Below are 51,741 nucleotides of genomic sequence, written 5' to 3'. Positions count from 1 at the left end.
ACTGGACACTCCCAGCCACCTGCAATTAAAAAGATTATGAAGAGCAGGAGATTCTGCCCTACTCACCTTTGGCCTGCCATCTCCCCCAGGAAGAAAAAAGGATAGCTCCCCAGGGAACTGTTAGGACTGGTGATGGCTAGGGGCTTGGGGCTTCCAGGGCTAGGGTGGAAGCTTCCAGGGGTGAGGGGAATGGGATCTAGTTCGGCTAGAGGGAACAGATAGGAGAATGGCAGAGGGTTCAGGCCCAAAGAAGTGGGCAATTCAGGTCCATCTCTCCTCATTCCAGTTCAGTGCTACTTTCCACATGTATATCCAGATGTGGGTCACACCTGTCCCCATCTACCTAAGGCCCTATGATTTGCAAAGGCAGTACGAGCAGACATATGCACAGAGAACACTGATATGAAGACACATACTTCATACCTCCAACACACCACCTGTCATACTCACACACATGCAGCCTTCTCACAAAGGCACTTAGACTGACATACCCCATAGACCTCTTATACAGACCAAGGGACACAAACACTACATTGTATACACACGTGCAGGGTTTCCACAACACACAACACACAACACAGAAAAGCCCAGCTCTAGAGTAGATTCTCATTTTTAGAAATCACATGATAAATTTCAAACCCAGCTGGGCAGCCCCGGCCTATGGTGGGCGGACAAGAGTGAGTCATCAGGGTGGCTGGGGGGAGAGAGCAGTGGCTTCCGTGGGGAGGGGATGAACTCCTTTTTCCTCCATTCACCCCTCAGCATCCCATCCTTTACATCCAAAGTCCATATCTTACCCCCTTCCTCTCTGTTCTTGCGTTACTTCAACAAACATTTGTTAGGTCACAATGTGTAGAGAATTATTTTGAGGAGTGAGCGAGTTCTCAGCTTTAGATAAGAACTATTCAATGCCCTCAAGGAGTTTTCAAGATGGTCCCTAAATCTGGAGGGGGAGGGAAAGGAGGAATCCTCTTTCCTGAATCCCATTAACCTACATGGGTCAATAACACGACGGAGCTGGAGCAATGGGGAAATGCTCCAGTTCCCCTTATTTTTATCTTCTCCCTTCTCTGCCTTGGAATTAGAGCCCAAGTCTTTTTATTGCAAGTTTGGTTTTCTTTCTATTATAACGTGCTATCTCCAAGCTTGGTGGAGTGGAAAGAGCCCTGGATTTAGAGTTAAAGAAGCTGGGTTCAAATCCCCTCAGCCAAGCTGCCTTTTAGTGGTCTGGCTGTGGACAAGTTATTTAATGTCTGTGAACTTCAGTAAGGTAAAGGGGTTGGACTAGATCACAGGGCAGATAGGTGTCCAAAGTGGATAGAGCACCCAGCCTGGAGTCAGGAAGACTTGAGGTGAAATCCAACCTCAGACACTTACTGACTGTGGGACCCTGGGCAAGTTACTTAGCCCTCTTTGCCTCAGTTTCCTCATCTATAAAATGAACTAGACAAGAAAATAGCAAACCACTCCAGTATCCTTGGCAAGCAAAACCCAAGTAGGGTCACGAAGAGTACGACGTGACTGAAAAAGTGACTCAACACAATAACAAACAATGAAGTACCTTCCAGCTCTAAATTATTTGATCCTGTTCCCTCCCTAAACACGTTGGTATGGTGACTAGAAGGCTCAGCCTCAAGTCAGGAAGGCCTGAATTCAAGTCATGTCTCTGATACATCAGATGCTGACCAGCTGAGTGCAGCCCACAATACTTCTGAATGCTGCCTGACCCAGATTGAAATGTAATTGGGAAATATTTAACAAAATAAATACAAATTCAATAAAACATAGATAATGTTAACATGTGGTTTTCTAAGTCTATATGTAGCCCACAAGGATCCTTATGTATGGTTTAGTGGCTCTGTTTCTATTTGAGTTTGATGTTGCTGCTCTAGACAATTCTTTAAGGCCATAAATTGCAGGAAAGCATACCGACCTTCATTGGTATATGAATTCCCTCACCTGGGAGTTTCTATTCCAGTGAAGCCATGGTATCTTCAAGTTCACTTAGGCCAACAGATGATAAGTGGGGAGTCCAATTATGTATCTTAGTTCTCAAAAACTAAATCCAGTAATCTTTCATCATTTGAACATACATTTCAGGCTGGAAGGGACTGTAACTAATTCAACCCTCTTGTTTTACAGATGGGGAAACTGAGGCCCAGACAGGTTAAGTGACTTGTCCAAAGTCACACAGACAGAATGGCAGATCCAGGATTCAGGCCTTTTCTTTCCACTAAACCAGTCTTTGAGTACCCTTTCAGGTATGTTTTGAGGGGTTGGATCTTTGTTGTTTCTGAGGACTGATGTTCTGCCAAGCCAGAGCAAAGATGGGCATAACCTCTCTAAAACCTTGTCCATGTCTCTCCCTCTAGGGCTGAGAGAAAAGACTCATAGTTGGAGCTCCTGGTTTCTCAGAGGCTGGGTATCAATGTGTAATGTGGGGGGTGGGTATCTGAGAGTCCCATGTGGTCCCTTCCCTGTTCCTGCCACACTCTCCACAGCTCCTCCAGAAAACAGCTCAACCACAGAATTGGCTTGTGGTTAGTTCTCTATCAGTCACTGCTATTGGTGGCTTCCCAAGATGACTAAAGGGGCTTGCAGCCTCTTCCTACACCCCTCAATTTTGGGGGGGGCAAAGATGGAGGTGGCTTATTGTCTCTGTCTGAGGGATATTTCTAGCACTGGAGCTCATAACATGGAACAGTGTTGTACCTTCTGCTCACAGGGGCACAGGGAGGGGGGGCAGTTCTGGCCATGGAGATGATTAAAAGGTGGATTTGGAGAAACATTGGGTGAATGTACATCTTCCTCTCAGCCCTAGTCTGCCATGACTCTGGATCAGCTAGGGATGACCTGAGTCCCTTAAGTGCTTGGGAGCCATGCTAGGGATTATCTCAAAGCTTTCTTGTGCCTTTTATTTTCTACAATTAATAATCCCAGTCCCAATTTCTATATGGAGCTTTCAGAGTGACATGGTGAAAGGGAGAATCACCTCTGGTTTTTCCTTCATAATACAAGGATGGTGGACTAAATGATCTTTAAGGTCCTTTCTGACTATGACATTCTATGATTCTGGGGGAGGGGTAACTACCTCATATCCCTTTTCCAAAAGTCTCTCTTTCCCCTGACCCCAACCCTGGTTTGCTTTGCCCTCTCTCTACTTCTCTCTGTCTGACTGTCCCTGTGTCTTGGTTTCTCTATCTCTCTCACCTGCTCTCATTTTCCACGTCTTATTCTCTCTTTCTCTTTCGACTCTTTTGACTCCCGCTGGTCCACCTCACCCCCTCCAATTAAGCAAAACAACCCATGGACAAGTTCTGTAAAGGCTGTTTGGGGCATTTGGGTCAGTTCCTGAGTTCCTGGGTTGACTCCCCCGTTGGGGATTTAGTTTCACCAAAGGAAGAAAACTTCACTTCAACAATAGCAGCCCCTACATTCCCTTTCAGGCAGAACTGTGGTTTCTTCATGCTTTAAAGAATCCCTGAACAATTCTGTGTGATTCAAGGATGAGAGATTGCAGGGTGGGCTTAGCTCTAAAGTGGGGGTGGTGGGAGAAGTGATAGAATAACCCAGGTATTGAGTTTTGGAAATCGCAGATTTAAAGATTCTTCAAAGATCACTTAGTCCAACCTCCTCACCTTAGAGAAGAGAAAACCAAGGCCCAGAAGGGATATGACTTGCATAAGGTCACACAAAAGCAGCTAGTAGAAGAGCCCGGATTTGGATCCATATGATCTAAGTTTGAACTCGGGAATTTCTCCAGAATAACTTACTTCTTCCTCTGCTTTTGGTCCCTAACTAGCTGTGTGACCTTAGCCAAGTCAATTCCTCCCTTTGGGTCTCAGTTTCCTTTTCTGTAAGATGAGGGAGAGGTTCCTTTTTAATTGTAGTGATCTATTCCTTTCTGTTTTTCTATACCTTACCACATTCCACCTGATCCCAAAGTCCTGAATTTCTTCTGCTTTCTCCCCTACATTGTTTTCTTGGGGTGGAGGGAGCAGGAGGAAGGGGAGAGAGTTCAGTGTAATACCCCCCAGTCCATTTGACCCAGTCTAATAAATTTCAAGATGCATAGTGTGGTAAGGGACCCACCATCTGTGTGATTTGTTGAGGGATTAAATAAGCATTAAGCCCCTGCTCTGGTACAAAGTATTGTACTAGACATAATGCATAGAGGAAATCAGGAAAAGACCCCAGAGATACGTGATGCCCCTGGCCCCTAGACCCCAGCTCCAAGGAATTTGGGGGTACAAGCAATGTCTCCCAGTTGTTGGCGTTGCAGCCTTCCATCCTTGCCTTTTGAGTGAACCACAGCACAGTCTGCTGTCACAGGAAGGAGCAGCTTCTGAAGCTGAGCTGGGGTGGGGACCAAGGATGGCTGTGCTAGCTACCCTCATCTCCCTGTGCTGGAGGGGCACGACCCTTGCCTGGCCTCTCAGCCTGGTGCAGTCTCAGCCCCCTTGATTTTTCCCAGCTTCGAGGAAACACCTCCCTTTAGGGGAAATCGACCTTGTCACGGGGGAAGCACTGACTTCGACAGGGGCAGAGGCGGTGAGCCTGATTTTCCAGTCCAAATCGGAGGGGGGGGGGGGGGAAGCAGAGAGTAAGTGTGTGGCATAGGGGAGGCCCAAGGGAGGGAGCCCTGACTCAGAGCTAGAGCCCAGATGAGACCACAGAGCCTGTCTGCCATGTTGTAGGGGAACAAGAAGCCCGGAGGTTTATAAGAAACCTAAATCTCCTGAATGGTGCCCCAACCCACGCCACCCCCAACTCGATTCCTTCCCCTTGGTGCAGGAAGTTAGTTAGGAAGGATATTAGATTGAAGGTAGTTCTATAGAAGGAGTGAGGGTTAGACTGAAGGAGTAATTTGTACCCTCTGCTTCAGTTTCCCTTTCTGGAAATCACCTCTGGGGTGTGGGTATGTGTGTGCATTGGGGGTGGTAGGGGTAGGGGGGTTCTAGATCTAAAGATGGGGGGAGGAATTTCTTTAGAACTCCCAGCTTCCACCCATTTCCCCTTCCCTTACTCAGCCTAGAATGAATACTTTTGGTATTAACCACTAGAATCCTAGGGTCCTTAGAGATTTCTGTTGAGACCTCAGAAAGGGATAGATGGAAGCCCCCACCAAATGGGTCAGCCAAGTCGGCTCAGGAGGATGGAGACAGCTGGCAGTTGCTGTTTTCTCTATGCCCACTCACCTCCTCCCTCCTCCCCAAGGCCCACCCTGGGCTCACAGCTCCCTCCTTCTCCTCTCCCTGGTTTCTGAGGTGAGAAGCAGGCAAGTGTGGGTCCTATTAGCAAGTTGGCAGAGCTGGAGGTGCTGATGAATCTAGCAGGGTGGGAGCAGGGGATGTGGAGAAAGAGAGGAAAGCAGGCATTGCCAGGCCTAGAGCCCAGATAGTGTCCTCCCTAAAATGTCCCCCAGTCCTCTCTTTGCCCCTCTCAGGCTGCTAATACTATTTGTGGGGGAGGGGGCTGTCGTGGAGGGAGGAGTTTGGTGGTGGGAGGAGAGGTGATATTTGCTGACTGATAATCCTGTAAAAGCTTCTTCAGGGTCACTGGGCAGAAAAAGTATTCAGAGGACAGAAAAATGGTGGGATGAGCCACTCATGAAACAGGTGACTGAGGGAGGCCCCCCCAACCTGGCTAAAGGAGTGGAAAGTGGGAGTGTACCTTTGAATGCTGAGTGGAGTCTCCCCAGAGTGGAGTGGACAAGACAGAGAGGTAATCACTTCTCCAAGTGCTGCTGGAGTAAAGAGGATGCTGTAGCTGATGGTGTCCTAATGTAGTTGACAGGGTATGCTTAGTATGGAGAACTGGGTTCTAGTCCTGACTATACTGCTATTTTGTATGAGACCTAATTAGGTAAGTCACTAGGCATCTTCCAGCCTTAGTTGCCTCCTTCTGTAAAAGAAGAGGGCTGATCTCCAAGGGAGCGTTTCACTTCTGTCCCTATATGACACTTTTCTTTACAAGTACACGATTTTATATCATTCCCTCCCCTTTCTGGGGAGCTTAGAGACAGGGAGAGAGTGTACATGAAGAACCCTGGTAATCACAGCTCTAGTCTGATTATGGGGAGTTGGGATGAGTGGACAAACACACTTGGCTGTCCCATGCTCTTCTCCCCGAGCCATTCTTGACTTCTGAGACCTTTGATGGAGATTCTGCAGGACAGAGCACCTCAAAGGAATTGTACCCAGGAATCCAGGCTCCCAACCAGTGGGACTTCTATGATAAAGGTACCCACCCACAATCCCTCCTCTCATAGTCTCTTCTTTTTTTTAGGTGCCAGTGACCTGAATGAAGAGGGGAGGGGAGGGAAAGGAAGCAAATCGGTTGTCATCCCTAGAGGTCCTGGCTATTAGAGACACAAACCAAAGTGACACCTCCCCAGGCATCAGGTAATGAGCTAAGTTGCCCATGGCATAAGCAGATGGGGGCTGGCGAACTCCCTGTGACATCTCAATGGGTGATGGTGCAGGAGGAGGGGGACACCTCAGGGGAATGGAGAGGTGAGGCGGGAAAGGCATCTCAGATGCTAGTGTCAGAGTTGATCTATGTCTGGGGTGGTTAAGTGGGGTTAAACTCTGGGTCAGGCCAAACCAATCAGTCTGCCATGCCAATGTATCCCCAAGCATCCCGCCCATTGCTGTGGGTGAGACTCAGGTGCCTGCCCCAGCTGGGGATAGCTCTGCTGGGGACAGCAAACACAGGACCTCCTGCCTGCCTCATCTTTTTACCCTGGATACTCATTGCCTGCCTGGCTGCTTCCTTTGGCATTGGATACTCTGTGCCTGCCTGGCATTGGTGAAGGAGGAAGGTGCAGTTTGTGTTGGGCTCCCAGCCTTGGTTTCCCCCGACTGCAAGGCCTACCTTCTTAGTGGTGGCCACAACTCCCACAATAACAAATGGAATTGGACTTGCAATAAGGTTTGTGGTAAGACTATCAGAAGAATTTCTTGACTTTTGGAGATAAAGTGAGAGACAGTATTTAAGACAGCTGGCAGGCAGCTAGGTGGTGCAAATGGATAGTGCATCAGCCCTAGAATCAGGAGGACCTGAGTTCAAATTGGACCTGACACATTAGCTGTGTGACCCTGGGAAAGTCCCTTAACCCCTATGAGAGAGAGAGAGAGAGAGAGAGAGAGAGAGAGAGAGAGAGAGAGAGAGATATTTGGGTGAAGGAGTACTACCTGGCCTCAGAGTGGACTGAAATGGTGAGTGCTTTTTCATATATTAAATGCTTGTAAATCACAAAGATATTGTTTGCATTCACATAAAGTTCTACACACTGTGGCTCCTGACTACCTTCCAACCCTGAGCTCCTGTTATTCCTTTCCATATTTTAGACCAACTTTTTATTCCCAAACTCATCCATCCAGTTTCTGTCTGTCTCGATGCCTTTGCATAGGCTGGAATATCCCTGGTTTCTGGGATGTCTCTGACTCACCTCCTCCTCTTGGAATCCCTAGCTTAGGTGCCACCTCCTACCTCTTGGTTAGTGCTTTTCTCCTTCTGAGGTCAGGAGGCATCCCCTCTAGTAGAATCCTTGAGGGCTCCAACTATGTTTCTCTTTTCACTGTAGTTTTGTGCCTAGCCCAGTGCCTGGAGGCAGGTACTTCATAAACGTCTATTAAATCTAAACTTGGATGTAGAGGCTGTCATCCTCCCCTTCCCTCGAATTATAGATGTAGAACTCCATCCACATGCCCAACCCTACCCCTTACCCAAATAATAACAGTTAGCAACAATCCTGTGAGGTAGGCCCTATGATTACCCTCATTTTGCAGATAAGAAAAACCTGAGCCTAATGAGATGTTAATCATCTTGCTCAGGGTTACCCAGCTAAGTAAGCATCTGAGATAAGATTTATGCTCAGGTTATCCTGACTTCTACTCCACTCTTTCTTCGCTATGCTACTCAGTTGTCTATACCACCCAAAGAGGAATAAAGGACAGAGAGAAACAGATTCTGCCCCTTTTGTAGCTCAGAGAGTAGACTGAAGAATCAGTGTGGATTAGAAAGGCTGGTTAGAAAGTCAGCAGTGCGGTTTGTTCAAGAGATTAAAGTGATTGCTAGAGAGAAAGAGAGAGAGACAGAGACAGAAAGAGAGAGAGAGAGAGAGAGAGAGAGAGAGACAGAGATGTAGGCAAAGGAATACCACCTGTCTGACTAAAAGGAGGCACTTTTTATGTGAATCTATTTCAATGGACTAACAGTAAGTGGAAAAATACACCAGCCTCCTTCTAGAGAAAGAAAGTGGGCTCTCTGCAGCAAGAGGGCTCAAGGATAGACAGCAAGAAACATTTACCAGTGAAACAGTCTCTAAAATAGCTTGTGTCAAGTGGTTTAGGGTGATGAGGGAGGAGGAGAAATTTCTCTAGTGAGGAACATTGTAGCAAAGTGCATTAGTAGAGTTTGAATCTAGATTCTAGGAAGAAATCCTTAATGATCTAATGAAATGAAGCATGGGGGATGTCTAGGGGGAGAGGGGAGAGGAGTGAAGGCAGGAGACTGGTAGCAATGACCTCTGGCCACCCCCTCTTTCTCTGTCTGTGTTTCTTCCTACCTCTAACTCTCTCTGCTTCTGTTTCTGTCTCTTTGTCTCTATCTGTTTCTGTCTCTCCCTCTCCTTTTCTTTCCATTCCTCTGTCCCTATTTCTCTGTCTCTTCCTTGTCCTCTTCCTTTTCCTTGTCGTTGTCCTCTCTCCTCCCCTCTTTTCCTCCCTCCATACAACATCCCCTTCTTGACGGTGAAGTCGGCAGCCCCCAGGGGAGCCACATGAAGTTCTCACCACAGACCCAGTGCCGGCTGCGGCTCCTTCCCTCTGACCTATTTTTAAATCATTTGCTGGGATATTTCCCCCGAAACCCAAGCCCTGGCTCCACGGGCCCGTCAGCTCCACCGAGTGTCAAAACCACCCCTTGTCACTTTGTGTCGGTCTCCCAGCCCACCCGACCCTTCTCCCTCCAGGCCTGGGGGAGCGCCAGCTAATTATCCAGCTGCTGAAGTCATCGAGCCCAGCCCCCACCCTCCATGCCAACCCCTCCATCTTCGATCCTAGCCCTCCCACCACCATCACCACCACTGTTGAGGGAGTTTGATGGTTTTTCAAGAGGAGAGAGAGGTTGAAGGGCTTTTTCTCCTCATAGTTTTACTAGGTGTCAAGCTTTCTCACTCCCTTCTCTCTGATCTGCCCCTAGTAGGGTTGGGAAAGTGTATAGTCGCTCTGAGTCACCCTGTTTCTTACATAACATAAAATGTCAGAACTGGGGGGGAAAGCAAAGGTCATGTAAAACAATTCTCTCATTTTGCAATTGGGGAAACTGAGACTCAGAGAGGAGTAATAACTTGCTCAAGGTAACACAACAAATTGGGCAGAATTGAGACTCAGTCCAGAACTCTTTCCTTTCCTCTAAACTGAATCATAGAAACTTAGACCTGGAAGGATTCTTAGAGATTGTTAAATCTAAGTTCCTTAGGTCACAAATGAGGAAACTGAGGTACAAAGAGGTGCACAATGAGTGTGAGAATCAACAGATTTTAACTACTCTGATAGTACCTGATAGTTCCTAGAGGACCATGATGAATTTAGGCTGCTAGGAGTGAGAACTAAGCAGTGGGGATTTCTGATTATCTAAAAAGTTTCCTTTATCTTTTCTGATCTCTCTCCTTCCTTTCTCCCTATCCACCAGTTTTGGAAGTTCATTTCAGTTTAGTTCACGTATGAAATATCTATAATGTGCCAGGCACTGGAAATACAAATGTAGATAATTATTTCAATTGGGCCCCTGGTCTCTGACAAGATATACCTGAATACCTGACTTAGCATCAGATCTTAGAGCACTGGCCCTTTATTGATGATTACTGCCTATATGACCTCAGACTCAGGCAACTTGCCATCGTCCTGGATGTTATTTCCTTAATCTGAAAAATGAGATTGGTCTAGGTGGCTTCTAAGTTTCCTTTGCAGGTCTAAATCTAGGCTCATGACCCCTTGCAAACAATGAAGCTAAAATATCATTGAAGGAAGGAAAGGTTTTATTTATACAACAAAAAAATACAGAGAAGGTTATATCCAAGCCTATGGATAGTTGGAAAAGCTCTCGAACCTTTCTCATGGAGAAAGAACTCAGCAACATTAAAGAGTCTAATTTATCCTTGCCCACATACACCTATACGGTCAACATGACTTACAGTATGGGTAAAAGAATGGGCCTGAGGTCTTCCTTCATATAAATAGTTCCCTGGTCTTCCCTCTCGTCTTCTTCCCCAGCCTTTCACTGGTTTGCCATTTGTCCAGGTTCCATTACTTCTTCCTTCATTGAGGTTTTCCATGGCTTCATAGATGCATCCACCTGCAGGATTTCCTCAAGCCATTTGACTTTCTGACCATTGTTTCCAAGTCTACAAGGTGTGATTGTCCTCTTTCCATGCCCCTTTCACCATTTTAGTGTTTTAATTCCCAATTCCCATGATGCCTTAAAAAGGACAGGCACAGAATTCTCTCCAGTTCCTCCTGTCACCCAGGTCCTCCTGGACTAGCTTACCTGTGTGACCTTGGCCATTCCTAGAGTACCAACTCAATGATCCTCACTACCACTGAAGTAGAATCAGGGCTAGAATAAAAATTGCTTCAGCGGGGGCAAGAAGAACTCAGAATGAATTCACACTTGTCCACAATATGTTACAGAAGATAACAGAGTGGACCCTCCTGACCCAAAATAATATGCTCCCTCATGTCAAGGAATTTGCAATATGTTCTGGAGGAAATGACACAGGGCACCTGTTCTAGGCACAAGAACAGGAGAATGGAAATTGTCTGCATGTGTAAAGCTTGCTATCGTTTCTATAATCTCGTTTTATCTTCCAAGAGTTCTGCAGGGGAACTCAGTAGGGCTTCTTTTAGCTCTTTGCCTCAGGATATTTGTCTGTTATACAAGATCAAAAGTGAATCTAGAAACAGTAGTCCATTAGGACTAATCAGAAACGAATCTGAAGAAGGATATTGCAGAAAACTTTTGGGAGAAAGAAGTGCTAATGAGGCTAGTGTCAAAAACACAGGGAAATAAAAAAGAGCAAAGGGAGGTATCAGGGCCTTTGTTGCCTTTTCTAACTATTTTGATTTCTATAATAACTAGTCATTCTTCTACTCAAAAATCTTATGGCCATTTTCTTTGGAAATTCATATTGTCCCCCTCTCTGATGCCCCCTTCCCAAATCTCATAGAACCTTCCAGACTTCCTGTACTTGCATCCAAGATCACCTTTCTCAAGTGTTGTCAGCCACAGAAGGTTTTGTTGAATCCTAAGATGTCAGAATTGGACATCTGGATGGCCCATGATTGTGGAATATTGAATATGATATCAGATTTTTCAGTGTTGATAGGCTTTGCTGAAATTTTTTTTCTCTCTAAAAAAACCCTTCACTATAAGGAATGGCTCTGGGAGGAGGGAGGAGAGGGATAGAGGAGGAAATGTAGGTGATGTAAAAACAAAAGCTATCAGCAAAAACCATTTTAGAAACCACATTGTCCAACTTTCTTATTTCACAGAAGTGAGGCCCGGAGAGAGAAACTAGCTTGCTCAAGATTTTGCAATGAATTATAGTGCCAAACTGGGATTAAAACCCAGGTCGCTCTATTCTCTTCATCTGTTTGTGTCTCTTTATCAGTTTTGTTCTCTTAATATCTTTGCCTGTATTGTTGCTAAGTTTGTCTCTTTCTGTATGTTTCTCTTTGTCCTACTCTATCTAAAGAAACCTACAGTACTGGATTGCATGCTGTACTTGGAATTAGGGGAACCTGAGCTCAAAATTCCCTTTAGATATCAAGTCATTTAACCTCTCTGAGCCTCAGTTCCTCATCTGTTAAAATAAGGCGACTAGGCTTAAGGACCATCCTGCTCTAAATCTATGATCCTATCATCTCCTCCTTTGTTTCTCTTTACTGGTTGCTGCAAGTGTTCCCCTCTTCCTCTAATGCCCTCCTGGTGCCCACTAGTTGGCTACAATTGTGTGGATGATGAACCCTGAACCCTGTCCTCTCTACCCCTTCACTCTCTCGTATTTCCCTGATCCCTCCTTCTGATATCCAATGGTCCCCTCAACCCACATCCATCATCCATCATCTTTCTTCCCTTTCTTACACTAACTTGGTTAGATGCCACAGAGAAGGTGGCAATGCCTTAACCATATATGTGTTGTAAATGCCACTAGGACCTCTTCAATCCTTATCAAGGGGAGTGCTAACCTTCTCTCCTTTCATATGGTTCTGGAGGAGAAGTGAGGCTGGTGACCTGCACAGCCCTCCCTCACTAAAAACAAAGTCAAGTACAAGTCATGCCATTATTTCTCTGATGGCATGGTCTTCCTCGGCAATGAAAGACAAACACACATACTAACTTGGATGGACAAACCCAAGGGACCCTTGGGCCCCATAATAAAGGTTTTGTTTCTAACAGAATAGATGTAGACATAGAGACACACAGAGAGGCAGGTTGTGTGTTTGTTCTTCATTTTTGACTGGGAGGAGAAGACCCTCCTGGTTGCTGGTCAGAAGAGAAACAGTTACTATTGACATTCATAGAGGCAGAGGAGAATGAGGAGAGACAGAACAGAAGCACAAATGTGTAGATAGAAACAGAGGGAACAGAGAACAAAACAGAGACAGAGAAGATAAACGATGGAGTAAAACAGCAAGAAAGATAGAAATGAAACAGATGTAGAGAGACAACCCAATGCAAAACACATTTACTCAATGCCTACAAAATGCCAGGCACTATGCTACGGATACAAAGAGAAAATGAAGAGCAGTGCCTGTTTTCGAGAAGTTTATTGATGAGATGCAGAGAGCTACAGAAGTGCAGAGACAGAAACACAGACCTAGGAGACACCGGGAGGAGCAGACAGGGACAAAGGAAGAAAGTAGAAACAAGTGGGGATGTAGAGGCAGGCAGAAATTGACCCAGAGATACCACCTGCACATAAACATAATGCGGCTAGACCCTGCTCTGACAGGACAGCTGACAGACAGGACAAAGGTTCAGAGGGAGACTGCAGCCAGGAGAGAAGTCAGTCGGCAAAGTACGTTGCCACCTCCAGATCTCTCAGAAGGAGACAAGTTTGAGGCGAAAAGAATCAAAAACTCCAAGGTGGTACAGTCACGCCTCCTTGCCAAGTGGTGTATGGCGAAGCCCCATGATTCTACAAAGCCAGTATCCGCCCCAAGGAGGATAGGTAAGAGAGGGGGCAAAGAAACGCTTGACTGGGAAAGATTTAACTCTTTGGCACGTCCGGTGCCCCCCCCCCCATGACTGTCCTTCCTCTTCCTCTCCCCCCCTCCCCTCCCCACCAGCTCCCTTTACTCGAAGCCCGGGGTATTCCCCCGCTCCTTTCCCTTCCCCTCCCTTCTCTGGTAACTAGACTCCACTTCCTGCCTAAGATTAAGCTGCTGAGATTCCCACTGGGGCGCCGGAGTTGGGGTGGGGGTGGGGGTGGGGGTGGGGGGGTGGGAAGGACAGCACCGCCACTCGTGGGCCTCCCGAGAGCTCAGGTTTGCCGTCTCCTCTCATGACCCCCTCTTGTCTCCCTCCCTTTCCCCCTCTGAAAAGTTTCTGGAGGATACACAAGAACTTAACATAGGATCCTCTGGGAGGGGCCAAGATTTAAATCCAATGGGCTGGGGAGAGGAGGGGCAGATAGGCGGTGAGGAGACCACTCACCGAGAGTTCTGAATGAAGGCTGAGAGGTAAGAGACAAACGAGGAGAGCTGCTCGCATCGGGGTTCTAGCTCGCCCTTTCCACCTCACAACAGATGTCAGACAGATAGACAGAGACAGAGTAAAGACAAAGGGGTTCATTCAATAAAGAAACTTACTGACCCCTGAAAAGTTCGGTGCTGGACCATGGGCGTGCAAAGACAAAAATCAAATAGTTCCTACCATCAAGGAGCACATATTTCCTAAGGAATATCCAAACGCTAAGCAGGCTCTAAACGGGGGCAAGGAGTGGGGCTTCTTAGCCTGGGGCCTGTGAATTTTTTTTTTTTTTTACTATATCGATAAATGCATTTCAATTGGTTTCCTTTGTAATCCTATGTATTTTCTTTTATGCATTTAAAAATATTATTCTGAGAAGGGATTCATAGGATCCACCAGATTGCCCAAAGGAGAATATGACACACAAAACAAAGGTGTGGGGCTTCCTAGGCAAGAGGTGAGAGAATAGATGAGGAGAGAGCATGAATGTGGTCAGAATGGTTAGGCAGCACCTTTTAACCTTGACTTCAGCCTCCCCACTCTCCTTCCCCTGGGACAATCAGGGGAATGAAAATTATAATTTCTTTATCTGCAGACTTACTGAGAACCTGAAACTTTCTAGGGAGGAGAGAAATGAGAATGTATATATACATTCCTTTCTCTTTCTCTCTTTCCCCCTGACCCTGCCCACCCTTACAGCTAACTGGGCTGGATTCTCTCACATATGCTCTGGAGAGAGGGAAGGGGTAGGGGTCAGAACAACCAGGCAGTTGCCTAACAAAGCTGGGGGTGAGGGGACTTGGCCCCAGGCAGAGGGCAGCAGCTTCCAAAAACACTTTAACTAGCATATCCCAGTGTATATACTTGTGGGTTTCGCTGCACATGTGTTTGTGCATACCAATATTTTTGTGTGAACACAAAACAAACAAAAGTTTGGTCATCTGTGTCCATGTGAGTGCCCAGGTATGGACAAAGTATGCAGATTTAGGTATGAGAATGAATATATCCTATTGAGATTTGGGGTTCAGACCACCTAAGTTACTTCTCTACATCATTATAGTGTCTCATTTGGTAAGTACGACTCAGGAGGGAAGGGAGGAGGATCCAGTAATCTGCTCAGAGAACAAGTCTAATTGGTTCTCCATCTCCTATCTTCACAATGGGAAACAGGAGAGGAGAAATAGATGAAGCTTATGGCATGGGGGATTTCGGGGGTGCCAGTCAAAAGGATTTTCTGAGACTTGCATGAACTGATACTGAGTGAAGTGAGCAGAACCAGGAGAACATTGTATACAGTAACTGCAACATTGTGCTATGGCTGACTTTGTTACACTGAGCTCTTCTCAGCAATGCAATGATCTAAGATAACTCCAAAAGACTCATGATGGAAAATGTTATCCACATCCAGAGAAAGAAGTATGGAGTCTGAATGCAGACTGAGGCATACTTCTCTCTCTCTCTCTCTCTCTCTCTCTCTCTCTCTCTCTCTCTCTCTCTCTCTCTCTCTCTCTTCTCTCTCTCTCTCTCTCTGGCTTTTTCTTTCTCATGTTTTTTCCTGTTTGTTCTGATTCTTCTTTCACAACATGACTAATGTGGAAATATGTTTAATATGATTGTACATTTATAACCACCAGATTGCATGCTATCTTGGGGAGGGGGGATTTAGAGCTCAAAATCTTATAAAAGTGAATGTTGAAAACTAAAAATAAATAATTTTTAAAAAAGGACTTTCTGATAGGGCCATATGTAAAACAGTGGGACTAGAAAGAAGGGGGTATGTGAAGTTTCACTCACAGGAAAGAGTGATGTGGACAGTGGTTGTGATGACCCTGGTGAACTTGAAACAGAGGAGGATGAGTTCAGTACACTTCAGTAAGCACTTATTAAACACCTACTATCTACTAGCACAAGTACTGTGTTAGACTTTATGAAAAAACAAACAGGAAATAGTCCCTGACCTCAAGGAGCTTATATTTTACTAGTGGGGAAATAAATGTGTTGGTGATTCAGATAAGAAAATATGAGTTACAGATAGATAAATACAAAATAAATACAAAATACATATAGTCAAAGTAATTTTTGGAGAGAAGCTGTAGCAATGGAAGGAATCAAGAATTCTGGAAGGAAACAACAACTTGACATGAGTCTTAAAGGAAGCTAAAGTTTCCAAAGGCAGAGGTGGGGGAAATGTACAAAAAATATGGAATATTTTTCTGTGTTCTCTGCTTCTCACTTTATTTCTTATTCACTTTCCTTTTTCCACCTCCCCTTCTCTCACATTATTTCTGTTTCAATCTCCCTTTTAGTTAACTAACCAATCAATGTATCAATCAACAAACATTTTTTAAATACCCACTAATTACCAGACACTGTGCTAAGTGATGGAGATCTCTCTTTCTCTCTCTCCTTCTTTTTTCAATTTCTTTCTTTGCCTCCTCCTGACACCAGACTTTCTTCCTGAGCTTCTCTTGATGACTCTCTGTTGCCCTGTCTATCTCCGCCTGACTATATCTCTGTTTCAGTCCATCAGTTTATGTTTCTTTTCTTCTTCTTCCTCTAGTCCTCCCCACATTCCCTTCTTCCAGTGCTGTGCACTCTTGAGACTAAAAGGCCATAGTAGGTCAGGAGCCAGGAGTCTGGACTCTTTGGTAGCAGCACTCCTTTTCCCTCTGGTCTTCTGTTACCTGCTTCTTCAGGCCAAGACTCCATTAAAATCTGAGCTTATCTAAGGTCAAAGGAAAGTGTTGGAGAGTCCTAGCTTTAGACTTATTTGGTGATGGGAGGGAGGAGAAATATATAATCTCTTAGAACCATAAGACAATAAGGAAGTGTCCAGTCTTCCATTCCAGAAGCCCAATAGACGTGAGCGAAGGAGGTGTATTCTCAGGCAATCCCTCTCTAGGCTAGTCCTACCTTTGTTAATAATTCAAACCACTCAACTCAGACCATTCAACCACTAGGGAGAGCAAGAGTAATGAATTAATGCATTTATAATAAAGCATTTATTAAGGACTTATTATAAGCCAGCGAATGTATTAAGCACTGGAGATAAAAATGCAAGCAAGCAAGAGAGTCCCAGTCCTCAAAGAGTTAATATTCTAGTAGAAAAGAACAGCACACATATGGGTGGGGTGACTAGGGAAGAGCCTTTTGGACAGGTGATCGTAGTAATAACAATACTGGAGATTTCATGTATTGATATTTGCAATGTTTTCCTGTTATTATATCTCACTTGACCTTATGGAGATGAAGGTTAAAATATGCTTTTTGACACCCAGGTAACTTATCACCTATTCTAGACCTCATTCTTCTGCAAAATTCAGAAACTGGTCACCTATAACATTAGTAAGGGGAGATATGTTCATCAACAGGGAACTGAGTAGAATTCCAAGGGAACCTGAATATCCCAGGAGATCTCTGTTCCTCTTTATTCCTTTTCTTTTCTCTTTACTTCTCTTCAGGGTGGGGAGTCCAAAGTGGCAGCAGGAGGAGGTGTAGGTGCCCTGTCTCTTCTCACCCAAGCTGGCAGAGGGGAGGGGACTGGCATCAGTGACATCAGGGCCAACACAACCCAGCCTCCGCTTTTCACACCAGATTTCTTTTTTTGGGTGGAAGAAGCTGGGGGTAGGGGGGTAGGGAAGGAGGTGAGCAGTGATTTAGAGGATCTTGGCAGATTCAGAGAGGGGCCAGGCTGGAAAACCCTCAAAGTCATTCCCACCCCAATAGAAGACACTATTGGGTAGGAACAGATAAATGTTCCCAGTACAATCTTAACTGATTCACATTCAAAGTCTTCCTGTAGAGTGCTAGCAGGTGGCAAGGGGACAGATGGGATGACCTGAAACTTAGCCCTGAAAATGGTCTGGCAACCCCATTTAGCCAGGCATTTTATGAAAATTCTAAGGGGGAGCTACCACTTCCTTCTAGCTGGAAAAATCAGTAATGGTTGAATGCTGGATTGAAAAACAAACAAACTTGCAACTAAACCAAATCAAACCAAAAAAAAAATGCTTTCACTCCAGCCAAGCAGAGTTTCATGGAAGACTCAGTTCCTTCTAGCCTGTGTTTTATCTCCAGGAAGGCCTCCTCTAACTCAGTTCAGACAGATAGATACTTTCTTTTCTTTTTCTTAAGAAATTGAAAGAAAAAAGGAGTTAATGTGTTGGGATGAGAAATAGGGGTTGAGCTAAGGCTACAACAGAGTTTTGGATCTCACATTTGTCTGGTTTCCATTCCCAGTAGAGACACTTTCCCTTTCTATCCCATCCTACTCCTGCCCCGATCAGGATGGAGTCATTCCAGCCACCTGGGGTCCTCTACCTCCCACTTCATATTCTGCTTTCCTGCCTCTGTTCAGCTCTATTTGGGAGTAGAGGGTCCCCACGGAGTCATAAGGGGGAAATCCTGTAGAGCTGGGGAGCTAATGAAGAGATGGGGAGATGGGGCCAGCCCCCAGGAGAGAGATGGGGGTAGTGTTGCAGGGGAAGGAGAGGGCTTTAGCAAGGCATAGAGAGTTGGGGGGAGGGGAAGCACTTCAGTGCAGTGAGGGAAGAAGGAGGGACCCAGAGTAGAGAAAAGAGAAGACACAGCAGTGAACTTAATGCAGATGGTGTGTGTGTGTGTGTGTGTGTGTGTGTGTGTGAGTGTGTGTTTTAAAACATTAGCAGCTTCCCTTAGGTGGTGGCATCTTGTCCAGCCTCCTGACCCCAGGGAGAACAGAGCCCTCCCTGATTGGAAAGGATACTTTTGGACATAAGGGAAGAGAGTCTAAAACTAGAAACTAAGCTTCCTCCCTTTGCTTTTGAATCTTAGAGACGCTTTCCTTTGCTCACACCTTTAGCACACGCTGCCCTGTCCAAGAATGCTAGGTAACACACAAAGTCAGAGACCCCTTAGGCTGAATAGGTTCTTGGTATCACTTTCCCCCTCCTCAGGACACTACTCCTCTCTCCTCCATTGCTTAGAAGTCCTTCCTTACCCCCACCTAAGAAGGCGGAGATTTGTTTAACAGCTCAGGGTGTCAGGTGCTCAGGGTTCAGGTATTCTTTTATTTTAAACCTCTTTAAAAGTAATGGGGGGGGGGGGGGAGGAGGTAGGTGGCACAGTGCATAGAGTGCCAGTCCTGGAGTCAGGAAGACTTGAGTTCAAATTACGCTTAATAGCTGTGTGATCCTGGGCAAATCACTTAACCCCAATTACCACACACACCCCCCAAAAAAAGAATAAAAAGAGTAGAAGAGTTAAGAAAATAAATCTCTCTTTCATCTTGGCAGCAGTAGTGGCCTACAGGTGAGGAATACTGCATATATTGTCAAGCTTTTTGTCCATTGGGTTTGCTGAAGAATTCTCTCCCATCCCCATTATTTTCAAAATCTTTTACAGAAAGTAGTTCCAAGGAGGCAGGAGAGGAAAGAAGAATACATTTTGAAATGTTGCCAATCTGAAAACAAAAGGAATAAATTTAAAATAAGATTTTCAAAAAGTGATTAGGACTGGGGAGGCTTCACCCTAGAAAAATCTATTTCAGATTTTTTTTTGTACCTTCACTAATAAGTAAATGCTGACTTCTTCACAGAGAGATTCATCCTCCCAGAAGTGTTGAATTCCTATTGTGTTGCATTAACTTTCCCATTAATCAACAAGCATTTATTAAACACCTACTATGTGTTAGATGTTGAAGAGGATAGTGACAGGCCTGGAGTCAGGAAAACTCATCTTACTGAGTTCAAATATAGCTTTACTAGCTATGTGACCCTGGGCAAGTCATGACACCCCATTTGCCTCAATTTTCTCATCCGTAAAATGAGGTGGAGAAGGAAATAGCAAACCACTCCAGTATCTCTGTCAAGAAAATGCCAAATGGAGTCATAAAGAGTCAGACATGACTGAATAACAAAATGTGTTAAGTATCATGTGGGGAGGGAAATAAGGAGGAAGGACAGGTGAAGGCTATAGCATATGGGATTCAAAGACAAAAATTAAACAGTCTCTGTCTTTAAGGAGTTCAGAGGCTACCAGAAAATAATGTGCACACAGTAAATAGATAGAAAAGATATCCAAAGTAAATCCATGGTAATGGGGGCAGAGGAAGGTAGCAGTCAGGGAGAGAAGGACAGGCATATTGCAGGAGGCAGATCTTGAGCTGAGCTTGAAAGAAGAGGCAGAGGTGAGGAAGGTGTGTGGGATGTCAGACACCGCCTTTACAAAGGCAGGAGAAATGGAATGTTATGTTCCTGCTCAGCTGGCCCCTGAACTTGGCATGATGAACCCTCTTTTCTCTTTTTCAGGTGCAGTTTTCTCCCACCTGATTCTGAACTCCTAGAGGGCAGGGGCTATCTTTTGCCTTACTCTGTATACCAGCTTTAGCGCAGTATTCGGCATATACTTTGTTGTTTTGTTGTTTAGTCAGTTAGTCATGTCTGACTCTCCATGACTCCACTTGGAATTTTCTAGGCAGAGATACTAGAGTGGTTTGCCAATTTCCTTCTCCAGCCCATTTTACAGATAAGGAAACTGAGGCAAACAGGGTGAAGTGACTTGCCTAGGGTCATACAGGTAGGAAGTGTGTGAGGCTGGATTTGAACTCAAGTTCTCCTGACTCCAGGGTTGGCATTTTATCCACTGCACCACCTAGTTACTGGCACATAGTCAGTGCTTAATCAATGTTTATCGACTAAGAGATTCAGCAAGGCCAGTTTGACTCTACTCTAGAGAATGTGAAAGGGGATTATGTGTAATAAGGTTGGAAAGATAGACTAAAATCTTACTGGGAATGCTTTTACATGCCATATCACATTGTATTTGATCCTAGAGGCAATAGGGAGCTACTGGAGATTCTTGAATGGAGGAGTGACATGATCAGATCTGTGTTATAGGAAAATATCACTTTGGGAGCCTGATGCTACAACTAGCTAGAGTATTGGCTCTGAAAGTCGAAAGGACCCAGGATTGAATTCTGACTTAATAGTTGCATGATCATGGGCACATAACACCCTCTCCAAATCTCATGTCCTCTACACAGTAGAGCACCACAAATCCTGGAATCACTCAGTCTCGTCCTATTCCTATACGCCAACCCCTACAACCATCCTGAGTCAGGTTTCCAAGACTCTCTCCTTCCCCCACCAGGCAAAGAAGGAATTTAGGAGGAGAATGGAAAAAAGAGAGGAGATTAAGGTAAAACTGGATAAAATCTCCAAGCCTACATTGAAAGGTTTGTTTCAGACGTGTATCAGAGATTGAGGTTAACCAGAGTTAGGAACCTTTATGTCTTAATCCCCTGGAGAAAGAAATGGCAAACCATTCCAGTATCTTTGCCAAGAAAACCCCATGGACAGTGGTCCACGGGGCCATGGAGAGTCAGCAGGACTGAACAACAAGAAAGAAACCCTCAGGGAGGAGGGAGTTTTAAATAGAGGAAACCCCCTCCCAGAGGATACTGGGACCAGAGAGAGACCTTATAGAGGAGGCCCTAGGTTACAGAGACAACTTTCTAAGTGTCAGGTTTCTGGAAAGTGAAACTTTAGAGAAGATACCATGTACTAGACCCCCTTTCCCTGGGGGCATGGAAAAGAATATCAGATTTGGGATTTGGAGTCCTTGGTTTGAGTGCTGACTCCAGTCAGTTACTAGCTACAAGTGACCCTGGTCCCTTTAATCTCCTTACCTCTTTGAGATAATAAATACTTGTAACTCACCGTTGTCTAGTTGTTGGATAGAAACAGGATGGCAGTAAATATTAGGATAGGAATAGAATAGGATAGAAATCTTTTTAATGCATAAAATAGAATACATAGGATTACCAAGGAAACCAATTATATTGAAATACAGTTATCAATTTAAAGTAATTACAGACAACAGATTAAACTTCGGCGTTTAGAGAGTGATCTAGAATACTGAGAGATTAAGGGATTTGCCTAGGAGGACAGGACGCAGCCAGAGTGTGCCAGAGGCAGGACCTGAATCCACATCTGGTTCCCAGGCTCTATAACAGGAGCTCTGTAGCCACTACATCCGTCACTCTTCCTGTCACAAAGAGCTAAGTAAACATCACTTATTGTTATGATCGTTGCTATTAATTTATTTCTTAGGATTCTAATACTTGCTGTATTCCCCTTCCCAATGCCCAGTCTCTCCTCTACCCCTCAGAAAGGAGCTCCCTCCCCTCTCCAGAATCCCTACATTGTCGAACTTTGAAGCAAAGAGTCAGAGAGAGTTGGCAAGAAAGGGAGACGGGGCAGCGGAGTGCATCTCTCCTCCCCAGGGCCGAACTGATCCTGCCCTGCCTCACCTTGTCCTCTGTGTGGCCCAGGCGGTGTGCTGACAACTACAATCCACGAGGCTTTCGAGGGCGGAGAAATTACCAGTTGAGTTCCATTCTCTGGGGGAAGACCTGGATAGGAAGGGGTCCGGCAAGAGAGAATTGATTGGGGAGAAGGCGGCGGTGGGGTACAAATCCGTATGTCCGTCTGCTAAGCATTTTTGGTTGTTTCGAATGTCTTGTGTTTAAGGGGGCGAGGTTAGGGGCGGGGCCTTCTGTGTGGGTTGCGGGGCGGAGAGGTGAGGGTTTAAAATGAGACAACCCGGGCGCCCTAGGCGGTGAAACCGAGCTTGTCTGGGGAGCGAATAAACGGCAGTGAGGAGCCGCATTGTCACTGCTAACACGGGGGTGGAGGAACCCCGAAGTTCCAGCCACCCCCTTCTTAGGCCAAATCTTTTTACTGCGCACAGTCCCGAGGACTCTGACACTCTAACCCAGTCTGAGGGGCAGGAGGAGAGACAGCAGCCCCACCCTATCTTCCCTCCCCATCAACGGATGGGAAGGGGGTCCTCTCCGACCGTCGACCCGTCATCTAAGGCTGCAGCCGCTGGCAGGAAAACGTATTGACAAACGGAGCGGCGGCGGGAAGCTGCCAGGGCTCTCCCACTCCCCCTGCTGCCCACCCCCGACCCCGGATGGGCGTCCAGAAGACCCGCTCTGAAGTCATGCTGATGGGCACCGACCCTGCCATGCCTGGGGACGAAGATGGCCGAGTTGGGGTGAGCGAGGTGCAGGGCCGCTACTTCTACCAGCCCGAGCCTCGGGGCCCTCTGGACGCTGGAATAGCTGACCGCGACTGCAGAGGCAGCTGCGACGGGGCAAACGGCGTCCCCTATCCGGGGGCTTCTATGGTGCCTGTGGGCGTACAGCCAGCTCCCAGCCCGGGCCGCTTCCTCTCCCCTTACTCCTTCCCTGCACGTCCCCAGCCTCAGCCCGCGGGCTACACAGGAAACCCGGAGCCCTTTACGCTCACCTCGAGTGGCGAGGGCTTCCAGCCCCTCGACGGCTACTCCGGCACGGCTGGGGCTGTGGGTGGGATCTATCCCCGGAGCAACCAGTTCTTCCCCAGCCCCGAGGCGAATCTGGGCATCCGGGCCAGGGACCCTTGCAGCGGGACCGCTTTCTCCGGGAAATTGAAAGTGGTCCTCGGCAACCATTCCCTGTGGCTCAAGTTTTATAGGCAGCAGACCGAAATGATCATTACCAAGCAGGGCCGGTAAGTGAGCGACTGTGGGACCAGACACCTGGGTCCTCCAGGAGTTCGGGATCCGCGACTGCAGCTCCCTTTCTCACGCGCGGTACAAATTCACTAGGAGCTGAGGTTTTGTATGAAACACTTGGAGTGTCCTTTTTAAGCGCTCGTTGTTTCGGGGAGTGTGTTGGCTACTTGGAGAGGAGGCCTCTCTGGCTCGAGATCCCTGCCTCCCCACTCCCCCCTCCCCTAGCATCCCACCGAATCCCAAAAGGGTGTATGTTATGGAAGGGCAATGAGGGCTCAGAGAGCAGACGGAATGTTACAGAGGATTTGCAGAGTTGAAGCCTGGAATAGAGATGGGGGTATTCTTTGCCTCGCTCCCCTTTTTTGTAACGAGGGTTTTCTAGGGTGGATGATATGAGGAACTGAGGCTCAGAGAAATTGCGACTGTGAGACATATTACCAAAATGCAGACAGAGTAGACGTGATGGGGAGGGGGAGGTGATTGGAGAAGGGAAGTTGGGTGCAGAGGGTACTTTGGCCCTTTCCTTGTGGCTCTTCCTTCCTTCTGTCCTTCAGCAGCTCTTGTTCAGAAGCCAGTTTTGATGGGGGCCTGGATTTGGTGACACAGATACCCTCTCCAAGTTTCCTTTCCGGTCTTGCTTTGAGATCATATGTCTGTGTATCTCTGATGGGGGAAGGGGGGCAGAGGTGGTGGGAAGGGGACAGTGATGTCCTTCAACCCTAAGGGGTAAGGGCAGGTAGTTGAAAGGGACCCAAGGATCCCCAGCTTCTGGGGTTCATCTTACCCCTCCCCTGGGGTTAAGCTGCTGAAATGGTATTAATTTCCCTTTTTTTCTCACTCTTCCACCTTGGAAAGAACTGGGAAATGAGTGGACTCAGCCTGTAGAGGGGTTGGGGAGTGAAAGAGGAGCATTTGGGGCAGAGGATGTTGCTTCCGGATAAAGGCCTCTAGTGTGGGGAAGAAAGAGAAACTTGTAACCTGTTGGTGATTGTTTAATAAGCAATTGTTTGTCACCACTCCGTGTCAGTTGCTGTTGGAATCATTGTACAGGTGCTAATTGGACTTTTTCCTCTGGGAAACTAGAATTCACATTAGAGTAATGAGATACATTCCATTATTTATTAAGAGGCCTTCACTTTTCAGTTAGATTCTCCATCTTTCGTGGGGCATTAAGCCAATTCCATTGAGGCCTCTGAGGGTAGGGTGGGGCATGGTTTGAAAAAAATCTAGATGTCTTACCTTTCTAGTAAAACTGACCATTTGATAAATGCTTACTAGATTTGAAAGCACTATGCTAACTGATAGGGGTGGTGATGAATACAAATAGAAAATATTAAGATAATAGCTACTGAAAAGGAGTTTATATTTTAATTCTGACCAAATCGTAGATAGGGTTTGGGAGGTGACTGTAAGAATTTGGAGTCAGAGGAGCTAGGTGTGAGCAGTTACCTGGTTCCTATCTCCTCTGACCGTGGGCAAATTATCTGGGCGTCAGTTTCTTCATCTGTAAAATAAGGATGTTGGAACAGAACTCTGAATTCCCTTCTAGTACTAAATCTATGATCCTCATTTTATAGATGAGGAAACTAGGGTTCAGATTGATGACATGACCTGCTCTCTTTGGAGGAGACAATATGATATAGTTGAAAGATAGACTGTGATGTTCTCTGACACTAGCAAGTCACTTACCTCAGTTTCCTCAACTATAAAAATAGCCTTCTAGAGCTGCCTTCCAACTGCTCTTTTGTGTATCTTATTATTTACCTAATTATTTACCAATTTTCTCCTCCATTAAAAGTAAGCACCTCGAGGATAGGGACTGTTTCCGCCTTTTTCTGCATCCCTTATGAGCCTTCTAAATACCTATTGATTGATGTAATGGAGATGATACTGTGTGGTACTAGTGAAGAAAGAGACTTGTAGATTGTGAATCACATTATAAACCTGAATGATTGTTGATGGCAGAGTCTAGACCAAAGCCCAGATCTTTTCTAGTGAGTCTAATGGCTCAGGGGCATTCCCCTGACACTCTCATTCCTATGATCCTATCTCTGTAAACCTCTCAGCACAGATTCCTCCAAAGCCACCAGCCAACATAACATACCAGCACCTTTCTTCTTTTTAAAAATCTCTTCCACCCTGAAATTGAAGACCCTATCCCCTTATCTCTTCACTCTGCGATGATTCATCCATTTCCAAGTCCTCATCTTGCCCACCTCCCTGCCCCATATGTCAGTCTGACTGGCCATCATGGCTCTAGGTCAATGGGTGGGGAGGGCATTTGAGCATCGGGAGGAGGGTAGTTGTGACAGGAGCTAGGGCCTCCTCTGTTAGGAAGCAGGGAACATCATAGTTTTGCCAGTAACTAAACATGTTCTTGGGCAAGTAACACCCTACCTTTGGAATATTTTTCTTGTCTGAGAAATGAGAGGATTAAACTATAGGATTTCTAAAGTCCTGTCCTCTGCTAACATTCTGTAGTCTTCTGAATAGTTTAAGCTTCTTTAGGATAAAAATGTTTGTTAAACGGAATTTATGGCATACTTTTATGTTTCATGTTTAACTTTGACTATGTACATATTTTTTTTACATTTTTGTCTGTATGTTCATTACTTCAATACATTCCTTTTTTTTAGCGGAAAGAACATAGATATAGATTAAATTTGCATTTCTGCCACATTACCTGCATGACCCTGGGCAAGTCATTGCCTCTCTCTAGGCCTTCTATTCCTCACATGCAAATGAGGGGATTATATGAGCACCTGTAAGGTTCTTTCTAGTTGTGAAATCCAATTGTATCCCACCCCATCAATCAAGGATTGATATTGAGTGGAGAAGAGACGGAATTGTGGTTGATGTGCTGCTGAGGGAGTCAGAAAATCATCAGAGAGGGCTCAATACCTCTATTTCTAAAAGAAAAACTGTGTGTAGTGAAAAAGGCTGGGGCTGAATCAAGGCTGGTAGCTCCAATCTGCCAAACCATAACAATGACTATAATTGGTGACAGCAGTGGCATAAATACATTTGTCTGAGGGTGTGTATGTGTGTGTGTGTGTGTGTGTGCGAGTGTGTGTGTGCGTGTGTGAAAGGCCAAAAGAGAGAAATCAACACTTGATGAGCCACACAATCTTGTACTCCTGGGAGATTCCCCGCTATGCTCTGACAGCCATACCCCTCCCCACAATAGATACACACATACACACACACACACACACACACACACACACATACACACACAGCCTTGGCACACTCTTTGGGCCCCATTTCCCAAGAGGCTGATTTTTGTGATCATCTTTCAGTGCCTCGCATTGACCAAGAACTGTTTGTCTAAGTGTTATTGAGGAAGAGGAAGGGTGGGAGGGAAACTTCCCTTGCCCAAAGGCAAGGGAACCTTTGGTGGGTGAAATTACTTAGGGCTAGGATGGGAACCTCTGTGTGACCAACAAGTCAACTCTCATATCTGAAAGATGGGGAAATCATGGCTCAAAGAAATGGAAGGAAGGTGGCAAGAGCTGTACGGAGAGTTTTGTGGGGTCAAGGCCTGATATCCCCATTGCTGAACCCTCTGCCTCAGCAGGCATTCCGTAACAATTGGGGTAGCAATTGGAGCTTACTTGTGGGTCTCAGATGTTGATGACTGGGGAATCCAGAGTAAAACAGACTTTTCTTATTGTCCATTCCATTCTCAACTTTCCCTATCCCTCCCAGGTCATTTTAAAATGTTTCTAGGAGATGGAGAAATACTCACCATTCTCCTTTTGTAAGTGAGGTTCATTTGGGGAACTGTTAACTGAAGCAATGATCTGTTGGGAATTGGTGACAGGGATGGGATTGAAACCCTTCTCATTGATCTTCCCAAGTACAACCCGTGAATGGGTGAATTCTCCTGACCTCTAACATCTGGGCCCCACCAGCCATCTTTGGATTGTTATCTTTTTGGAATCTGTATTCCTAATTCCCATCAAATCCCTTCCCTAATTGTTCCTCATCCTCTGTGCCTCTTGGGGCTTGGGGATGTTGGAGGTGGAGGACCCCTGGATCAGGCTTTCATAGATCGGAGTCCGGATCATCAGACCCAGGGCTCCAGATCTGCTTCGCCTAGACAAAGACGTCCTTAACCTAAGAGAGAATGGAGAATCAGAGGGGAGGGAAAGTATGGAAGTAAATAGCTCCAGCTTATATGAGGGGGGTGGTACTTTATGTGGAAAATACTTCATCCACAATGAAGAATGATTTTTTCTTCATCTGTTCTTCTGATAGCTCTATTTCATGTGATTGACTTGAAACGAAGAGGCTATCATAGATTCTGTGCCAATGCTGAGAGTCAAAGGGTTAATGTTCTTAATACAGTAGGGGTTACTATTCTCACCTATTGTTTACTGTACTCCTCCTTGAGAAAGATCCCCAGTGCTTCTCCTTGGTCCTCAAGCTTAACACCAGACCCAAGCTTAGAAGGTGGGGGTAGAAGGGATTCTGCCTAATGGAACCTTTGAAACCTGGGTCAGGCGGAAAAGAAGCTTCCTGCACTTACCCAGCTCGAACATCTTTAGTTTCTCTTTTGCAGCATGCGTGTGTTGGGGGGGGGGGGGTGTTGGCAGGAGGTAGAATCATCACATGTACCAGGGTCCAGCCCCTTTGGTCACAGCTTCAGTAGTATATGGGAAAGAAGGGGGCATGTCTGGTGATGGTAGGGTGGGGGATTAGTGACTGACTGTAATGAGGCTCAGATTTCCATGTATGAGGAAGAAGCATGTTTTTAGATTCCATTCTCCTTGGATTTGATGCTGGCAAAGGGGGTTCCTGATGCCCCATCTTTTGAGAAAGAACCCCTTGCCTACTGAGGTGATCAGAATGGATGACAGCTGTCAGTGAGAGATGCTTGGTACCCCCTTGGAAGACAGTGAGACAGCAACCAGGTTTTAAGGTTCTCCTTCTCTCCCTCAACAATAAATGAACTTAAAGAGAAGGCTTGCATGGACCTATCTTTGTTTCTCCATCACTTACGCAGTTCTAGCACACAAGAAGTATTTAATAAAAAACTTTTTTTTTTTGATTAATGGAAAAAATTAGCCCATGTCAAAATGGAAACTTAACACCTCTATCAAGGGAAGATTAATTCATCAATCAATAAACATTTATTAAGTTCCGTGTGCCCACGTTTTTAGTGCCAGAGAAATAAAGAAAATTTAAAATCTTTATACCTTGGGCAGAGCCCAGCCCTAAGTACTCTGGAAGCCTGGAGGGATATGAGCAACCAAGTTCTCTCTCTTTACAGGCGAATGTTTCCTTTCCTGGCTTACACGATCCATGGCATGGACCCTGTTGCCCATTACCGAGTGTTTGTGGAAGTGGTGCTGGTTGATCAACACCACTGGCGTTATCAAAATGGTAAATGGGTTCAGTGTGGAAAGGCGGAGAACAACATGCCAGGTAGGGAGGGATTCACTGCGGTACTTGGGTGGATCAGCCAGTGGGATGGTTTTCCTTTGTCCCTGAGGTTGGGGTGCCCTCTGGTGGCAGTAAATCTAATTAACACCTTTGCCTCACCCATCCAATCCATTATTCTTCCTTCCCATCCATGTCACTCTTCTCTTCTTGTCTTTCTTTCTTTTCCCAAGTTCCAGAACTTTCTCTTCCTAGGCCTGTCTATACTTTTATCCCAATGCCAAATGATCCTGTAGCCCAATTCTATAGAAACCATAGACATCTTTCTTCTACCCCTGCATCTCTTAATGTACCTCTCTAGTGTCTGGAATTCCCAAGATCCTGCGCACATGGGCCATATAACACCAACGGAATTACTCTTTCTACAGGGAATAGGTTATATATCCACCCAGACTCACCTAACACAGGGGCCCACTGGATGCGGCAAGAAATATCATTTGGAAAACTCAAGCTGACCAACAATAAAGGAGCTTCCAATAATATGACCCAGGTAAGATCCCTCAGTTCCTCCCAAGGACAAAATAAGAGGAAAGGAACACTGAAACTAGATCTGAAGACCTATCTAGTGGCAGAAGAACAGGTTACCAAGTAAACATGAAGTTTCTTAGTTTCTTGTTTAAAAACTAAATTTTATTTTAAAAAGTTAACACTGGAAGGTCTAGAATTTAAGAATAGCTCAAAGAACCAAGCTGCATTAATTGATACAGTACAATTTTTTACCTATAAAGCAAAGAAAATAGATGAATATTAGGATGAAATGTTTTTATTTAAAAATTTTTTTGTTTTTTTATTAATTTAATTTTTACATTTTAATTTTTAATTTTTTAAATTTCAAAGTAAAATTATAGTATTTTTTGTGTCAGCTGATGTACTTGGTCTAAGTATCTGTCTTTTCTCCTTCCTACCACCCTACTTTCCCTATAAAATTTTTTTTAAACTAGGCAACCAATACATATAGTCAAGCAAAACACATTGGCATATATTGGCATATCTAAAAATTCATTTCTCACTCTACATAAATAATCCAGTACCTCTCTTGTAAAAAAAAAACAAAACTGGGCAGTTTTCTAAGTTATTCGTCCTTTGGAATTCTGCTTGATCATTGCAATGATCAGAGTTCTCAAGTCTTTCAAAATTTGTGTTTGTTTTTACAATATTGTTTTATAATATAAATTGTATCTATTTCTGTTCACTTAATTCTGCATCAGTTGAAATTGAGGTTCAAGTGATGCCTGTTCCCTGCCCCCCACTCCTGCCTTATTTATATAGTCTTCTAGTTATGGACCACCCATCCCCAAAATTATGTGAGATTTCACATACCCCTCCCATTCTTCCCTTTTTTTCTTTTCTTTCCCTTCTTTCCTTTTCTCCTTCTAAGATAATCAAAACAACAAAAATCATTCCATGGCCCTGCATCTTATTTGACTCGTTCTGTTTGACTTCATAGTTCTTAAGGTGTGCTTGTATCATTCCCCTCCAGTTAGAATGGAAACACTTCATCCTTACGAAGTCTTGTCCAGTTACCTGGTTATACTTGCCTTTTTTGTGTTTCTCTCTACTTCCATGATTACATTTCAAAGTTTCTACTCAACTCCTGTCTTATCATCAGGAATACTTGAAAGTTATCTAGTCTATTTCATTTCAAGGTCCACAGCCACCACACTCCAGCTCCCAAAAGAATTATTCTGTTTTGCTGGTTCAGTTTATCCTTGTTTGTAAGCCTATATTTTTGCTTTCTGGAATATCAGACTTAGTACCCTCAGCTCTTTTATGGTGGTAGCTACTAAAACTTGTGTGACCTGACTGTGGCTCCTTGGTATGTCAATTTTTTTCTTTCTGACAATTTGTGGTAGTTTTTCTTTGACCCCGAGGCCCTGCACTTCAGTTCTTGTGTTCCTGTGAATTTTCATTTTTGAATTTCTTTCAGAAGTTGACCAGTAGACTCTTTCTATCTTCACTTTGCCCTCTGATACTAAGGGATCTGGCCAGTAATTATTTTTTTCATTATTTTTTTCTGAAATATGGTACATATATGTGTCAGATCTATGGAGAGGGTAAGAGTTCATGACCAAACAAGAGATAGAAGAGTTCACAGAAAGCAAAGTGGATAATTTTAGTTATATGAATTTTTTTTAATTTGCACAAACAAAACCAATGCAGCTAAAATAAGAAGAAAAGCAGGAATCTGAAGAGGAAAAAAACCTTTACATCAAGTCTCTGATAAAGGTCTCATTTCTAAAACATATAAGAAATTGAGTCACATTTACAAGAATAAGAGCAATTTCCCAATAGATAAAAAATTAAAGGATATGAATAGCTGGCTTTCAGAGGAAGAAATAAAAACTATCAACAGCTATAGAAAAATATGCTCCAAAATCACAAGTAATTAGAAAAATGCAAATAAAACAACTCTGTGAGAACACCTTGCGCACATAAGATTGGTTAAGATGACAAAAAAGAAAAATGACAAATACTAGAGGAGATGTGGAATGATAGGTATCCTGATGCACTGCTGCTGGACTTTTGAGCTAGTCCAACCATTCTGGAAAGCAATTTGGAGCTATGCCCTAAAAGCTATTAAACTGTATATACCCTTTGACCCAGGAATACCACTGTTAGGTTTATATTCCAAAGAGATCAAACAACGAGGAAAAGGATTCGTATGTAGACAAATATTTACAGCAGTTCTGTTTGTGGTAACAAACAAAGAAACTGATGGACATCAATTGGGAAATGGCTGGACAAGTTACCAAAATGAAGAAGGGCATGGTTTCAGAAAAATCTGAGAGAACTAGTTTGAACTGATGCAAAATGAAATAAGCAGAATGAAAAGAACAGTTTATATAGTAACATTGATATTGTAAAGATAATCAGCTTTGAACAGTCTAGTAACTCTGATCAATGCAGAGACCTACCACAGTTCCAAAGGACTTATAATGAAACATGCTATCCACCTCTAGCAAAAGAAATGATCTCCTCACAGTGCAGATTGAAGTATTTTTTCTTCTATTTCTTTCTTTTTCTAGCCTTTTTTTGGGGGAGGGACATTTGTTTTACGTATCCATACATATTTGTAATGGGCTTTGTTTTCTTGTCTTCTCAGTGGGTGGGAAGGAGGGAGAAGGAGAGAATTTGGAACTGAAAATAAAATAAAATTTAATTAAAGCAAAAGAAATATGATGTCCAGGCTCATTTGTTTATTTATCTGCCTATTTATTTATTGGTCATAGCTTTCAGCTAGCTCAATAATTCTTAAATTATCTCTCCTTGATTTTTTTCAGGTCAGTTGTTTTTGATATGACAGCCCTTATGCTTTCTTCTATGCCCCCGCCTTGACTTTGTTTTAATATTTTTTGTTGTCTTATAGAGTCATTGCCTTCTATTTGATCCATTATAATTTTAAGGGAGTCTGTTAGAAAGGTAAAGTTTTGTACTGATTGTGACAAGCTGCCAATTCTCTTTCCTAGTCTCTCTTCTGTGGTACAATTCAGCAAATATTTGTTCTAAAGGACCAGATAGTAAATAGTTTAGACTTTGTGGGCCAACAGGCAAAACTGGGGCTACTATGCAATGATATTAATAATTATTATTATGTAATAATAACACCTCAGCTATGAGGTAATGAAAGAAAAACACATTTCCTCAATTTTGTTATTGATGAAATTTAAAATATAATAATTGATTTTTCTGTAATTCAAGACACTAGTGAGAAGAGTGAAATTGAGGGAATAATATTTTGCTTACTGGGGTTCAAAGTTAGTGATCTCTGTCATTGAAACTGATTGCAAATGTTTATCTGTTAATACTCATCTGTAGTGAGATTTTATACATTTCATCTTTGAAATTTCCTTTTCACATAGGTAAGTACTGCCAAATACTGATATCAATCCACAAAGATATGATTTTAATTGAGACAGAAGTCTCCAGTTTATATTTTATATAAATTTATTCTTATAAATTTATATAAATTATTTTATATATTATATTTATATTTCTTTGACTACTGAAATTTGATACAATTTAATTAACTCATCATAGGTAACTGGTTAACAAATGAACTGATTGAAAACTTAACTCTAGTTGCAGCCTCATTTTCATTTTTAATTTTTGACAAGAAATTCTATTATGATGAGACATTCCATTTAAAATTTTCTAATTTTTCTGAATATTGCTTTTCTGTGAATTGGTAATACTGTAAAGAATACTTAGTCTGGTCATGTATATTATAATATAACATATGTTATATTCTTTTAGCCCAGCTATAGTGTCCTGGCATAATAAATATAATACTTTGCCATCTAATTCAATAACAAAAAAATCCACACTCCACTGTACTTTAAAAGCACACTTTTTTGAGGTCCACTTTTTACTTCTTAGTGTTATGGTTATGCTTTGGTTATTAAAAATAAAAAAATGTCATAGCATGGAGATATGTATGGCACTCTAAACACTATCGAGCTAGAAGTATTGTGGTTGAGTCATTTCAGGCATATCTGACTGTCTGTGACCCCATTTGGGGTTTTCTTGGCATAGATACTGGAATGATTTGCTATTTCCTTCTCCAGTTCATTTTAAGATGAGGAAACCGAGGCCTACAGGCATAAATGACTTGCCAAGGGTCACACAGCTAAGTAAGTGTCTGAGGCTGAATTTGATCTTCAGGTCTTCCTGACTCCAGGACACTTAGCTGCCCCCATGTTACAACATCATTGATATTTGTAGTACACCAAGCCACATGGTCTCAGCTGTAACTTCTCAATTTTGAAGCACAAATGGTATGGGCTTTTAGCGCTGAGTCCAGATTCCTTGCCCTTCTGAGAGATCCCTAGCTATTGATCTGGGCCCAGGGCTGAGTCTGAGATTGTCTCTGAAAGACGCTGCCCCACTGGGCACTGAATCTGTACTTTTGATCTCCAGCTATTGGCCTGGTTCTGGGCCTGGGATTGAGTCCTTGATCAGTTTGGGGAGTCCTCAGATTTCAGGCCTAGCTCAGTGCTCTGGGCACTATGTCTCTTCTCCAAGTCCCAGATGTTGCCCTGGGCTAAGAACTGAGTACATGGTTTACTCTGGGATGCCCTAGATCAGAGCTCTGGGCACTGAGTTTCCAATCCTGGTCCTACTTCTTTTTCACAGTTCTTGCTATGGTTACTTGCCTGTAGGTTGAATCTGTTATTTGAGGCTGGAAAGAAGGCCCATTGTAGTTTGTTATTCAGTTTCTCATTCACTACTGGGTCTGGTGTTTTTTGTTTTTTTCTTCATTCATTTCATTTTTCATTTTCAATGAATTTTCATTCATTCATTCATTCATTTTCATTGTTTCATTCAATGTAGTTGTGGGGGGAACTGGGATGTACTACTTCTTCATACTCTACCATCTCGGATTCATATCCTAGGATGGAGTGGAAAAAGGTTCCTTCCTAGTCTAAAGAAGGGTCCTCTTATTTTTTATGGAGCTTGGAAAAAAGACATCTCAGAAGACATAAGGTCCTTCTTCACCTTTCCAGTCACTACTGCTAGAGGCCAGATAGGTGGTGGGAAGGAAGAGGGAAGATGGGCTGCCCTTCTTGCCTGATTTCTTGTGACTTCTGTTGTAGATGATCGTATTGCAGTCCCTCCATAAATACCAGCCAAGGCTTCACATCGAAGAGGTGAGAGATGGAGACCATGAGGCACCAGGTCCCTCCTCCTTGACCCACATCTTCACCTTCCCAGAAACTGAATTCATTGCTGTGACTGCATATCAGAACTCTGAGGTAAGAGATGAGTCCAAGACTGGACCAAGGAGGAGAGAGGGAAAAAGTCAGCCAATCGTTTACAAAGTGCAGATTGTGTGCTGGGCACTAGGGTTATAGAGACAAAAGTGAGACAATCCCTGCTCTGAAGAAGCTTATGTTCTAAGGGGGAAAACAAAAATGAAGGGGAGTATTGGTCAGGGAATGTTTTATTCTAGGCCAGGGTTCCTAACATTTTATTTTGTCTCTTGGACCCCCTTGCCAGTCTGGTGAAGCCTGTGGTTGATTGGTTGAATTAAATTAAAGCTATAATGTTTCCCCCATCTGAGTTCAAAGGACCCCCTGAAATCCAGGTTAAGAATATTAAGATATTGTGAATGGAGGAGTCACATAACAATAGATTGTCATGTTCATTCCAATAAAAGTGAGCAGATTAAAACTTTTTGTTTCCACCCAGGGAGGAGTGATAAGGACTAAGGTAGACTTCACCCTGTAGAAGGCCTAAAGCCAATTGGATTAACTTCCTAGGGACTGGGAAAATTACTCTTGGAGTGACAGTGTTCCTGGTGGGGAGCAAAGGGGAAGTAGTATCAGGGAAGGCAGCAAGATGCTGCATCTATCCTTGTAAGTGAACTGGAATAGTTAAAATATCCTCCCCCATCATACTTCCCCTTCCCCTACTTTACAGAGGAAGAAACAAGTGACTCCCTCAAGGTCACCCAATGCAAAAATGAAGGTCAGATATCTTGTCTTCCTAGAGGATGGCTCTAAGTTTCCCAAGGAGAGAATGCCTGGCACTCACTGGCTTTCATTTCCTTTATCTCTAGATCACACAACTAAAAATCGACAATAATCCCTTTGCCAAAGGCTTTAGAGAAAGCTTGGACACGTAAGTGCTGGTGGGGCTCATCAGCTCCTTTTTTGTGTCTCCCCCTTCTTTACCCACCAGGCCCCAAGTATTAGGGGTGGCGCTCACTCAGTCCTCTCCCTCTGTTCCCTTATCCCAGGATTCTGTGTGCTGGGGTTGGTGATAGAGAAGGGGAAAACTATTTAGATAAGAAGCAGGCCTGGGACTCTGAACTGGCAGTGAGGGAGGTAGAATTCTGGGTGACTCTATCCTTTAGTTATACCTTTTCCCCTCCTTCCTTTCTCCTCAAGGTTCCTTACAGCTGTGGATGCCACTGCCACCACTTCCCCTGAACCAGTTGCTGGCTACCCTCTACTGGCTAGAAGCCGGTACTTACCAAGCCAGTACCCATCATCCAATCCCTTTTACCCTGAGCCACATCAAGCGCAACCCAAGGATGGAGTACCCCTTTCTTCCTGGCTCTTTACTCAGGCCCCTCAGCCACCATTGGACTACGCCTATGATCCTTCTTACAGTAGCAGTAAGATCCTCTCTTTGGGCATGAATGGCATGAAGCCTGGACTTCTGCCCTCCACTTCTCCACCCACCATGCCTTACTACCCCAGCCAGGAGGCTCTGGTCCCTCTAGGAGACTGGTCAACTTCCCCTTCATATAACCCCAAAGTCAACAATGGGGGCTGGCTCCGATCTGTGCCCCCCATGCCCATGGACCCTGTTATTGGAGCCCAGGAAGAGAAGAGGCCTGAGGAGGAAATCTGGACTGATACTCCCAAGTCAGATTCTAATGACTCAGGACTGGGAGAAGGAGACTCTAAGAGAAGACGTGTGTCTCCTTATGATTCGGGCAAGGATGACTCCTCACCTGCCCAGGGCCCCTCTGCGGATTCCCCTTTTAAGAAGGAGCAGCCACTTGGAGACCAAGTATATTTTTTTAACTGAGAGGAGGAGTAGTGCCTTTGGCTCTTGATGGAACAGAAAGAGGGGACGTGCTTCAGGCCCAGAAAAATGGACATGATGTTTGATGGGTATATTCAAGCTGATCCCACCTTTCCTTGATGATGTCTCCCAAAAGCAGAAGACCCAGCTTGGGTGAATGCCCAAAATAAGACCTAAAAGTCTGTTTTCTCTTGATCCTCATGTCTATTCCCCAAAAGTCAATAGAAGGAATGGTGTCTGTTCTCTTCATAAACTTCCCTGACCACAGGCATCTTTCCCTGGTGCTGACTCCAAGTGTTTACTAGAGAACATGAAGGAAGAATTCTGCCTATTTCTGATGTATGTCTTTGTGTGTGGGTGCTAAGGTGACAAGGAAAGAGGGGAAATAGACTCTCCTATTCCTTATGGTGCCTAGCTCATTTTTTACTTAACCTTTAAAAAACACCTTCATCTTTAAAAAAAAAAAAAAGGCGGGGGGGGAATGTGAGCAGCTGGTCAGACTTAGGGAAAGATTCCAGTATCTTTAAATAAGGTCTGGGTATCTTCCTTCAAAGGGAGATGGGCATCCTTGAATAGTTGGAATTGAAGGTGATGGTGGAGGCAAGGTTGGTTTCATGTTTAGATTTTAGAAAAATATGTGGGGTTTTTTTAGATGCTATTTATTGTCCATGATATAGTATGCCAATATCTTTGGTTTATTTCTTTTAAATAAAATTGGAAAATTCTGCCTGTCTCAGTGTGAAGAGGATTGAGGGTGAGGTGGGTAATAATCATCCAATTTAGTCAATTCTAGGATTTCATGAAGGAAAGCCAATCCTGGAGAGAAAATGTGTGACTCCCCTTGGGATGTCATACATCAGAGCAGGAATCAGGTCTCTGATTTCCTTCAACGTCTCTCTCTCTCTCTCTCTCTCTCTCTCTCTCTCTCTCTCTCTCTCTCTCTCTCTCTCTCTCTCTCTCTCTCTTTCACTCTCTGTCTACTGTCCCTGTCTCTGTCTCTGTCTCTGTCTCTCTCTCCCTCCCTCCCCCCCTCTCATTCTTGAAGGAGTCTTATATACTATCTCACTTCTGAAAAGGGACGTAGAACCAGGTGAACGATGTGCCCTCTTTCTTGCCTTCATTATTTAGTAATGCTGCTTGAGTAAGTGGGAGCCAAGGCTAATATAAAGCAGAACTGTGATTTCTGTCTCAAAAGCATCATGAGTACTAGAAGGAAGGATGCCCCTGAACTTTTCTCCCATCCTGTCCATGACTCTGACCCCCAGGAAGCAGGAGGATCATGGTGTGAAACTATTTAACACGTGTTTTTTAAAACTGGAATGAATCTTCCAGATCACATAATGACATGGGTGAACACTAGATATTTTCTTAGATTCTTACAACCCCTTAAACTTCTCTAAGATAGGAATTAGGTGCAAGAGATAAAGTCATTTTGGTTCTGTCCATGGTCTAGGGTAAAGAGTTTAAATGAGGTAAAAACATGATACCACAGAGAAGCCTAATTCTTGACCCTTAGTGCTCCCCTGGCATTCCCTCCTGCACTGCCCACCATTCAGGCAAGGCTATACAAGCTAACTTATGGGCTTGCAACAGTATTCAACTCTTCCCCCATCTCCTTCTGATGCTGAAGTCAGTCCTGTCCAGGACAGCAATGTGGCAGCATTCTATGCCATCACGTAGCTCAGCCAGACAACTGAGTTAATGGAGGGAAATGGGGCAGGACATGTATGTGACTTTATGATACTTCAGTAAATTTGAGGGAAAGAGTTCATAATCAAGCTGAAGCCAAGCTCTTCTGGCCCAGAAATCACTTGGGGCAGAGACTGAGAATATTTCTTTTAAATAATTTAAATTTAATATGAAATTGTGAATTGCCCAGTGAGGGAGGAAGCTGAGAATGCTTTGTGGTTCAGCCCCAAGGAAATCACCATCAAAAAAAGAGCAGTCACACAGTGACTGTATAAATAGGATAAAAGACTAATTACCAAAGATCTCAGAAGGAAGATAACTCAGTTAAAGACTTTGAATATAAGCACATAAACCAATAGAGAATATATTAAAAATAGAAGGAAGTATGACCTCCAGATGAGCTAGAAGAGGCTAGACTTCTGTGAATAAACATCACAAAAATGAGTAACATCTGATGAGGCCAAGGATCTTGCATGGAACCACAGCAAGATGTTCTCGAATGGTTTACAAGTAAAAGTAAAAATGTGAAAGAACTTATGGCCTGCAATTCAGAAATAATTGGCAGAATAGAAAAACCTAAATCCAGGCTGGCAGGTCTCACTAGGGAAACAAAAAAGAGAAGAACTAATTGAGCACACAAATACACAGAAGTAAAAGACAATCTGGAAGAAGAAAAGCAAAAAGTAATAAAATTAAAAGAAAGTGTGATCAACATGATCTCCATTTATGCCAAATCCATTGGTCTCAGAGATGAAATACATAGAGACAACTAGAAGATTATAGGTTTTCTAGAGGAAAACAAGTAAAAAAAAGCAACAACTAAATGCCATAATGTAAGAAACAACCCAAAAGGTGAGCTAAGATGCCAGAGTAGCAGGAAAAGCTTCCTTTCTCCCATCACCAAAAAATTCTCCATTTATTTAGAAAATGAATGAGATTAACCCTTGAAGGAAGATTAAGGGGAAAACAAAAATGGCATGAGTCGTTTTTTTCCAGATCAGTATAGGGAGACAGAAAGGTCTATGGACACTCAGTGCATGGAGAAGCTGCACATCAGGGAAAGAGGAAGTCCCAGACCCATATTGAGGCACCCTAGTCTCACGCAAGATGTGAGAACACATGCCCACTGGCAGCTTTGTTTGTCAGTACTCAGAACCGAGATAGGGATCTATACCCAGGGAAGGCATTGCAAGGTTAGGATTGGTCAGAGAGGAGCAAGTTCAGAAGAAAGTAGCAACTATGTGGCTTGGAACTGAGGAAGACAGCAAAGTCTAAGTTTTAGCTTCTAAAGCCTGCAGAATAAGGCTGGAATCCTAGTCCAAAGGGAAGCTTGCAGTTCTAGCTCTTGGAGCCAGAAGAGATTCCCAGCTGGTTGATAAGGGCTGAGTCCAGCAGCTGTAGTCAATTGTGGCTCAGACCCAAAGTCATGTTAGGAATTTGCAGAACTTAGATTTGGAGAGGCAGTCATCAGATTTTGTTCTGAATCAAACTACTTCAGGAGTGTCAATGGCTTGAAAATTCCTAATGAGTTACTCCTGAGAGTCTGGAATAACATAACACTCAAAACTCTGAGAAAAAAGGAGGGCAAGTCCAGAGCCACAGAACCTAGCCCTTACAAGTCCGAAGCCAGGAAATAAACTAGAAGACTGAGTGGAAAAAAAAACTTACGTGAACTGATGCAAAGGGAAATGACAGAACCAGGAGAACATTGTACATAGTAACACAAATATTGTACTATGATCAACTGTGAATGACTTAGCTATTCTCAACAATACAGTGATCCAAGATAATTGTGAAGGACTTATGAAGAAAAATGCTACCTATCTCTAGAAAAGGAACTAAATAGAGATCAAAATGTACTTTTTAAACTCTTTATTTTTATTGTTTATTTGGTGCTTTTTTGGTCTGTGTTTTACCCATGCCTAATATGGAAATATGTTTTGCATGACTGCACATGTATAATCTATATCAAATTACTTGTCTTCTAAATGAGGGAGAAGGCAGGGAAGGAAAGAATTTGGTACTCAAATTTTTAATAAAGAATGTTAAAAATTGTTTTTACATGTAATTGGGGGAAATAAAATGTTAAATATTAATTTTTAAAGACCAGTAAAACTATTATGGTAACAGGGTACTCAAGATAATGTCAGAAGAAGAAAATGTTTCCAAAACATATACAAGAAAGTCTCAAAGGACAAGAAAACACCTTGGGCACAAATTCGATTAGAAACCCTGAAAGAGATAGAGCAAGAGTTTTAGAAAATGAATAAAGCAGTGTTTTTGTAAGTGAAATGAGAATACTATAGAAAAAAAATTGGAAAAGAAATGAGAGCTATAGAAGAATGAATTGAAAAAGGAATTAGCAGATTTGGGTGGAGTTAAGATGGTGAAGCAGAAGGATGAAGCACAGCACAGCTCTTCACCTCCTACACAAAGATCTAGAAAGTGTACTAGACTAAATTTTATTGGGAAATCCAAGAAAAAAAAATCACAGAATCCTTTTTTGAGCCCAGGTGAACTAAGGAAGACAGACAGAAAAGTCTTCAAAAATTGTAGGTAAGACCTGTCTAGGAGTGTTCCATCAATAAAAAAAAGAACAGAATAATGAATTGGTTATACAACTTAAAAAACAAACTCAAAACTGAGTATATTAAAATCCGCAATTAAACATTAAGATAGAAATCATGAAAATCAAAGGAGAAAATAGTAAATTGAAAGAAAAAAATTGAATAAGTACAAATAAAAATGGGCTGAAAAAATCAATGGCATAGATAATCTATTAGCTAACTTCACTAAAAAGAAAGAAAACAAAATTAATGGTATCAAAAATTAAAAATGTGAATTCACAACTGATGAAGAAAAATTAAAAGAAATTGTTAGAATCTATTTTGCCCAATTATATGCCAATAATTACATGCCAATAAATCAATCTAAATGAAATACTTACAAAATTATAAAATGTATATAAATTAAAAATATATATATGTTATATATATTAACCACTTCTGCCCTTTGAAAGTTAATTTATGACTTGTCCAATTTCTTTTTCCAAGATAAGGTTAAACTCCCAAAGAAAAAAATATTCAGGTCATGTGAACAACAAAATGGAAGAACAGACATTTTCTTCAAGCTTCATGACCACTCAAACCTCTCCAAAATAGCGATTATACACTAGGCATAAAAGAATTCCAGTTGTTCCCATGGTCTAGCACATCAAGAACTCAAATGGTAAAAAGTTGATGAATTAACAGCAGAGAAGGTCAATATTCCTTATTCAACAAGTGCTCATTCAACCCTCTCTCACCCAATGCCCACCAAACTTCCAGCCAAAAAGCTACATAAGCTGACCCAGACTTTTGAAACAGAGATGAACTCAATACCCCAGTACCACCTTCCCTCTTTTCAGAGAGATCTAAACTCCAGGTGGCAGAAATTTGTTCAGGCTTCATGTAATGACAAGTAAAATAGGATCTTTTGCTGCTTTTGTTTCAGTATAATCAAGAATTATAGTGCCTCTGATTGAAGGATGTGATTAAAGAAGATCTTTCCCACCCATTGATGGGCCTGCCCATTGTGGGAAGCTTGATTAGGGGAGTTGTTTTGTAGGAGGGTGCCAAGTACCTTTTGTTTTTTCTATTGAGGCACTGGGTCAAAGCAATATGATGCCCTCTGGCTCTAAAAAGTGTATAAATACTCTGAGTTGAGGTTTTACTTTGGGTCTTGGTTTTTGTAAGAGTGTTTGTTTGATCAGATGAAGACTCTGGGAAGCCTCTAAGGAGCCCCCCCCCCCCCAACCCTCTGCCTTTGGGAACCTAGATGTTGTGCTTCCCTCTCTGGTAACTATAGTCAGGCAGTTGGAGTTCAACTGTTGAATTCAGGCAAAGGAAGTCATGTCTGTTAACTTTTAATTTCTCTGTATTTTCTTTGAAGTTCAGGGTGCTTACACCCTTGAACTAGGTGAATGATATATGTGCTTGACTAAAGGATTGATGCATGTGCTTGATTAAAGTGCTGGTTAACCCCTCGGAAGTTGTCTTTTCTTTTATGAATGCAGATCTAAGAACTTGTGATGGCAGGTGTCCCTATGTATGTTGGGGTGTTTATTAATACACCTCAGTAGCCTTGTGACAGCATTCTCACCTTCAACAGAGTTCTGCAAGAGAGTAAAGGAACAGAGAAAATGGGATAGGATGCATGTCTATGCTTGTAACAGAAATCAGCTTTCCACCTCTCCCCCCACCCCCTACCTAGTGTCTTGGAGATTCAAACTCCAAGTGGCAAAAATTTTGCCGAGGTTGCAATAGCAACGTGGCAGTACTGTGCCACTGGGACAGAGAATTGAGGAACAGAGAGAATAGAGCAGGACCTGTATGAATATGACTGTGTGGCATTCTAATAAGCCTGAGGGAAGGAACCCAGCAACCAGTTGGACCAGTTTCTGTCCCCTTTAAAGTGACTTGGCACAGAGATTGAGGCAAGTCAACCATCAATGGCCTTGTATGGATGGGGGCTGAGATGCTTTGAGATCAATCCCTCAGGGTAAACAGCCACCAGAAGGGAAGGGAGAGGATCAGAATGGGAGGAATAGGGGAAAGTGAGAAAAAAAAAGACTGAAATTAGCAATGATCTCAGGTGGAATAAAACTCATTTAAAGACTTCAAATATAAGCAGATGAACCAAGAAGGAAGTTGTCAATAACAAAATGGAATATAACCTCCCTATCAGCTAATAGAGTTCAGGCACCTATGAATAAATACCACAAGACAAAAGAAAAATCACTTAACACCAGATGAGGCAGAGGAGTTATGGGGATTTTGAAGAGAGCAGAGAACAACTATTCCCAAAAGGCTTAAAGGAGAAGAAGGAATTGTGAGAACAGAATTTGTGGTCTGAACAGCAGAAATAATGAGCAGAATAGAAAAACTTCAATTCACAGCAGCAAGTCTCACTAAAGAAACAAAAGAGAGAATAACTGATTGAAAATGGAAATATATGGAAGTGAAGGAAAATTGGAAGAGAAGCAAAAAGTAATAACATTAAAAGAAAACAAGTTTTCTTTTACTACAGGGAGGATGTAAAGAGATAGTTTAAGGGTTATAGCTATGTCTTCTACATGAATATTAAAAAACTTAAACACTATAATGTAAGAAATAATACAAGAAGATGCAATGTAAGAAAATGGCCCAGAATTTCTGAACGCAGAAAACAAAGCACCAATTGAGAGAATCATAGATTATTTCTAGAAAAAAAAAAAGCCTGGAAAAAATATCCATTGGTGCAAGCTCCAAGACATTTTTTTTGTCACTTCTTCTGACCTTCACATGAGTACTTGCCTTGTGTGAATTCTCTGTAAAACAGTTTTTTTAGGCAAACATATGTTTGGAATTCAAACAACATGGCCAGCCCATTGGAGTTTCCTTTTCTGCTGAAGAGTTTGAATGCTTGAAATAGAACTGGTGAGAATAGAGTCACCTTAAAAAAGATTAAGCTAAACCAACTGACACAGAGCAATGTGTTTACAATGGAAGAAGGGGGGAAAAAAATCACAGTTTTGAAAAAAATATTGGAAATGAATGGAGGAAATCATAAACCTAACTCTCATAATTTCAAAGTATATACAATAAAAATACAATAAAATTAAAAAGTAAAGTGACAGATTGGATAAGACAACAAAACTTCACAATCTGATGAATTTAAGAAACACATTTTAAAAACAAAAACATGCATAGAATAAAAATGAAGGACTGGAACAAAATGTAGTATACATAAAATAAGTTTTAAAAAAGAAAAATAGCAGTTGAAACTATACTATCAGACAAAGCCAAAACAAATATTAAAAATATTTTTAAAAAATAATATATGAGGAAATTCCATTATACTGAAAGGAACCATAAATAACAATCCATTATCAATATTAAACTGAAATGATCCAAATGCCTTTGCATCTAAGTTCCCAAAGGAAATATTAACTGACCTACAAGAATTTGTAGAAAGTAACAAAACAGTGAGAGGAGATTTCAATGTCCCTCTCTCCGTTTTGCATAACTCTATCAGAAAGATAAACAAAAGAGAAAATAATAAGCTGAAGAAATTGCTGGAGAAACTAAAGCTACAAGATAGACAATGTCTTCCAAATAGGACCTCAAAAAAATGTGGGAGGGGGAGCCAAGATGGTGGAATAGAAAGATGCATATACTCTAGCACTTTCCCCACAGTCCACAAAATACTTGTAAAAAATTACTCTTAACAAATTCTAGAGCAGTAGAAGCCACAGAACAACAGAGGGAAAGAGGTTTCCAGCCAAAAGTAACCTGGAAGGCTGACAAGAAAGGTCTATCTCACAGGGACACTGAGCAGAGCAGAGCCCAGCCCTGGTCACACCACACTGGGAGGAACAGGACCTAAACAGACCTCTGGGGCAGAATTCCCAGCAGGGAGGGTCCCAGATCCCTCAACCCACAAGTGACAAAGAAAGCTCCAAAGGTCATTATGGGATGGCTTTCCCAGCAGGGCTAAAGGGGATTGGGGTTCCCGATGGCAGCAACAGCAGCAGCAGACTGAAGGGAGCTACAGTGGCTGGGAAGCAACCTGGGTCCATTGCTCAGGCAGTTCAGCTTAAAGCTGCAGGCAGTAGGGAGCAGCTGATCTGAACTTCAGCCCTCAATGACAGCCCTGCCCCACCCCAAGCCCCGGGGGAATTGAGCAGCTGAGTCCAATCTCAGCCTTGAACATGACACTGGGGAGAGAAGGGGCAATGGGATTATCCTCTTGACAAAGGATTCAGAAGTCAAATAACTGGCTGGGAAAATGCCTAAAAAAGGGAAAAAAATAGACCATAGAAGATTATTTTCTTGGTGAACAGGTGTCTCCTCCCATCCTTTCTGATGAGGAAGAACTAGGCATACTGTCACAGGAAGTCAAGGCTCCTGCTTCCAGGGCCTTCAAAGTGAACTTAGACTGGGCTCAGGCAATAGAAGAGCTTGAAAAGCAAGTTAGCCGCTTGCTAAAGGAGAACCAAAAAAAATGCTGAGGAAAATAACACCTTTAAAAAGAGGCTAACTCAATTGGAAAAAGAGGTCCAAAAAGCCAACGAGGAGAAGAAGACTTTAAAAAGCAGAATTAACCAAATAGAGGAGAAGGTTCAAAAGCTCACTGAACAAAATAGTGCTTTAAAAGAGAGAACTGAATTCAGGGAAGCTAATGACTATGATATAAAACCAAGCAGATAAAAAAAAACAAACCAAAAGTTTGAAGAAAATAGAAGATAATGTGAGACATCTCACTGGAAAAACAACTGACCTGGAAAATAGATCCAGGAGAGACAATTTAAAAATTGTGGGACTACCTGAAAGCCATGATCAAAAAAAGAGCCTACACATTATCTTTCATGAAATTATCAAGGAAAACTGTCCTAATATTCTAGAACCAGAGGCCAAAATAAATATTGAAAGAATCCACTGACCACCTCCTGAAAGAGACCTGAAGAGAGAAACTCCTAGGAATATTGTGGCCAAATTTCAGAGTTCCCAGGTCAAGGAGAAAATACTGCAAGGAGCTGGAAAGAAATAATTTGAGTACTATGGAAATACAATCAGGATAACACAGTTTCTGGCAGCTTCAACATTAAGGGATTGAAGGGCTTGAAACAAGATATTCCAGAAATCAAAGGAACTGGGATTAAAACCAAGAATCACCTACCCAGCAAAACTGAGTATAATACTTCAAGGGAATAAATGGTCGTTCAATGATATAGAAGACTTTCAATCTTTCTTGATGAAAAGACCAGAACTGAAGAAAAAATTTGACTTTCAAACACAAGAATCAAGAGAAGCATGAAACGGTAAACAGGAAAGAGAAATCATAAAAGACTTTCTAAAGCTGAACTGTTTACATTCCTACATGGAAAGAAAATATTTGTAACTCTTGAGACTTTTCTCAGTATTTGGGTTGGTGGAGGGATTGTACATACATACACACACACACACACACACACACACACACACACATAGACAGAGAGTTCAGATTGTGTTGAATCAGAAGAGATGATATCCACAAAAAAACAAAAATAAAATAAAAATTAAGGAGTGAAGGAGGAAAACACTGGGAGGAGAAAGGGAGAAATGGAATGGGGCAGGCTATAAGTCATAAAAGAGATAAGAAAAATCTTGTTCAATGGAGGAGAAAAGGGAGAAGGGGAGAGGGAAAAAGTGAAGCTACTCTCTCCACATATGACTTAAGGAGGGAATAATATGCTCACTAAATTTGGTATGAAAATCTATCTTACACTACAAGAAAGTAGGGGAGGAGGCGACAAGTGGGGTGAGGGGAATGATAGAAGGGAGGGCAAATGGGAGAAGGGAGTAACTAGAAATAAATACTTTTGGGAAGGGACAAGGTCAAATGAGGGAATAAAAAAACAAGGAGGGATAGAGTAGGATAGAGGGCAATATAGTTAGTATTATCCAACATGACTATTATGGAAGTCTTTTGCAAAATGACACATATTTAGTCTGTATGGAATTGCTTGTCTTCTCAGTGGGGATGGGTAGGGAGGGAGGGAGAGAGAGAAGTTGGAATTCAAAGTAATGGAAATGAATGTTGAGAATTATTATTGCATATAACTGGGAAATAAGAAACACAGGTAATGGGGTATAGAAATTTATCTTGCCCTACAAGAAAATAGAGAAGATGAGGATAAGGGAAGGGTGGGGTGTGATAGAAGGGAGGGTACATTGAGAGAAGAGGTAATCAGAATGCAAGGTATTAGGGGGTGAGGGGAGGGGATAGAAGAGGAGAAAAATTGGACATGTTACAAAGTGATGTAAAAGCAATTAGTATTAAAACAATTGACTGAATTAATCACTGAGACTAAATCAGAGACAACTTTAGTTTGGGGAAAAGAATTTTAATCTAAGTTTCCTAGAGGCAGGTAACCTCGGGTAAAATTTGGCATTGATGGGAAGGTTAAGGTTTTAATGGCAAATTTGATTTTATGATTATTAGGAACTAGAACATGTATAGAAAGGCATGTAAGCTACTTAAGACTTGCCTCCTTAGCCAATGTGAAATTATAGTCATATCTGAAACCTGGTTATTAGAACTTGCTATTTAAAGATTCCATGGGACTATTAACTAATTGTTCCTCTGAGTCTGAATCCAGGTATGTATAGCAAGAAAGGTGCAGTTTTCTTAGCAAAGATGCTAGACTGCTTTGCCATTTCTTTCTCCAGCTCATTTTATAGGTGAGGAAACTAAGGCTGACAGGCTTCAGTGACTTGTCTGTTTTTCTAAAGTTTCTATCATGTGTCTGAGGCTGGATTTGAACTCAGGTCCTCCTGACTCTAGGTCCAGTGGAATTTTTCCAGATACTGAACATGTATTAGGGCACAGAGATATGGCAAAGAAATGCAAAAAGAAAGAAATATGGAAAACATCCTTTAGTGATCTCAACACAATAAAAATAGTAATTAGTTCAGGGATTATTACTATATAAGCAAAAGATGCAGTACCAAATGGAAACTTAATGATGAAATCCTAAAAATGAGTGGATCAAAATACAAATGGCAGAAACAAGTAACATGAAAGAAAATGATAGTGGTGATTCATCATGCCAAAATTTCAGATGTGAAGCTAAATCAGTTCTTGGGGAAAATCATATATCTACAAACTTACCTACAAGAACTTCATCATCCTTCAATATCACATCAGCACTAGAATTCACACCTCATCAGTAGCTCCACCCCTGCCCCTGGGGCCCCTCTGTTCTTCTGATTGGGGAGGGGGGAGGGTGGGGAGCTTCTCTCAGATCCTCCAAAAATTTTATCAAACTTTAAAACAGAAGTTGTTATCCATACTACACAAATCATTTTCAAAAATTGAAAATAAAGCACCCTACTAGAATCCTTTTATGAGAGAGGTATAATACTAATACTTTAACCAAAGAAGGATAAAACACAGGAAAACTTTAAACCAACACCATTAATGAATATAGTCAGAAATTTTTTTAAAAAATTGTGCCAAACAGACTACAGTAATTTATCCAAGAAATAATACATTGATCGGACATAAATCCAACTTGGATTTATGCCAGAGATGCGAGTATGCTTCAACATTAGGAAAACAATCAACATAATTAATCAAATTCAAAACAAAAACATCACAAACCATATGATTATATCAATGGATGCAGAGAATACCTTTGACAAAGTATAGCACTTGATGCTAAAAATTCTACAAAGTATCAGCCTAGGTAGACCTATCTGGTATAATAATAAGTATCTATTTAAAACCAAAAACAATCATCGTATGCAGTAAGAGTTCACTAGAAACTTTTCCGAAAAGTATAGAAATAAAGCAAGGCTGACCATTCTCCCCACTACTATATTATATAGTTCTGGAAATTCTAGTTATAGCAATAAGACAAGAGAAAGAAATTAAGGTGTAAAGATAGGTAAAGAGGAAATAAAATTATCCCTTTCTGATGACATGATGTTATACATGAAAAATGCTAGGGAATCAGCAAAGATACAAATTAAAATTATTAATAGCTTCAGCAAAGTACCTGGCTAAAATGAACTAACAAATGAGTATTTATTAAGCACGTACTATATGCAAAGCACTCTCCCAAGTCCTGAGAATGATCTCCTTGAGCACTCACATGCTAATGAAGAAGACAAGACATACAAGAAGTTTCAGCTACAAGTCAGATGGAAAAGTACCATTATCTTCAGGGTGTAGTGACAAAGCAGATGGTAACACACCTTCTTTAGCGACATTTCAATTGATAAAATCTTCTTTTCTAGTCTTCAGTGGCTGTGGCTCCAACGCAGTTGGAAAATCCTATCTTCACAGGGTTATTCCTGAGGGTGATAGCTTCAAGAACTAGGCTGGAAGTAGGACAAGTGGTCTGGAGGAGAAGGTCCTGTTACTCTCAGGGTACTTAGGGGTACCTCCCTGAACTGGCTTTTGTTGGTGGAGGTGGCAAGAAAAGTAGACCCCTTCCCTAAAGTGAGTTCTCCCCTCAATGACGGTGCCTGATCCCATTCTTTCCACCTTTCCAACTTCCTGACACATGATGATTTCCCTTTGCCACTTAGCATCCTCTTTCCTTTTTGGTTTTCACTTTGAAACCTTTCCTCTATTTTTGTCGCTGGTTTTGGTATTTCTGGGGTGTAGAAGTATCCTTCAGTTTCCCTTATCTTCCAGGAGCATATACTCTGAGCACAGGTAACAGTCATATCTTAATTCATCTCCAGGCTGCACTACTAACTCTCCAATAAATCTTCAAAAGGGCAGTTAGGTGGTGCAGTGGATAGAGCACCAGTGCAGGAGTCAGGAGGACTGAGTTCAAATCTCACCTCACACACTTGACACTCACTAGCTGTGTGACCTTGGGCAAGTCACTTAACCCCAATTGCCTCATCCTGATGAATATCTGGTCACTGGATTCAGATGGCTCTGGAGGAGAAGTGAGGTTGGTGACCCGCACAGCCCTCCCTCACTCAAAACAAAGTCAAGTGAAAGTCATGTCATCATTTCTCTGATGGCGTGGTCTTCTTCAGCAATGAAGAACAAACACACACACAAATCTTCAAAAATCAACTTTATTTCTGTATAATAATAGCAACAAAATCCAAGAGGCAATAATAGAAATTACTACAAAGTGCATAAAGTACCTGGGAGTGAATCTATCAAAACACAAAAAAGAAGTATAGTTTCAATTGCCAATTCTCCTTAAAGATATAAAGAACAACTTAAAAAGTAGAAGGAATAGTCAATTCTAATGGCTAGGCTGTGACAAGGTACTAAAAATGACAATATTACCAAAATTAATTTACATTTTGAATGCTATGCCAATCAAGTTATCAAAGGATACATTATAGAACTTGATAAAATAACAAAATTTGTTTGAAAAAACAAAAGATCTGTAATACCAAGAGAAATGATTGAAAAAGTAGAGATGAAAGGGGAATAGTACTTCCAAATCTCAAATTATATTATAAGACAGTAATCATCAAAACCAACTGGCAGTGGTTAAAAATGGAGAGGAAGACAGATGGAATAGATTAGACAAGGAAAAATTAGGAGCAATGTAACTCAATAACTCATTGTTCACTAAAGTAGAAAACAAATTACTTAGGGAAGAGCTCCCCACTTATACAAACTTCTGGGAAAACTAGAAAGCACTATGGTAGAAAATAGATTTAGAGCAAGACCATACACCATATTCCATAACACATTCTAAATAGATACATGACCTCAATATTAGATACCATGCTATAAAAATACTAGAAGGAGAAGCCAATCATATACTTTTCACAGCTATGAGTTGTAGATTTATTCTTAACCAAACAGGAAAAAAAAAAAAGACAACAGATAAAAAAGATAACTTTGATTGCATGAAGTTGAAAGATTTTGCACAGAAAAAAATTAATCCTCTTAGGATAAGGGAAGTAGTCAAATCTTCTTATTAAATTTCTCTGATACTGGTTTGATGTCCAACATAGAAACAGTTAATAGGTGTATGTATGTATCTATCTATCTATCTAACTCCAATTGCCATTTTCCAATAGATAAGTGATCAATTGATATGGAAGAAACAATTCTCAAAAGAAGAATTCAAAGTGGTCAATAACTACATGAAGGAATGTTCCAAATCAATAATAATAAGAAAAATGTAAATCAAAACATTTTTCAAGTTTCAACCTTACCCTGAAAAGTAGCAAAAGTGACAAAAAAAAATTCAAATAGTTCACATTGGAGGGGTTTTATAAAAGCACTTGTTTTCTCTCTTTCAAGACTTCTAGTTCAACTTGTGATCAAGCATTGTTTTCCCTCGAGGCTTTGCTTGTAGAAGTTTTAGAATCAATTCCCAAGGTTCTCTACCTAATCAGGCATTGAATCATTTTCCTCTCATGATATTTGTTCAAAGGTAACTTCATTCCATGAGCTGATATGGAGGCCACATTCCATTGTGTAATGAATGTCTTCCCTGAAGCATCATTTACTTATGTTCACGGGCCTTTACTAAGTCGTCTTCCTCCTGAAATTTCAGAATATTTTCTTTATTCCCTTTTATAACCCCTTTCCTAATACCTTTTCTTTTAAGGGCAAACCTTGGAGGCTGAACTTCAAAGCAGTCATAGTCTCTGGGAGAGCTCAACTGGCTCCAGCTTGATACTGAGAGATACAAGAGAGTCCTCTGGTTTGAAGACATGATGCAAATCAACTTGTGATAAAGGAGGATGTATTCTGTGATGCCACAATGGCAGATTTGACTGGGATCATGCCAATTTGTTTTTTCTACTTTTTTTTAGTATTTTGACTTGATTTTTCTTATTTCTTATTGACTCACAGAGTCTCTGTCTTCTATTTGGTCCCTTCTACTTTTCGGTTTTCCCATGGTTGAGATTTTATAGCTCTTGTATTCAACTGGACCTTCTTTTCCTCACACACTACAATTCCATGAAGACTCACACATTATAATCTTTTCTAGTCATCCATTTTCCTATTTCTTAGCCAGTACCAGAAGGAGTCACACATTCTCTCCCAGATTGGCTTGTCCAAGGATACCCTAGGGAAGTTTAAATCATATGGGCACTTCCATTATCCCAGCTCACCATCAATAACTTTCAGACTTTCAGACAGGAAGTCTTTTCCAAGTTTATTTCAGAAAAACAAATAAATAAAAGATATTGACATTATATACAGTGGATAATAGATTCTTCAGAATTCTTCAGATATTTTTCTAAAACCTAAACATAAAAACAT

At 42.3% G+C, this 51,741-nt stretch overlaps 1 protein-coding gene and 1 non-coding gene across 2 annotated transcripts; one reads left to right on the top strand and one right to left on the bottom strand.

The window, feature by feature from the left end:
- Positions 1-12,148: 12,148 nt before the first annotated feature.
- LOC140530677 (U6atac minor spliceosomal RNA) lies at positions 12,149-12,276 on the bottom strand. Its single transcript, XR_011976105.1, has one exon. It is a non-coding gene; the product is annotated as a U6atac minor spliceosomal RNA (small nuclear RNA).
- Positions 12,277-22,388: 10,112 nt separating this feature from the next.
- TBX21 (T-box transcription factor 21) lies at positions 22,389-37,007 on the top strand. Its single transcript, XM_072646208.1, has 6 exons — positions 22,389-23,297; positions 28,577-28,731; positions 29,115-29,236; positions 34,341-34,499; positions 35,306-35,367; positions 35,637-37,007. Exons 1-6 carry the CDS (start codon positions 22,717-22,719, stop codon positions 36,283-36,285), a joined length of 1,728 nt encoding a protein of 575 aa, XP_072502309.1. The 5' UTR covers positions 22,389-22,716; the 3' UTR covers positions 36,286-37,007.
- The last annotated feature ends 14,734 nt before the right edge of the window (positions 37,008-51,741 follow it).

Source organism: Notamacropus eugenii, chromosome 2 (assembly GCF_028372415.1).
Source record: "Notamacropus eugenii isolate mMacEug1 chromosome 2, mMacEug1.pri_v2, whole genome shotgun sequence".
NCBI lineage: Eukaryota > Metazoa > Chordata > Mammalia > Diprotodontia > Macropodidae > Notamacropus > Notamacropus eugenii.
Note: the sequence above shows the minus strand (reverse complement) of the source record. Positions and strands in the feature narration are given on the sequence as shown.

Bases quoted from the DNA above. Each gene is read 5' to 3' on its own strand.
- TBX21 (XM_072646208.1), top strand. From the start codon at position 22,717: ATGGGCGTCCAGAAGACCCGCTCTGAAGTCATGCTGATGGGCACCGAC. The intron at 29,237-34,340 runs GTAAGATCCCTC...CTTCTGTTGTAG, and splicing joins CTTCCAATAATATGACCCAG to ATGATCGTATTGCAGTCCCT. The intron at 34,500-35,305 runs GTAAGAGATGAG...CTTTATCTCTAG, and splicing joins CTGCATATCAGAACTCTGAG to ATCACACAACTAAAAATCGA.